The sequence below is a fragment of the Lactuca saligna genome, chromosome 8, assembly GCF_052625555.1.
Source record: "Lactuca saligna cultivar CGN05327 chromosome 8, ASM5262555v1, whole genome shotgun sequence".
Taxonomy (NCBI): Eukaryota; Viridiplantae; Streptophyta; class Magnoliopsida; order Asterales; family Asteraceae; genus Lactuca; species Lactuca saligna.
Window position 1 is genome coordinate 219,177,409 of NC_136424.1, and position 72,089 is coordinate 219,249,497.

At 39.7% G+C, this 72,089-nt stretch overlaps 1 non-coding gene across 1 annotated transcript; it reads left to right on the forward strand.

Annotated features, from left to right (window-relative positions):
• Window positions 1–31,166: 31,166 nt before the first annotated feature.
• Window positions 31,167–31,273, forward strand: LOC145013594 (small nucleolar RNA R71). The gene has a single exon (XR_013665143.1). It is a non-coding gene; the product is annotated as a small nucleolar RNA R71 (small nucleolar RNA).
• Window positions 31,274–72,089: the final 40,816 nt, after the last annotated feature.

Here is a 72,089-nt window from a genome sequence, read left to right on the forward strand (position 1 = left end):
TGAGAAAGTTGATACTTCCTCTTCTAGTTTTACTAGTTAACCATGATCTATTAAGTCGTCGACTAGGGTTTTTGTTTTTCTCAAATGATGGATTCTTTGTTTGATCAAGTGGAATAGATAAAAGAAAATATGAATGAGCATACCTACAATTTGCGGACTATCTAATGAAGAAGATGAGGGTTACTTGTGATTTCGAAATATGGTACTAATTTATAGTGATAATCGTCAAAACCTTGCGAATGTAAAGGACAAAAATGACTTCGTTTTGCTCATCTAGATAAGTGTTGTGTCTTGATCAATTCTTATAGGTGAAAATTCTAACTAAAATTTTATCCATAATTCGGAGTAGTATGATTTCCAGGATCTTCACAAACATCTTGATCAACATTCTGGAGAATACTAAACCTTACGTTTGCACTTTATTTTGTTTATCTATTTATTCCAATCCCCAAATACATTAAGAAAGACCCGGTCAAACCGAAGTTATTATGAAAAACATGAAGAAAAGACTAAGTCTCCAAGATTTTCGGGATAAATGAGACATGGTCAACAAGGATTTTGGATAAGATAGTTATATCGATATTCTTATGATTTCATTCATAGCTGTTAGCAATATTATGTATAAATAGACAGTCATAGCCTAAAAAACACACATAAAGACACTCTATTTACTTCTATTCTGCTATGAAAAACTTCTACACTTTGTACTCGATTATTTTACTTAATAAAATTATCAAAGGCGGCGATATTTCCGGTTGATGAGGTTTTGTGTCAGCGATCTCATCTGAGACCAAGGGTTTTCCTTGTTATACTTGTTTCATGCACCTCGAAATATTGGTTAGGATTATGAGTACAATACCATAACCCTTACTAAATTGGTTTATTCATTCTTTGCATATTTTGGACCAAAACATTGGCGATGATTGATTACTTCCCAACATAGATCGAAACTGAAGCATTTGTCCATGTTAGAAACAAGGAAGTGGTGTCCTTTAAAAACATATTATCTTGAGAAGATTCAGAATCCCTTCATATGAAAAGATGCTTTTAAATTCATTAGTTATAGAACCCATGATTTTTGTGCAAGATGACACATCAAATTAAGAAACTCAACACCAGTTGCTCATCCTAACAGTTAATCCAAATCCAATAACCAAATCATTATAATCTAAAGAAACACCTAAAAGTCAAGAAGAGAGTGTAAGAATTACCTATGGTTCTATGGGTGGATAGAACCACTGTGAGAGCAACATGAAAAACTCCTCATTCTTTAGTGTTTGGCTATGAAGTTGTAATCCATAGAGAATGAATCATCCTCACAACAATAATACGTCTACAAATTCCAGCAAATGACAACCAAACCATAACTGAAACTCTTGCACGGTAGAGGAAATCCATTATCATGCCAAGATTCAGATAGAATCCTACCAATAGATAATAGCAATATTCTACAACAGAAACATCAGGATCATAAGATTCCAAGTAAGAGATTTGATGTTAAGAAATGTTTATTAAAACACCAAAGATGGCAATATAGTAAAACTAACTCTTAAATGGGAAGGCCCAGACCTCATAGATTATATGGCAAAGGCAAATACTGGCTTGCCACAATGGATGGAAGCATCCTACCAAGATCGTGGAATGCAATCCACTCGCAAGATCTACTTCAAGTAAAATATAATGTCAATCAATATCGATGAAAATATACACATCCCTTTGCTAAATATTCATATATACTTTTTATTATTCTCCAAAACATAAAACGTATATGCTCTTCTCAACCTCCATCTTACTTTTCTTTCCTCTCACCTCCAACTTCTTCTATCCTAAATCCACCTCTCCCATGTCTTCCATCAGTTTGTATAGAGACTTTCTCCATGCATCTATATCCTCGATCTCCTATTCACCATTCTTGAGATCTTCCAACATTTTTAAGCACGTTTGTAAGATAGATGTTGCAACTGAAACTTTAGCCTTATTCATAATCTCATTACTTTCATCCTTGAAATTAATGTCACAATTCCACATCTCCATGTTCATCCTATAAATATTAACTTGTATCACCTTATTCTTCGCCATCACAACGTGTTCCTTCTCTATTTCCTTTAGACCCGCCTTCCTCTCGTACTCTATGAAGCTCACAAAGCGTGTGGTAAGTTATAGAAAAGCAAAAGAAACTAGAATTCAAAAATAACATAAGAAAAAAAAAGTAAAAAAAGAATAGGAGTAACAAATTGTATCATATAATCCATATTTTTTGTTTATGTGTAAAGGATCCATGGCATCAAAAAACTTCTATGTCGATAACCACGACATCCACCTCTCTCTTTTTTCATCTAGTGATCATCTTGAGTGGAGTAGTAGACTAACCAATAGTCGTTGACTTTTATTCCTACTTTACGATCAGAAAATCATCTTTATCTTAAAGTAATAGTTGAGTATTGGAATGAGTAGACCTAGAAACCATAATCATAATAACACAAAACCTTTCAACATGAGTCTTATGAAAATTTCAAAATAAATTACGAATTAAAATTCCATACCAGTTGACATCCTCAAAGTCGCTAAAGTTCTTGAATCAAAACCACCCTCAGTTACCTTGATATTGGCAATCCCTTCAAAATTTCTCTCAAACACTACAATCTTGTAGAAATCCTTGAATTTCGCCTCAAAATCCTCTTCATCAGGGATAACTGCCTCAAACTTTAGAACTGAGAAAATAAACAAATAAATTACAAGTTTAATGTCACAAACCCTAAAAAAGTTTAAAATTTGGATCATATGTAACCTATTGCTGAGGAATTTGATCAACATTAGGAAGGAAGTCTTTGCTTAGAGAAAAAGAATCCTCCCTTCCATTCAATATCACGTTGATTTGCTTTTTGAATCAATCAATCTTTCCCATATTTTATCTTAAACACGATTCGAGAAGAACCAAAGTTTTGGAGACCGTAAATAGACACAATCTGAAAAACACTAAGTTCAGTCCTTTGAAATGTTCCAAGAAGTCCATACATGCAAGAATTCACCATACTATAGGCATGGCCTAAGCATAATAATCCTAGTGACCCTTAAAGAAATTAGAAACTAAAGAAGGAAAAGGAAATTTCAAGCCAATAGTAAAGGGATACTCAACAAAAACGGATCCAAGAATGGGATATGGAGCCAAATTCAACCAAGAATCAAAAACCCTACTAACAACATAGTCGGGAAAGGACTTGTTCGACCTCGGTTGAGCAATGTCATGATATGATAAAGTCTGAACTCCCTTATGTGGCTTCGCCAAGAGATCATGATCGCCGAAGTCATCGACCAGGTTTTTGGTGGTTTTCGAGTGAGGATTCTTTTTTCCATTGAGAATACATAATGAAAAAGGATGAAAAACGTACCAAAAACTAGCAGATGGTCTGTATAAGAAGACGATTGTTTTTGCGAGTCCAATATATTGCCACAATTTATTGTCTGTAATGATCAGAATTCTTAGGAATACAAGTAGTCAAAATGATTGTGTTTTGACTATAGCAACTTAGAACGCATTGTATTAGTATCCTACCAATCATATTTTCAAAATTCATATTCTATTTAAAATCTTACATATGTCTAAATACAAATTTTAAGGGGCAATTGTTATGAGTATAAATTCTAACTGAAATCTTATGTAGGATTTGGACTAACATGCTCAACATCTTGTTCAAGACATATGAGGTCATTAACTAAGTTGCTTTAATGTAACTTTTTATATCTTAATTTCAGGTGTTCAATTTGTATAAAGACATGGTCAAATCGAAGTTACAACAAAAAACATGTAGAAAAGAATGATAATCAAGAATCTCAAAATAGAAGATAATGTCAAGATTCGAGGATATAGAATATATAGCCGTTAGGGACCTTGTGTATAAACACACAACTTATACCACTAAAACACACACACGAGCACTCTTTTTTTGTACTTGTAACTGCAACAAAGCTTACACAACTCATTCGATTAATAAATAAAAGTATCAAAGGCAGCCCATATATTTTACGACTCCGGAGGTTTTGTGTTGGAGATCTTAGTCAAGATTAAGGGATTTCCTCATAAGAATTGTTTCTTGTGCCTTAGAATCTTGTCCAAGATTCTGATTACAACACCACAATCTTTACTAATTTGGTTGATAATTAAATAGTGTATTTTTGACCAAATAATTATGATGACTGCTTCATCGATATTATGAATTATTTCCGCAACTCTATGACAAAGGATAAATATTTTTTTATTATATTCTTTAACTTTTGTGTAGCTTGTTAGTTAGTAAAAAACGCTAATTAATGGTCAATTGGGTAGCTTTGGTAGAAAAAAACATTTAGTGTACATTTCTATGTATTTGTTTTCCTTTTACTATCTTGATGCTAGTTTTTAATAGAAAATAATCGATAAAAGCCGAGGATAGGAAACGTTGTGATTCAGTAAATAACTTATAAAAATATATTTTAATTGTTTATAGTTTGTAATTTTATATGAATATTAACAGTTAAATAAATAATTTTGGTTCTAGATAGTCTAAAATGTTTAGGCACTATATAAAGTAATGGTTCATTACCATAAGTAATATTTACTTGGGTTTTAAATGATGTTTTAAACATGTAGATAACAAAATCGGGATTCTATTTAAACACCCCATTACTAAATGTACAATTCTATTTTATTTTTTGATATTTATTTACTAAGCACATATTTAATTATTTATTTTATACCATTTTATTTGACATTTTGTTAAATCTAGACGATGTATAATAAGTAAAGGGGTCCACGAAAAACATCGTCCTGACAAAAACATGAAAAAGTGTCGTGTTGAAATACATTTATGCGAAAAATGATTTATAGAGCGTAAATGAAGGAAAAATATAACCTTACCTCCATTGTATCATTATAGTATCTAGGACAACCACACAAAATTTAGAGCAACCACATCCACTAATTTTGAGTGTTCTTAATCCAATACCACGAACGTTTTGTGGTTGAAATGCACAATACTTTAGCATATAATTCGTTTCAACATATTATGCATTATATAATTTTAAAACAATACTTCAATGTTTTTGCATTTTTTTACCATAATATAAAAGGTTTATTTATTATGAGCTTAGGTGGTGGTAAAAAGAAGTTTTAAAAAAATGAATTACCTTATAGTTATTTTATAATTATATTAGTTGAATAAGTCCAAAAGACTTTTGGAAAAGTAAAGAGCTTTGACTCATTTTTAGGTTGTTTAAAAACTGTTTAAAAAAAATATCCATTTACCAAACACTTTTTTTTAGACTAAGTGAATTTTTCAAAATTTAATAAGGTCATTTTTGGCAAAAACAAGCTAGTTTATTTTTTATTAGTGTTTATGTTATTTTAGTTTATAAGCTAGTTTTTGAAAAGCTATTTTAAAATAACTTTTGATATGTTTATGTAGCTTTTTCAATAATATCACAAATATGCTCTAAACTCTATCCATTCTTTTTTTTAGTTATATTTCTAAATGTCAATTTATGTTATTTTCCATTTGTGGCTAGCTCATAAACTACTTTTTGCTAAAAACTAATAATTCTTAAGCTAATTTATCGGTTATCAAATAATTTATTAACTAAAAGCAAAATTTCAACTAAAAGCTAGCTTTTTAGATAGGCTATACAACAAATATCTAGTTAATAAAGCCCTTTAATAAGGATACCCAAACACCCCTAAGAATTGGCTTGCTATCTTTCAAAACTAATATATAGTGGCGCAGCTTGTTCTCCGTTTACCTTCAATCGATATGTATTGAGCTTTCATGTTAAATGAACTTATAAAATTCCTATTTGGGCTTCACGTTAGCATCATACAATTTATTTTTAATGAATCGGTACTACATGGAATTTTCTTAATGGAATATTCAATTTTAATAAGGGAAAATTACTTAAAAGGGTAAGATTTACTCCATATGAGCAGCTAATTCAAGTTAATCCGGTCGTCAAGGGATTTTTAGGAAATCCAAAAATACTTATGTGGCTATTACGTGGAATTACCCTCTTCTACTCCTCATTTAACAAGAACGACGAATAAGGGCTCAATTACTCACCCTTCGTTCTCTCAAAAACCTTCACTCACCCTCCCATTTTCTGGAAAACATTTTGGAAGCCAAGGAAGAACATCAACATTTTTTAATTGTTGATGTACACTACAATATGACCTTCGTGCTTAATCCATTAGTGTATTTTGTTACAAACATAACATCGCTAAGAGAAGTTGATGTCAGTGGTATGGTATTTTCTAATTTCATTTTGAGAAGCTTATCACCTTTGATTCCAAATATGTGTATTTCTATCTACCTAAAGTAAGATTGAGTGAGTGACTACATGCTCAACAAAATGATCATGATTATTGTGAATTTCTTGAGGTTTCAACTGGAAATACCAGACATGTGAATATGTATATTGATCAGGATTCTTATTATTGTAACTTTCTCTTCCACTTAAATGTAGATGAACTAATGTACTACAATGTAATTATTATTATTCTAACTTTGATCTTGATAGTTTTCCATCTTATATTATTAGGGCTAGTGATTTAATCAAACCTATGGTTAAGTAATTATTGATAACTTCAGCGAAGAGATAATTAGTTTAACAACTTATGTTAGGTTTACATTATTAGACTCTTGAATTAATGATAAGTAGTTTTAAACAATAGTTGGTTTATAGGTTTCTAGTTTTATGAACATCAAATTACTCACTTATTAACTATAAAAAGTAGTAATTAGATCATAATTATTAGCATAATTGGTACTCATCTTTATTCTTCATTGCACTATTGTATATTACCATAAGAAATATAGATACAAAGTTTAACTAGAAATGCTTCCAAATCTTCTATCAGTAATACCTAATCCTTAAAAGTTACTGCACTATTTTTAGTCCATTTTTTTAGTTTTCAATTAACCTTACTCCATCCTACATTTTAATTCTCCATTCAATATATTTGATCTTTTATCAATCATACCTAATCCTCAAAAGTTCGACACCCTTCTTTACAACAACTATACTACACGTGATCACGTTCGCTGCCTGCAGTATTAGTTAAGAAGTGTTAGATAAAGGTTTTATAATTTTAAGACTTAAATTATTTTTGGAATAAAAATCTCACATCAAAATTCTACTATCTTAGCAATAGGTTGTAAAAATAAAAACAATAATACATAAGGTATTTAATCAAACAAATATAATAAATTAAATAAAACTTAATATTTGAATAATATGTTAATTCTCCATTTAATTTATTTAAACTTAATATTTAAATATCAAGATCTCACTTAGGGTTCGATTTTCTAAACAAGAGTACAGAGGCTGTCTAAACATTACCTAGTGAGGCTATCACAAGGTTTAAATAGGGTGAAGCACCTTAAAATTAGGTTTTCACTTAATCATACGTACGCCATGAGTACACAAACGTATGACCCACGTAGGAGGTTCTAAGGCGCAATCCAAACTGGGCTAGTACGCTAAGTGTACCACCCTATACGCCCTGTGTACTAGCTTAAGGACTAAAATGCAACACTTTTAAATGAGAAGGTTAAGTATGAAACTTACAAAATCCAAGTGTTACAATTCTCCCCCATTTGAATTAAACTTCGTCCTCAAAGTCCGCTGCACCGAATAACTCCGGATAGTGCTCCCTCATCTTATATTCTGACTCCCAAGTCCACTCTGAACCCTTGCGGTGCTGACATTAAACGAACACCAACTCCGCAACCATGTTCCTCAAGGTTTTTGTCTTCCGATCAAGAATCACCATCTGTCTCTTGATATAATTATGGCGATCATCCACATGGATATCCTCCAACGGTACCACTGTAGAATCATCCACTAAGCACCTCTGCAGCTGAGAGACATGGAACGTGCTATGAATCTGATTGAGTTCATCTGGAAGATCCAAGCGATACGTAACCCGGCCCATCCGACCCAAAACCTTGAAAGGAACAATATACCTACGACCCAACTTACCCCTCTTCTAGAATCGGATGACACCTTTCCAAGGTGACACCTTCAGGAGAACCATATCCCCCACCTGAAACTCTAAGTCTGATCGGTGTTTGTTGGCATAAATGTTATCCCAACTCTGAGGTATATGGATCCTACTCCGAAGCTGTTGAATCAACTCAGTGGTATTGAGTACCACCTTGACACTCCCCTTAACCTGCTGACCAACCTCGCCCAAACAAATTCGGGTCCTGCATTTCCTCCCGTAAAGCGTCTCAAAAGGAGTTCAATCAATGTTGGCATGATAACTATTGTTCAATGAAAATTCCGCTAACGGAAGATACGTATTCCAACTCCCCCCAACGTCTAAAACACACACCTGCTACATATCCTTTAGGGTCAGAATATTCTGTTCGGTCTGACCATCGGTCTGTGTATGGAATGCTTTGCTGAAATGGAGATGAGTACTCAACATATCATGGAACCTCCTACAAAACCTTGAAGTAAACCGGACATCTCTATTAGAAACCACCGAAACCGACACTCCATGACGTGCCACAACCTCCCTGATATAAATCTCAACCAATTTCTCTGCATAAGTACTCTCCTAAATCATAATGAAATGCACGCTCTTGGTCAACCAATCCACGATGACCCAAATAGAATCCACTCCATGTGCAGTCCGGGGTAACTTTATGATGAAAATCCATGGTAATATCCTCTCATTTCCATATGGGGATCTCCAACAACTGCATCTTGTCATGAGGTCGCTAATGCTCGGCCTTGACTTACCTGCAAATCAAGCACCACTCCACATTCCAAGCCACATGCCGCTTCATGTAGGGCCACCAATAATCAGGACAAAGATCTCTATACATTTTCGTCGCCTTAGGATGAATGGAGAAACTAGAATTGTGTTCCTCCTCCCTCAGAACCTGACGCACGCAGCCCGAATACGGAACCCAAACTTGTCGATGAAGACTCAACAACCCACGACTATCATAATTGAAGCAAGCCAGCTGACCTAGAATATGCTCACTCTTTTAATGTTCTTCCTCCGTAGCCTCGAACTGAGCCTCATGAATCCGCTCCAAAAGTGAATTAATCATGGTCATCCTCAAACAAATAACCCTAATTAGAGCCGCGACCACCTTCTGGCCGAGAGCATCGACCACCACGTTGGCCTTTCCTGGGTGATATAGGATCTCACAATTATAATCCTCTACCACATCGAAAAATCGATGTTGCCTCATATTTAGATTTGGCTGATCCATAAGGTACCTTAGGCTCTTGTGATCCATGTAAATAGTACAATGGACCCTATAGAGGTAATGCCGCCAAATCTTGAGGTTGATAACCACAACCCCCAACTCCAAATCATGAGTCGGATAATTCGCCTCAAGAGGCATCAACAATAAACCAAAAACTCCTCAACACCCTCCAGTAGGGTCAAGATCGGTGCCTCGCATAATCGATGTCTCAAGGTCTAAAAAGTCGTATGCTGCTCAGGATCCCAGTGAAATGTAATTGTCTTCTTTGTCAACCGAGTCAAAGGAACAACTATCTTGGAGAAATCCTGGATAAAACTCTAATAATAACCTGCTAGACCACGGATACTCTGAATCTCAGATGGAGACTTCAGAACCTCTCACCGCATCACGACCTCGACCTTGGCCGGGTTGACCAGAATACCATTTTGGTTGATGAGATGCCACACAAACTGCACCTTGCGCAACCAACACTCACACTTAGATAACTTTGAGAAAAGTCTTTCCCTCCTCAAAGTCTCCAGATTCGTTTAGCTTCAGATTTGTTGTTATTATGGTTGTTTCGTAGAAGTGCAATGGATTTAGTTTCTTTGGCTACCGATTCCTAAGATGACCAAATTGGTATTCACGAATTTGATCCTTTAGCAAACTAGCTTATTTATTCGGTGATCAAGCGGACAAAGTTACAAATTCACTAGTGTTCGGTTCGAGTTGCTTAGACTTATAATTAATTGACCAATTAAATTTATTGAATAAATTTTATATATGATTTATCGTCATATATTGGCTCCTATACTTTTTTACCCACTTTTCTACTTAACCCTAGGTTTTAATCAAAACTCTAGTGCTACAATTTTGTTAATCACAAGATCATCAGATTCAAATTCAATTAAGGAAAATACTCATTCTACCTTAAACAAATTCAGTAATCAGTAGATAAAAAGCAGTTATCAAAAGTACTTGAGGTTCTTTAATAAGCAAAAGTCAACAAATAACCAAATAACTAAATCGTAACTATGAAATCAACCATGTTTAGTCAACTCATCCAAGCTAAATGAAAGTCATGAGAATTTAGCTCATGATTTTAGCAAACAAAGTCATAAAATCGAGATTCAAAAGTAAATACATAGCTATTCCTAATGAAAAATAAAAAAGTAGAGTTTAGTTGCCTTTGATCTCCTCCTTCTAATGATTGTGATTGAATTCCTTGCTTCCAATGCTTAATTCCAGTGCCCTTTCCTGGATAAACTTTGAATTCTCCAGATCCAAAAGTTCCCATTCGGAGGTTTATGTGAGATATTTATACTTCTCCTGAAAGCAGGGCACCATGTCGTGCTAGGTCCACCGCATCGTGGTGATTGTGTTTATCTCATATTCTACAAGTAATCGAGTCTGATCGGGAATCTTCAAGACACCACGTTGTGGCAGATATTACCACGACGCATTGGGCATATTTTCCTTTATTTTAGAGCTCTAGTCCAAACTTTCAACTCCAAGCTTCCTTAATCCAGCTTCCAGCTTCCTTTTTGCTCCAAACAAGTCTTTTAATACCTACAACATGATTCATAGAAAATTAAGTATCTTTTGTTCTAATAAGAGCATAAAAGTAATTATAATATCAGGATATCTTGTATAAATATGTGTATAAATATGCACATATCAAAATACGCCAACACTTATTCTTTGCTTGCCCCCAAGCAAATTTATTTAGAATTTTACCAGCAAGATACAAAACAATCCATTTCAAACCCATCTATTATCCCAAGACCTCAATGCATGTAATTGTGTCTAAAATTCCTAAGAACTTCCCATTCCTAAATACTCACAATCCTTATGAACCTTCACCCCTTAACTTATATGACATTCATTTTTGCGACCCTCCAAATCAATCTTCAGAAATCTTGCTTACCCTCAAGGTGTTTTTGGCTAAACAGCCAAGCATACATAAATTCTAGAAATTACAACTTTGATACCATAATAGAGCTCTTTTTTTTCTTCTTTTTTTTTTCTTTTGAATTCTTAACTTTGTTGTATACTTGATCTTTGATTTACCTGAATTCACCTCCTTATTTGTTTGATTTTCTGGTATCTTCAATTTTTGATTTCTTCAGAAATACTATTCTTTTGATCTTCACCCTTTAAAAACTCCAAACTTCTTTAACTCTTTAGTAATTTCTCTCTCTCTTTTTTTACATGTATTCTCACTTTTTTTCTCTTAAATCCTACATGCTTAAGCAAGGAGCTTAGCTTCAACCTTTATTAGGTAAGATATTAGTCTAAGTGCAATGACTACCTAAGCTTTCCTGGATAGATTTCAGGTTTAGGCTGCAAAACGTGTTATGCCATATAAGCTACCATATTACCTTTCATACTTCATGACTTTTCACTAGAAAATGGGAAGCCACAAATACACTATAACATGTGTTGGCTCAAGTAAACATTTGGGCTCTCATCGGATCATCTAATACCATAGTAGCAAAAATTTTAATTGGATAAGTTTCCTAAATTAGCATATTAAGAACTAAAATCTAAAAAAAAATCAAATGCTTTTCCTTATGTTAAATACCCCCACCCCACACATATTTCATGTAATTCCCCCATTGCATGGTATGCAAAATATAAACTTAAAAAGAGGGAGAAAAAGGAACAGACTCCCCTGGGATAGAAGATGTGACTTGACTCATGGAAAAGACTTCTAACTCGTTGGAATGTGTGGACACAGAAGTTGAAAGAACAACGGCCTCCTTGTGGTAATCGGTAGAATTCTTCATTAAAGCGCGAAAAGAACATTCAAAGGCATGGGAACAGGTCATCCATACCATGAAAATGAATATAACGCTACCCACATTACAGAGACTACTGGAAATACGAGAGTAGGTTTGGAAAATTGACTCGAAAAGCACCACGTCGTGGTGGATATAAACACTACATGGTAGACCAAATAGAACACATGTTGGTTTTGAAAATTGCGACACCACGTCATGGTGTCAGATACTGCATCGTGGTGGTGTTGAAAAGTGAATTTGAATGGCAAAAAGAGCTGCAACTTTAACTAAAATGACACCATCTCTTCCATACAGCTGTATGACACGACCCTTTCACTATATGACTCAATTAGACCTCGAAAAATGCTCTCAACTCATGCTTCTCTTGACGTTCTCTTATACCTTCACTCTAACGAACTTTCTTGTTCCAAACATACCCTTACTTGAATCTTACATATGACCTGAAGCTAGTACAAAGAAAAAAGTAATAAAAGTAGGAAAAACATCCAAACAACCAAACCATACAAAATAAAGTTGTAACAAGAGATAAAGCAAACAAAAGAAAACCATAATAAAAGACTAGTCTAGAACAAGACAAAATAAAAACAAAGAAAAGGATAAGAAATCAATCTTCTGCCTCATCACCAGCTCCACCACAACTTCCTCCAACTCCACCCAACTGCTCTCTCCAAATGTCGCCCCATGTTGGAATATGTGGGTACGTAGAAGAAAATTACTTCGGACGAGATATACACATAGAGCTCAATAAATGATTTAGGCTCATGTTGGTGTAATTTGCTGCACTAGACATATAGTGCTCATATCGTCTCTTGCCATACTGTAAGGATCCATGGGCATCTTATCTTCTTCCGGTACCACTGGCTTATCTGCTTCGGCTTCATTTCCCCGTTGCCTTCCACGGCTTGGAACCCGGTGTCGTGGAGTATCCTCAGGAATGCTAAAACCACCCATTCCATGATCAACAATAAGATGAGCCCTCTTATAAAGAAGAGTGGAAAAGGTCTTTTGAGGTTCAACTGTAAGTAAAGAAGCCTCCCGTTTCAAAAAAATACCAAAAGATCGCACGAGTCGAGTAATCCACATACCGCCATAAAGCGGGGATCCACGCCTATCCTTAGCTGCACGAACTATAAGGAAATCGGCCAACTGAAAAGGTAAATCAGCATAAACCTCAGTTGAGGTGAGAACCCATAAAAAGAAAACATCCACAGTAGGATATGTATCCCCCTCTTAATGTTCATTAATGGTATTAGTGATCCGATGGTGTAAAAGGCAGTGAATTGGTGACCGGATGTTGCTTTCCTGTGCAGTACCCTTGTGGTAAACCCCATTAGCAATAGAATACCAATGGTCCTCTGCCTTGAACCCTTCGATGTTCCTAATGGGGGCTGCTATAAATTGTTGGTATAAGGGCGTATGGACTTGAGCTTGTAGGTAGATACCAATCCGTAGTGCAAAATTAGCTAGGATTAAGGAACGTCTTTCCCCTCCAAGGTTAAAAATAAGATTATCATCCGCATAAATTCCGTCTTTTATTGAGAAAGATACTGTGGCAAGAAATTCATACACCAACTCTTTGTAAACCACCTCTTAAATCTCAAAAATTCGCCTCCATCCCAAACACATAAACTGCCCTTGAACTCCATTGAATACTTTGTCAAGATAAGGCTCCATAACGTCCATCAAACCCGAACTTCCAATCCAATGCCAATCAACCTCAACTAGAACGTGCACCTTCCTTTTCTTGAGTAAATCAAGCTTAGTAGTCCATTGCGCATGTGTCTCGGGTGCAACATCTCGTGGAAAAGAATACCATGGAAAATCACGAGTAACGGGTTGATTTCTTCTAACCCTGTTGGTCATTTCTGCATAATACCCACAAAAGAACAACCAAACAAACCATATGCATTATTATAATCGAAACAGAAGAAGAAAAACTATGATTCCAGACACCACGATGAGGACCACGATGAGCTCGTCGTGGCGTCGTGACTGTGACAAGATAAGCTCAATTAGCTCCAATTTCAACGCCATATTAACTAAATCCAAGTTTAGGGTTTGTTTAGTGGATGAAATAGAGTAGAATGGTAGCAAAATTAGGGAGCAAAAAAAAATCCTAAATTGGGTCCGAATTTTGCAAAAATCGGAACCCTAATTTCCCAAAATTAGCCCTAAATGTGTTCAATGTAAGTAATAGATGTTCTATAATACCATAGTCACTATCAAGAGTAAGCAAATCAAAAGAAAATCATACCTTTTTGGAGACAAGGAACACAAAATTGATGGAGAGGAAAAAGAGTTCTTCGTGGAAGCTGGCACGACGAGAAAGATGGGGTGGTGTAAAAAGTGAAAATGTTTTAACTTATGTTTAAAAACCCTTTTATGACAGCAGTTATATTTGTCGCCACGACGTGGTAGAATAACACACGTCGTGGTGTCGAGGTTTTTATCGTATTGAATTCGTGATATAAAAATGACCACCTCGTGGTGGGCAAAATTTTCCTATTTAACAAAAACTCTTAAAAATACACACCCCACACTCGTTTTATGCCACACCCCATGACGAATTCATAGATAAACTAGAAAAATGAGATAATAAGGACCTAGATAAAACTAAAAAAAAAAACAAATAAAATTAAAGAAATGAAAATGCAAACTCAAAACCACAGATTGCCTCCTGCAAGCATTTCTTTTGAAGGAGTCATGAGCCGGGTTTCTTTCCAAGCAACATTGTTTCCGCTCATGTGAATTTGACAATTTCACTCTCCCTTTCTTTACTTGGCATTCCATCCTTGTAATGCTTCAATCGATGCCCATTAACCTTGAAAGGGGTCCCGTCTCTTGAAATAAGTTTGATAGCTCCATGTGGGAAAACTTGTTTGACAACAAATGGCCCGTGCCACCTTGTTTGCAATTTACTGGGAAACAGTTTCAACCTTGAGTTGAAAAGTAGCACTCTTTGTGCTTCATGGAATTATTTATTACCTTCAAGCCTCATATCATGCCACTTCTTATTTTTGTCTTTATAAATCAAAGAACTTGTGCAAGCTTCGTTTCTAAGTTCTTCGAGAACATTCATTTGTATCAACCGGTTGGCACGCAGTTCATCTAACTCAAAATTACATATCTTCAAAGCCCAAAATGCTTTATGCTCTATCTCAACTGGCAAGTGGCAACTCTTCCCATAAACCAACCTTTATGGTGTAGTACCAATAGGTGTTTTGAAAGCTGTTCTAAATGCCCATAGTGCATCATCAAGCTTATCCGACCATTCCTTTCTATTACTTCCAAACGTTCTTTCTAATATTCTCTTCAATGCCCGATTTGTAACTTTAGTTTTCCCGCTTGTTTAAGGATGATATGATGTTGAAAATCTATGATGAACACCATATTTTTGCAACACTTTAGCTAACTGATCATTTGCGAAGTGGGAGCCTCGGTTACTAATTAGAGCCTTAGGAACTCCAAATCTTGAAAATAACTTTTTGAGCAAACGTACTACTACTCGAGCATCATTCATGGGTAATGCTTGTGCCTCCACCCGTTTGGATACATAATCGACTACTACCAATATGTATTTATTTCCGTTTGACATTGGGAAAGGTCCCATGAAGTCGATTCCCCAAATATCAAATATTTCACAAACTTGAATGCTACTTTGGGGCATCTCATTTCGTGATGAAATATTTCCCGAGCTTTGGCATGTATCACATTCTTTGATAAATTTTGTAGCATCTTTAAATGTAGTAGGCCAATAAAAACCCGAATCAAAAACCTTCTTTGCTGTATATTGCGCTCCATGATGTCCTCTAGTGGGCCAGCTAGGACAATGTTTCAAGACTTCGCAACTTTCCTTCCCGAATACACATCTTCTTATCATACCATCAGCACAACTATGAAAGATGTATGGATCATCCTTAAAGTAATACTTAATTTCTGAAAAGAATTTCTTCTTTTGTTGGCGGGTCAAGTCATTTGGAATGTACTCACTTGCTAAATAGTTAGCTATATCTGCAAACCATGGAATCTCTCCTGCTATAACCAATAAATATTCTTCAGGAAACTCGTCTCCAATCTTGTTTTCTTCTAACTCATCCAAGTGCGGATTTTGAAGTCTCGATAGATGAACAGCAGCCACATTCTCCATCCCTTTTTTATCTCGTATTTCGATGTCGAATTCTTGTAACATCAACACCCAACGAATCAACCTTGGCTTAGCATCTTATTTAGCAAAAAGATACTAAAAGGCAGAATGTTCGGTAAAAACTATTGTTTTAGACAAAACCATATAAAAGCGAAATTTATCAAATGCAAAAACCACTGCTAGTAGCTCGTTTTCTGTAGTAGTGTAGTTTTCTTATGTTGGGTTCAAGGTCTTGCTTGCATAATAGATAGGCTAAAAATCTTTGTCAATTATTTTTCCCAAAACAGCTCGCACCGCAAAATCACTGGCATCACACATACGCTTAAAAGGAAGACTCCAATCTGGAGCTATCATAATAGGTGTAGTGGTCAATCTTTCCTTCAACAAATGGAATGAATCAAGTCACTCTTTAGAAAATTTTAAAGGGGCATCCTTCAAGAGAAGTTGATTCAAGGGCCTTGTGATCTTGGAAAAGTCTTTAATAAAGCGCTTATAAAATCCCGCATGACCTAGAAAGCTTCTTACCCCCTTGACATTTGTTGGAGGTGGTAATTTGGCTATGGTATCAACCTTCGCTCTATCCACCTATATCCTCATCCTTGAGACCTTGTGACCTAACACAATGCCTTCCTTCACCATAAAATGACATTTCTCCCAATTGAGAACAAGGTTGGTCTTCTCACATCTTTCTAGCATAAGATCCAAGTTAGACAAACAGTCTTCAAAAGAGGACCCGAAAACCGAGAAGTCATCCATGAAAACCTCTATAAACTTCTCAATCACATCATGAAATATAGCGATCATGCATCCTTGGAAGGTGGCTGGTGCATTGCATAACCCAAAAGGCATGCGTTTATATGAAAATTTTCCACTTGGGCATGTAAAAGTGGTCTTCTCTTGATCTTGTGGGTCAATCGGAATTTGAAAGTACCCTGAGAAACCATCAAGGAAACAATAATAAAGATGCCCAGACAACCTCTTTAGCATTTGATCGATGAATGGTAGCGGAAAATGATCTTTTCATGATGCATCATTAAGCCTTCGATAGTCAATACAAACTCGCCACCCGGTAACTATCCTTGTTAGGATCAACTCGTTAGCTTCATTGGTTACCACTGTCATTCCTCCTTTCTTTGGCACAACATGTACTAAACTCAACCAAGTTCTATCATATATTGAATAAATGATACCAACATCTAATAGTTTCACCACCACTTTTTTAACTACTTCTTGCATATTTGGGTTGAGTCTTCTTTGGCGTTGTACTGTTGGTTTAGCTCCTTCTTCTAAATTAATCTTATGAGAACAATAAGCTGGACTAATCCCCTTGATATCTGTGATCTTCCATGCAATGGCACCTTGTCTCTTCTTTAGAATTTTAACTAATCTTTCTTTCTCATGTTTTGCCAGGTCGTAAGCAATGATTACTTACTTTTGTTGTTCGTCTTCTAAGAATGTATACTCCAGGTGTTCGGGAAGGGCTTTCAACTTGAGTTTGGGTTTTTTGTCAGCCACCACGACGTGGTGATCCTGCCATGTTGTGGTGTCGTGGTTTTTAATTCCTGATCGAGGAAAAAAACTTTTCCACATCGTGGCATCTTTACCACGTTGTGTTGTCTCTTCTGTCTCTTGCATTGCGTCATTATACTCACCTTCTTCCAATAACTTCTCCAATTCTTGATGGTCGAGTTCAGGATCAAAATTTCCTTCATCAAGCACCATAAATCCATCATTTTCTTTTGCTTTCCATCCCACTAGTTCTTTTTCCAATATTTCATCCAACATATCAACGGAAAACACCGTATCATCACTCATCCTTGAATTTTTGAACGCCCGATTAACTCCAAAAGTCACTGCTTCCTCTCCAAGACATAATGTAAGCTTGGATTCCCTTATATCAACTAAAGCTTGGGCAGTGCTCAAAAATGGTCTTCCAAGAATGATCGGGACTTGCTCATCTTCATCTGTCACACCCTAAAACCAAGAACGGCGGAAACGTTCTGGGGCGGAGGACGTCATGTAAAGTATCACAACACAGTAAATGTAAATAAGCAAACAACATCATCCATTGCATTAAATATATAATTTTAATACAAGCGTGTTCAGTACAGTATAGACACCAAAAATAATGTATATCAAAATAATAAGATGAGTCTTGGATGCGCTCCATCTTCTCAAAAGCTGGCCTCGGTACCTGTCTACTGATGACCTGAGAATACAAGTTATTTTGAAAGAGTTTATCAACATTAAGCTGGTGAGTTCATAAGTATTTTAGTGTCGGTATTTGTCATCCAAAAATGTTTGAACATGTATCAAGTATAAGTTTGTAATATGTATGTAAAGTTTTGTAAGTGTTTGTAAAAGTTTGAATCTCTTAGAAAAACCTATATTTCCTATTAAAGTAGCCTTCTACCAAAGCTTAATTGTTTTGTATGCTCGTCTGTTGTAAAAGTGTGTAATTTCCCTAGTGTAACTATCATTTGAGAAAATATAGTTTGTACATTAATGTTTAAGTGAGGTTGTCACTAAAATATGTAATGGGTAAATCATTGTAGTACTGTAGTTTTGTAATATAAGAACTACTGCTGTACTAACTACCTTAAACAAGATTTATATTAAGGTATAATGTTATAAGTTGCACCATGCTATCAACTTGTAACAACGACATAATGAATGGTCGTAATAACAGAATGACGTTTGGCACCCGCAGACCTGCAGGTCCGGTTGTAGCTAGCAGCAAGGTGTAGGATAGTCAATCCAGTATAGATCTATATGCAAACTCACGCTCTCCCTCCAAGAGAATTCTGGCTACAACTCGGGCCATGACATTTAAGGCATGCTCCGACACAGTGGATCACAATTGTTAACGTGTTCATGTATATGTAATGTTTCTCGTTCTAGTATAGTTGTATATGTTCTGTTTCTAGTATAGTTGTATATGTTATGTTTCTAGTATAGTTGTATATGCTATGTTTCTAGTATAGTTGTATATGTTCTGTTTCTAGTATAGTTGTATATGTTCTGTTTCTAGTATAGTTGTATATGTTCTGTGTTACCCCGATGGTAACTAGCTATTGATGTACTGATAAGTATGAACATGGAAGTACTTTTATGTCTATACATGTATATATGATATACAACTAATATTGAAACGACCCTCGGATGGTCACCCGAAATCCCACCAGACCACATCCAAATCGAGGAAAAGGAAATAGGGCGGATGGCCTTCCTAAGCCCTTTAAACATTTCTTATATATCTATACATATATGGGCATGCAATTTAATAGAAGTAGAACAAAGTTTAATAAAATCATTTGATAAGTAAAAAGAGTTTGTAAAACATTTTGAAGTGAAACAGTTTGATAAACAGTTTGAACAGTGATAAAATCATTGGTTTTCTAGTTATTAATCACATGTGATTAATGTAATCACATGTGATTGATGTAATAACTATAAGTGTTTAACTTGTATCCCCCCATAAAGTATTTAAAACATTTAAAAGCATTTCAAAGTTTGATTAAAGGGGTATGAACTCACTTGTGGTGAGTAGATTGGATTGATGTATCGGGTACCGTGCTAGGTGGCAAATGGAGACTTGTTCACACACACGAGCCTAGTTATCATATAATGAACATATATAACTAATTAGCCAATTAATAACTTAATGAAATAAGTTGGGACACTTAGGAACATGTAAACACTTTGTATAAGTGTTATAGGTCCTAATGGTTGCATCTAAGTTGATATGGGACAAGGCAAAAGGTTTTGAAGCTTCAAAAGACCTTGTATAAGAGTTCACCACCCAACAAACCCGACCCTTGGAGTTTACGGTCATAAACTCCTTGAGTTTACGGCCGTGAACTCCACACTTGGTGGTTTTGGGTGTTTTGAAGTGCTATATTGATCCTAGAATAAGCCTAGCTTTGTTAGAATAATCCTTGAAGTAGTTTAAGGCCTTAGAATGCTCCTTTGGGGAGTTTACGGCCAAAGGACCATATCCCCTAGAGTTTACGGCTATAAACTCCTATGGGGTGTTGGTTTTAATTCTTTTAAGTCACTTGCACATGTAGGATAGCTTCTATGTTTTTGTATAAGGCTAAAGGGGACATTAGGCACACATTTGTGCCTTTACTTGGAGTTTACAGCCCAAGAGATGTTCCCTGGCCATAAACTCCCTTTAAGGGATGATTTTGATGTAATTTACTCCCCATTCATGTCCTAAGTATAAAACGGTAATTGTCTTAAAGCCTTAAGGGTGTTTAGGGCACTCTTAGCCCTTGAAAAAGGGGTTTACGGCCCAAGAGCATTTCTTGGCCGTAAACTCCTAAAACTTTATGATTTTGAAGTGTTTTGGTGTCCAAATTAGCTACAAGCATTAGGGGGGTAAATGCCTTAAGCCTTAGGGGTGATTTAGGGCTCACTTTGGCCCTTGGAAATGGTGTTTACGGTCCAAGAAACTCTTGGGCCGTAAACTCCAAAAGGTTAGTGTTCTTGAATGATTTCTAGCCTCAAATGTTTATACACAATGTCCTTAATTAGTTAGCTAAGAAGGAAACGGGACTAGATAGCCTTTAAGCTTCGTTTTGGAGTTTACACCCCAAGAACGTTCTTGGGCCGTAAGCTCCCGGATCTTTGTATTTTAAACATGTAAACAATGTTATAAAGCATATAACAAGCATTAAAACACATTTAGGAAAGTAGAATGTACGTTACCAAGTGTGTCAGGTAGATCGAGTTTTAAGCTACGGGGCCGACTCTTGCGAGAATCTCGAAAGGCCCTATGTACCTCGGATTAAGCTTCCCACGCTTACCGAAGTGTATCAAGCCTTTCCAGGGTGAGACTTTGAGAAGGACTTGGTCTCCCACCTGAAATTCCAAAGGTTTTCTTCGCTTATCAGCGTAGCTCTTCTGTCGGTCTCTAGAGGCTTTTAATCGTTCACGAATCTGAAGAATTTTCTCTCTCATTTCCCGAATAATCTCCGGACCAGTGAGAGTACTGTCAGAAGCTTGCCCCTAGCTAATTGGGTATCACCCACCTCAGCCCAGCACAGAGGGGATCTGCACTTTCGGCCGTAGAGAGCTTCAAATGGAGCAGCCTTGATGCTCGTGTGATAACTGTTATTATAGGAAAACTCAACAAGGGGTAAATGAGTATCCCATGCTTTCCCGAAATCAATCACACAGGCTCGCAACATATCTTCCAGTGTTTGGATGGTTCTCTCACTCTGTCCGTCGGTCTGTGGATGGTAGGCTGTGCTCATGTCCAGCCTTGTTCCTAGGGAATGTTGCAGTGCTTGCCAGAATCTTGAGGTGAACCTACTATCTCTATCGGAGATAATGGATATAGGCACGCCATGTAGCCATACGATTTCCCTAATGTATGTTCTCGTAAGTTTCTCCATCTTGTCGGTTTCTTTGATAGGCAGGAAGTGTGCAGACTTGGTCAATCTATCGATGATGACCCATATGGTATCAAGTCCACCCGTTATCTTGGGCAACTTGGTTATGAAATCCATAGTGATCCGCTCCCACTTCCATTCTGGAATCTCTGGTTCTTGCAGTAAACCAGAGGGCTTCTGGTACTCGACCTTAACCTTTGCGCAAGTAAGGCATTTACTTACGAAGGTAGCAATCTCTGCTTTCATATTAGGCCACCAATATAGCTTTTAAGATCCATATACATCTTATCTGAACCTGGGTGGACGGAATACCGGTTGTTGTGCGCCTCGGTCATGACCAAGTCTCGGAAACCACTGTGTTTCGGTGTGCAGATCCGGTCCATGAAATATAAGGCTTCGTCACCCTTGGCTTCTAAATTCTTGTCCATTCCTCTGAGGGATTCACTCGTCACATTTTCAGGTTTCATGGCTTCAAGTTGGGCTGCCTGAATTTGTTTAGACAAGTGTGAATGGATGGTTATCGACAATGACTTAACCCTGCGACCAGAATATTCCTTCCGACTTAGGGTGTTTGCTACCACGTTGGCTTTACCCGGATGATAACGAATATCGCATTCGTAATCAATGAGTAGCTCGACCCACCGTCGTTGTCTCATGTTGAGCTCCTTCTGATCGAATATGTGTTGTAAACTCTTGTGGTCGGTAAAGATAGCGCTTTTCGTTCCATATAAGTAATGTCTCCAGATCTTCAGAGCAAACACCACTGCTCCCAGTTCAAGATCGTGGGTCGTGTAGTTAGCTTCGTGTGTCTTCAATTGTCTGGAGGCGTAGGCGATGACCTTACCTCGCTGCATCAGAACACACCCGAGCCCTTGGTTCGATGCATCGCAATAGACTACAAAGTCTTCTATCCCTTCGGGGAGAGATAGTATTGGCGCAGTGCACAAGGCTCGCTTGAGCATTTGGAACGCTCTCTCTTGTTTCTCTTCCCAGTTAAAGGCCACGCCTTTCTGGGTCAGGGTTTTAAGAGGTTTCGCTATTCGGGAGAAGTTCTGAATGAATCTGCGGTAGTAGCTAGCGAGGCCTAGAAATTGAGGAATTTCAGTAGGCGTCTTCGGTGCTGACCAGTTCTCAAAGGCTTTAATTTTGGATGGGTCCACGTGGATTCCCTCTTCGCTTACCGCGTGTCCTAAGAATTCGACTCTTCGGATCCAAAATTCACATTTCGAGAACTTCGCATAAAGTTTCTCCGTTCGTAAAGTTCCTAAAACTTGTCGTAAGTGATCGCCATGCTCTTCCTTACTTCGGGAGTAGATCAGGTTGTCGTCAATGAAAACGATGACGAACTGATCCAAGTAAGGTCGGCATACTCTATTCATCAGGTCCATGAAGACTGCGGGCGCATTGGTCAATCCGAATGGCATCACCACGAACTCGTAGTGTCCGTAACGAGTTCGGAAGGCTGTCTTTGGAACATCCTCCTCTAGCACCCGTAACTGGTGATATCTGGATCTTAGATCAATTTTGGAAAAATAGTTCGCCCCTTGCAGTTGGTCAAATAGATCGTCTATGCAAGGCAGAGGGTAACGGTTTGTGACCGTCAGTTTGTTGAGTTCTCTATAGTCGATACACATACGGAATGATCCGTCTTTCTTCTTAACGAACAAGAACGGTGCTCCCCAAGGTGAGAAACTTGGTCTTATGAAGCCCTTGCTGAGCAGTTCGTTAAGTTGACCAGATAATTCCTGCATCTCTGCTGGTGCTAAGCGGTAGGGCGACTTGGCTACTGGGGTAGCTCCTGGGAGTAAGTCGATTCTGAACTCGACCTGTCGTTGCGGAGGTAATCCAGGTAGCTCTTCTGGGAAAATGTCGGGGAAGTCGCTCACTACTGGAATGTTCTTTAGTTTTTTCGTTTCGAGGCTCGTGTTGACAACGTGAGCAAGGAATGCGTGGTATTCTTTGCGTAGATATTTCTGTGCTTGAATACTTGATATAATGCGAAGACTCGCACCAGGTTTGTCGCCGTAGACTATAAGAGTTTCGTTAGACGTGAGGTTTAAACAGACTGGTTTCTCGAAGGACATGATGTCGGCGCGATGAAGACTCAACCAATCCATGCCGATGATAACGTCGAAGCTTTTTATTGAGACCGGCATGAGTTCAATTGGGAATGAATGGTTATCTAAGGTTAGGATGCAACCTAAGTATATGCTATTCGTACTTTCAGTTTTTCCGTTAGCCATTTCTACTGTGAATTGTTCTTTAAGTGCGTGTGGTTGTTGTCTAAGCATGCGAGCAAATTTATGGTTCACGAAGCTTCGCTCCGCTCCACTATCGAACAGAATGCATGCATAGGAGTTATCGAGGAGGAACGTACCAGTCACCACTGTCGGGTCATTAACTGCTTCCCCATGGCCAATAGCTAGTACCCTCCCAGCTCCTCCAACATTTCTCGCTTTGGGGCAGTCCCTCTTATAGTGGCCTGTTTCGCCACATCCGTAGCAAGTTGGGCTCATGCCAGAGCCAGGGACTTGGGAGATCGGTTGTGCCAGGAACTTACAGAAACGGACGGTGTGTCCTTTCTAGTTGTAGTTAGAGCACTGAATTTCACGGCAGGAGCCGTTGTGGTGGAAGTCACATTTGTTGCACGTTGGCAAACTTCCAGCATACTGCTTCATCGGAGCAGTAGCAGCAGCAGGGGTTACCGCGGCATGCACTGCCACAATTTGCTACTTTTTGGCAGTTCACTGCTGCTTCTTGTCATCCCAGAACTTCCGCTTTGTGTCAGCGGGTTTGGAGGGTTCCGAGATGGCTAGGGTTGTTGTTGTTGCAGGGGTTTTGACACCATGGTCAATGAGTCGTTGTGCCAGTCGCTTGGCACTGTCGAAGGTAGCGGGGTTTGATGATAGGACATTCCCCTGATACGGAGGCACTAGCCCCCATATGTACCTTTCGATCCTTTTCCCCTTCGGTGCGAACCATATTAGGGCAGAGGGCCACCAGTTCGCTAAATCGGGCAGTGTAAGCAACAATGTTGGTTTCCTTCATGGTCAGGCTCCAAAGCTCCTGCTCTAGTTTCTGGATCTCGCCCCTCGGGCAGTATTCCTCAATCATGAGGTCTTTCATCGTTTCCCAGCCTATGTCGTTGGCCACGACGAGTGTTAGAGCATTAACATGGATGTTCCACCACGTTAGGGCTTTTCCTTCAAAGGTGCATGCGGCATATTTGGCTTTGCACGCAGCAAGGCATGAACAAATTTCGAAGACTGATTCAGTCTTCTCGAACCATTGCGAGAGAGCAATGACTCCGCCGGTCCCATGAAAGGACTTTGGCTTGCAGTTGGTGAAATCCTTGTAAGAGCACTCCCTCGAGCGCACAGGATTTTCAACCGGAATGGAGTTAACCGGGGTTCCACCTCTGCTGGCACCAGTAGAGTGATACTGTGCCATGGCAGTTGCCATTGCTGCAGCTACAACATCATTTAGGGCTGTTGTATCGATGACCGGAGGTGGGGGAGGCGGTGTAGGTGTAGGGTTATTCCGGGGAGATTTGCGAAGGAGGCATCATTCAGCTATAAGTTTATAAATATGAGAAAAATGGTAAGAATCAATTTGTAAGTAAGGTGAGAATGACACATGGACTAACTAACCATAGCCCAACAATTGAATGAGTGTTTGAGATCATAACAAGAAAGATGTGTAGGAAAACCCAAGTGTAAAGATTCTTCCCACAGAGTAGGTAGTTGTCAATAATACTGGTATTACTGATGTAATGATTTCAATGAAAATTGACCTAACAGTAGGTCTTACATCATACCATACGGAAAGTTTGACAGTTCATAGATTCCTAATTAGAGTACTGAAAGTTAGGAATATTTTACAGATAAGTGCTACTTAGAGCACAGATGTTAAAGGCTAATCCTTAACCCAAAAGATAATGATGTACTAGACATCATCTAACGGCGATGAGTATTCCTCGGGAGAACCCTGAGGTCTCTCATTTGACGGACCACCTCTTGAAGGTGTCGCTCATGAGACCTTTGACGTGCTCGTAGCTCCATGACCTCTGCTTGAGAGGCAACCAGATGTCGCTGTAGGGTTTCATTGGTTCTCCGGATCCGTTCCATGTCTTCTTCGAGACGGCGAATGTGGACTGTGTTGACACCAGAGTTGGCATCAATCTCCACGACCCGGTCGATGGCTGCTCGACCTTGCTCAACATTACGAGCTATTCTGCGGATAATGACGGGTAGAGCTCGGTCAGCAGAGCCACCATCGCTGACGTTGTAAAAGGTTCGGTCCCCAAAGTATGGTAAGGGTTGACCCTGTTCGTCACTCCAGCGATTCAAGTTATCTACCCACAAGGGAGTGGGACCTGGAAATGCTGTTCGAGGGTTGTTGTTTGGGGCTTGACCTACTGGAGGTAGGTTGTTGACTTCGGGCTTAGAGTCTGATCCATCCGAGAAGCCTTCAGCTTGATGATCATCCAACAGAATTTGGTGTTCATCGTCAGACTCTGCTTCGAGCCATCCTGCGTTGCCTTCATTTGGAAAGTACAGGTCGCCGTGATGGAATCCAGCCATTTTAATCTACGCCAGAAGAGAGGTATAAAGATATAGTATATACGTAGTTAGTAGTACAAAATACACCTATAGTATTTTAAGTTTAGGTTCTACTGATCTTCTTGTGGTATTGTTGGTAAGTTTTTAGACGTGTTAACACATCACAACCATTCTAGGGCATATGCTAATCACTCCTCGGACCAGCATACTTGATCAGGCTATGCCATTCCCAGGACTGACCATATATCCCCGAGCTTACCTGTGATATTTAACAATCGTAATACTTTTGTTCTTGTCGTTGTGACACTGGTTTTTGTATGAATGGAGACTAGTACACTTAATTAAATATTTGAGTATTTAAAGTATAGACTCTTGGTCAGAGTGTTTTAATCCCAAATGGGTTTATAGTTTAGTATATCTTTTATGGGTTGATATACTTGATTCACTATAAACAATGCTCTGATACCAATCTGTCACATCCCAAAACCAAGAACGGCGGAAACGTTCTGGGGCGGAGGACATCATGTAAAGTATCACAACACAGTAAATGTAAATAAGCAAACAACATCATCCATTGCATTAAATATATAATTTTAATACAAGCGTGTTCTTTACAGTATAGACACCAAAAATAATGTATATCAAAATAATAAGATGAGTCTTGGATGCGCTCCATCTTCTCAAAAGTTGGCCTCGGTACCTGTCTACTGATGACCTGAGAATACAAGTTATTTTGAAAGAGTTTATCAGCATTAAGCTGGTGAGTTCATAAGTATTTTAGTGTCGGTATTTTTCATCCAAAAATGTTTGAACATGTATCAAGTATAAGTTTGTAAAATGTATGTAAAGTTTTGTAAGTGTTTGTAAAAGTGTGAATCTCTCAGAAAAACCTATATTTCCTATTAAAGTAGCCTTCTACCAAAGCTTAACTATTTTGTATGCTCGTCTATTGTAAAAGTCTGTAATTTCCCAAGTGTAACTATCATTTGACAAAATATAGTTTGTACATTAATGTTTAAGTGAGGTTGTCACTAAAATATGTAATGGGTAAATCATTGTAGTACTGTAGTTTTGTAATATAAGAACTACTGCTGTACTAACTACCTTAAACCGGATTTATATTAAGGTATACTGTGATAAGTTGCACCATGCTATCGACTGGTAACAATGACATAATGAATGGTCGTAATAACGGAATGACGTTTGGCACCCGCAGACCTGCAGGTCCGGTTGTAGCTAGCAGCAAGGTGTAGGATAGTCAATCCAGTATAGATCTATACGCAAACTCACGCTCTCCCTCCAAGAGAATTCTGGCTACAACTCAGGCCATGACATTTAAGGCATGCTCCGACACAATGGATCACAATTATTAACGTGTTCATGTATATGTAATGTTTCTCGTTCTAGTATAGTTGTATATGTTCTGTTTCTAGTATAGTTGTATATGTTATGTTTCTAGTATAGTTGTATATGTTCTGTTTCTAGTATAGTTGTATATGTTCTGTTTCTAGTATAGTTGTATATGTTATGTGTTACCCCGATGGTAACTAGCTATTGATGTACTGATAAGTATGAACATGGAAGTACTTTTATGTCTATACATGAATATATGATATATAACTAATATTGAAACGGCCCTCGAATAGTCACCCGAAATCCCACCAGACCACATCCAAATCGAGGAAAAGGAAATAGGGCGGATGGCCTTCCTAAGCCCTTTAAACATTTCTTATATATCTATACATATATGGGCATGCAATTTAATAGAAGTAGAACAAAGTTTAATAAAAGCATTTGATAAGTAAAAAGAGTTTGTAGAACATTTTGAAGTGAAACAGTTTGATAAATAGTTTGAACAGTGATAAAATCATTGGTTTTCTAGTTATTAATCACATGTGATTAATGTAATCACATGTGATTGATGTAATAACTGTAAGTGTTTAACTTGTATCCCCCCCATAACGTATTTAAAACTTTTAAAAGCATTTCAAAGGTTGATTAAAGGGGTATGAACTCACTTGTGGTGAGTAGATTGGATTGATGTATCGGGTACCGTGCTAGGTGGCAAACGGAGACTTGTTCACACGCACGAGCCTAGTTATCATATAATGAGCATATATAACTTATTAGCCAATTAATAACTTAATGAAATAAGTTGGGACACTTAGGAACATGTAAACACTTTGTATAAGTGTTATAGGTCCTAATGGTTGCATCTAAGTTGATATGGAACAAGGCAAAAGGTTTTGAAGCTTCAAAAGACCTTGTATAAGAGTTCACCACCCAACAAACCCCATCCTTGGAGTTTACGGTCATAAACTCCTTGAGTTTACGGCCGTGAACTCCACACTTGGTGGTTTTGGGTGTTTTGAAGTGCTATATTGATCCTAGAATAAGCCTAGCTTTGTTAGAATAATCTTTGAAGTAGTTTAAGGCATTAGAATGCTCCTTTGGGGAGTTTACGGCCAAAGGAACATATCCCCTAGATTTATGGCCGTAAACTCCTATGGGGTGTTGTTTTTAATTCTTTTAAGTCACTTGCACATGTAGGATAGCTTCTATGTTTTTGTCTAAGGCTAAAGGGGACATTAGGCACACATTTGTGCCTTTACCTGGAGTTTACGGCCCAAGAGATGTTCCTTGGCTGTAAACTCCCTTTAAGGGATGATTTTGATGTAATTTACTCCCCATTCAAGTCCTAAGTATAAAAGGGTAATTGTCTTACAGCCTTAAGGGTGTTTAGGGCACTCTTAGCCCTTGGAAAAGGGGTTTACGGCCCAAGAGCATTTCTTGGCCGTAAACTCCTAAAACTTTATGATTTTGAAGTTTTTTGGTGTCCAAATTAGCTACAAGCATTAGGGGGTAAATGCCTTAAGCCTTAGGGGTGATTTAGGGCTCACTTTGGCCCTTGGAAATGGTGTTTACGGTCCAAGAAACTCTTGGGCCGTAAACTCCAAAAGGTTGGTGTTCTTGAATGATTTCTAGCCTCAAATGTTTATACACAATGTCCTTAATTAGTTACTAACAAGGAAACGAGACTAGATAGCCTTTAGGCTTCGTTTTGGAGTTTACACCCCAAGAACGTTCTTGGGCCGTAAGCTCCCGGATCTTGTATTTTAGACATGTAAACAATGTTATAAAGCATATAACAAGCATTAAAACACATTTAGGAAAGTAGACTCACAATTTGGGATGAAAACCCGAGGATCCGTGAGAGAGAAAATGGCTTTTCTCTAGTTGGAAATGTGAATAATGAATGAATTTAGTTCAGAAATCTATTTATAGTCCTGAAATATTTTAACAGAAAATATTTTTATCCTGGAAATGATTTCTAATATATCCGAGTGTTGGAATAATAGTATTGTACAAAACCGTAGCAGATCCACTCTCTTGATGTTCACTGAAGTGTAAACCCTAAATTACTCCAACTTATACGAAATGTCTGAAAATTGACTATGACTGTTATAACTTCTATTGAAGTGATACTGTTTGTATAGAATGGAAATTTTGGGTTGTCACATCATCCATATCCAACACAGTAAAATCCGCGGGGAAAACGAACTTGTCTACCTTCACTAGTAGCTCTTCACAAATGCCCCTTGGGAAGGTCATAGTTTTATTGGCTAGATGGATAACCATGCGGACCGGTCTCGGTTCGGGAAGATCAAGCTTTTTGAAGAATGAGTATGGCATCAAGTTGACACTTGCTCCTGAGTCAGCTAGAGCATGACTTGTTGCTAGATTCCCAAATTGGCAAGGTAAAGTTATGCTCCATAGATCCCCTATCTTATTCGGTAGCATGTTTAGCATTATAGTAGAGCAAGTTTCATTTAGTACAACTTTTGATAATCCTTCCATTTTCTTGCGGTTTGTCAATAGGTCCTTCAAAAACTTGTCATACTTTGGCATTTCAATTAAAGCCTCAAGGAATGGAATGTTGATTTCAAGAGATTTTATGTGATCTAAGAACTTCCGGTAATCTTCAGCATGCTTCTCTTGAATTGCTCTGCTTGGGAAGGGAAGTGATGGACGATATGTCTTCACCGGCTTGGTACTTTTCTTCTCAGAGTCTTGCCACATCATGGTAGCTCCTCCACGTCGTGGTGATTGCCCATAATTATTATCTTTATTTTCTTCTTGTCCTTCCTATTCTGCTCCAGGTGCGTTTCTGTCAATAGGGGTTAAGTTAGTGATAATTTTACCACTTCTAGTGGTGATGGCTTGAATGTGTGCTCCTCTAAGGTTTTGTTTGGTATTTCCCGAAAGTCCTCCCGGTGCTCTTTCATTGAATTGCGTATCTATTTGCCCAAGTTGTTTCTCTATATTCTAGATCAAAGCTTTCTAATTTCTCAAGAGTGTTTGCTGGTTTTTCATCATCTTCTGTTGTTCCTTCATCATAATTTGTTGCTCTTTGATTGACAATTCTTGCTCTTTAGTTGCTGCTTCAGTTACCTCATGCCTTTTTTTAGATACTTCTGCAAATCGAGTGAGCATACTCTCAAAATCAGATTTATTCTCAACCGTTGGTTCTTCTCTTTGATAAATGCCCCTCCCTCTTTTTTCATACTTTTCTTCCTTGGCCTTTTTATTCCCATCATAGGGCAACCACTTCTTCTTAGGCTTTCTCCAGTCTTCATCTAGATGATCACCACTTGAGTAGCAAGCTTGGACCTTCCGGTTTCCATTTTCATCTAGGTCACATTCCTTTGTTAAATGGGGCCCGTTGCAGTTTTCACATCCAAACCGAATAGCATAGATTGTTTGGTCCATTTTAGTCATTCTTCTATCCATGCTTTGCAACATTGCCATTACCACTGACATATCCTCCAAAACAGCATTTACTGAACCCCTTTGTCACATCATTCCGTGGATTATGGTATTCTCTAGAATGTTTAGAGAATTCTTCGACAAGTTGCTTAATCTCTGTTGAAGTTTTCATAGTAAGAGGGCCTTGAGAGTCAATAAGTTGGTGGGTGGTGATGTTCACCCCATCATAAAAGATCGAGACCTCTTGCTTCATATTGAGGTCATTTTAGAGGTAATTCCTTAGTTGACCTTTATAACGTTCCCAAGCTTCATATAATGATTCCCCCATTTGTTGTTCAAAGTTGGCGATGGCCTTTTTGAGCTTAGCCACTTTGGATGGTGGGAAAAATTGTTCCAAAAATAGTTCACGCATCCGTGCCCATGTTGTTACCACGCCTGGTGGTAATGCCTTCAGCCAATCTTTTGCGGCACCCTTAAAAGTGACAGGGAGCATTCGTAACAATACTGTTTCTCTTGGCACATTTGGGATGTTAAAGTAGTGGGCAATGTCGTTCACTTCATCTAGATGCTTGTAAGCTTCTTCGTGATCCTTTCCGATGAAAGGAACCTCCTTCAATGTGGTAAGTATATGCCTTTTGAGTTCAAAAATTACAGTGGCGGGAACGGTGGGTTGCACGAGACCCGGTCCGGTGTCGTCTCGAACTCTCTTCTTGCATGCCTCCATTGAGAGGTCAGCAATGTTGTCCATGGTGTTGTCAGGTTCTTCGTGATCACTTCCTTCCGAATCAGTAAAACTTTCCTCCTTCTCGGTCTCGTACTCAGTGTCTTCTTTTGTGTTGTTGGACTCCCCCATTTTCTTTCCATTATTTTTACCAAAAACCTATTTCAGACTCTTTAAAGGGGACTTCTTCGGACTATCTTTGCTGGCCTTGTCCTTGTTCTTTCGAAGAATGAATTCCGGGTCTTCGAATGGTGGAATCAGAGATGAATTTGATCCATTGGTCATAAACGGTCTGCAAATAAACAAAGAAAACACGTAAAAGAAAAAAAGCGAGAAATAAAATTCTTACAATAGCTATACCATGACGTGGTATAAATCAGCACGTCGTGGTGAATCTAAATTACGAAAATACTTAAAATTAAAACTAAACTCTAACAGAAAATAGTCCTAACAATAGCAATATAAAGTAATTAAAACTGATTCGTTCCCTGGCAACGGCGCTAAAAACATGATGTGTAGTTTAATATGCTTATATTCTATTCAAGTTAATTTTATAATTTTTTTTTACTTAACTAGACTATTAAACACACTAGGCAGTGTACCTAATCGTGCAATAGTATAGCTATGGTAAGAACGAGTGTCGAACTCAAGGAACAGTGTTTCAATTAACTTTATTCTACTATTAGCTAATTACTAATTAAATAAAAAAGGTTTTGTTTTCCTAGTTTTGCATGACTAGATACTTAAATTACCAAATTAACTAAAAATTCACTTAATTAAACTAACAGTAAGCTAAGCAAGCAAACAAGTATAAATTAACCAAGGTGAGAAAGAGACTTTCGTTTAGCTTCAGATTTGTTGTTATTATTGTTGTTTCATAGAAGTGCAATGGATTTAGTTTCTTTGGTTACCGATTCCTAAGATGACCAAATTGGTATTCCCCAATTTGATCATTTAGCAAACTAGCGTATTTATTTAGTGATCAAGCGGGCAAACTTACAAGTTCACTAGTGTTCGGTTCGAGTTGCTTAGACTTATAATTAATTGACCAATTAAATTTATTGATTCAATTTTATATATGATTTATCGTCATATATTGGCTCCTATACTTTTTACCCAATTTCCTACTTAACCCTAGGTTTTAATCAAAACTCTAGTCCTACAATTTTGCTAATCACAAGATCATAATATTCAAATTCATTTAAGGAAAATAGTCATTCTACCCTAATCAAATTCAATAATAAGTTGATAAAAAGCAGTTATTAAAAGTACTTGAGGTTCTTTAATAAGAAAAAGTCAACAAATAACCAAATAACTAAATCCTATCTATGAGATCAACCATGTTTAGTCAACTCATCCTAGCTAAACGAAAGTCATGAATATTTATGTAACGCCCCAAAAATACGAGCCAAAAATTTCATTTTTGAAAACATATATTTAGCAAAACATTCGAATTAAAACGTTTACTAATCATAACATATTATAAAGATATGACATGTCTGGAAAACATTTCAGAAAAGATAATAATGTCAGAGTACAAATTCCCAGGAAGATCTCATGATGCGTAATACGAAGCATGTGTGTGATGGGCTGCTACCATGCCAACTCCTTCCCCTTCGAAGAAGAGGTACCTGAAACCAAAACTGAGAACTGTAAGCACGAAGCTTAGTCAGTTCACCCATCGTACCGCATACCATACAATCACATATCATACATATTGCCAGGCATTTCTGGGGTGCCCGACCAACCCGGTACGGGCATTCTGGTGTGCCGACCTACCCGTGTCAAGCCATTCTAGGGTGCTGACTACCCATGTCAAGCCGTTTTGGGGTGCTGACTACCCTTTGGTCCTGACGACCGAACCTCAGGGACTATTTCACCCCCTACTGCTACTATCACATATATATCGTAACATAACATATTATCATACATATTCGGGGTGCCTGAACTACCCTTCGGTCCTAGCAACCGAACTCGGGGACTAGTTCCCTCCTACTACCTCTATTGCATATAACGTAAAAAGCCATCATGCAAACATATCATCATATACTGTCAAACATATCTGGGGTGTCTGACTACCATTCGGTCCTAACAACCGAACTCTACTTATATCACATACAACATATCATGCTAGCATATAACATATCAGGTAGTAGCAAACCTAGATGATATCACCAAGAAAATCATCTATCATACATCTCCTACTGGTGGACCCACATTGTGGCCTTAGACCCACCGACTGTGGGAATGGTTTGTCTGCTGTTGCTGCTTCGGAAATCCTCCAACTGTAATTCCCACCAAACACTTAGTCAAATACGGTTAACCTCCCTCAAGGTAAATTGTCCATTTACCCTTAACAAATCATGAGTCAAGTCACAGTCAACTGCCAGTTGACCAGACTCGCCGAGTTGGATTGCCAACTCGCCGGGTCCCTTTCTCTATATCCAAGTCCATTAGTCCTTCATCCTACTCGCCGAGTTAGCTTGGCGACTCGCCGAGTCCCTTTCTTTATACCCAAGTCCAATAGTCCTTAATCCTACTCGCCGAGTTGTATGAACAACTCGCCGAGTTTGCCTTCATCCGAAGAACACTCTAAATTGTGACTCGCCGAGTTGTATTAACAACTCATCGAGTTGTTTTTGAGACAAGAAGATTGCCATGAACTCGCCGAGTCATGGCATTGACTTGCCGAGTGAATTCATGAGTGAGTCTGGCTTCCAACCCACTGAGTCATACCCTATGACTCATCACTCTAACTCGTAAACACAAAAAGGGGAACAACCCGAGGACTCGTGACCCGACTCGCTGAGTCAGATGAACGACTCACCGAGTTTTCCTCATGCAAAAACTATACACGTGATTTTGCTTAAATCCATTCCATTCCATTCATAGATCTGGGTTCCTAAGGCCTATTTTACACGTAAAGTTTCCAACTTTATGTGTAGATAATCACCAATGAAGGTTTTAGGGCTCAAAGTGCACCAAAAGGGGTAGATCTAGGACTTTGATGCAATATGACTCCATAAAGGCAGTAGATCCAAGCCCCAGGGACTAGATCATGCCTGGATCTAAAGGCTAATAACTTATTACAACCCACAAAGCACAAACAAGCTTTAAGAATGGCTCAAAAAGGACTTTCATGAAGCTATTAGGGACTACAAGCTTGAAAACAGAGGGGAAACGAGCTTTACCTCAAGGAAAATGTTGGGATGACACAAAAATGCTTGGCCTCTTTCTCCTATTCTTGATCTACTCTTCTTTCTCCTCAAAAACTTCAAGAACACACGCAAAACACTTCAATCTCACAAGGAAAAGGGCAAAAGCGATGTTGGGAGCTCTGAGGGTGAATGGGGGCGAGGTTGGGGCGGAAATGAGTGTTTAAATAGGCTGCAAACCCTTGAAATTTAGGGTTTCATCAAACAGCGGTGACTCGCTGAGTCCCACATATGGACTCGCCAAATCGCCAACTTAAACGTACCCCCATACCGCGTCCCTACTCGGCGAGTCGGACCTACAACTCGTCGAGTCCAAGGCTAAAAGGACAAATACTTAGATAAATTTTACGTACCAGGAACCAGGTGCTACAAATCTCCACCACTTATTTTAGACTTCGTCCTCGAAGTCTGTCGCTCGATCCTGAAACAGCTCAGGGTTATGCTCCATCATTTCTTCCACCGGCTCCCAAGTCTATTCCGAACCCTTGCGGTGCTGCCATTGCACTTTCACTAGCTCCAACCTCTCATTCCTTAGATCCTTTAACTTCCGGTCGAGGATTGCGACTGGGTGCTCAATGTAATTCAGACTGTCGTCAACCTGTATATCCTCTAATGGCACCACCGCTAAATCATCCACGAGACACTTCCGCAGCTGGGAGACATGGAAGCTGCTATGGATCTGGTTGAGCTCATCTGGAAGATCCAGCCTATATGTCACCTTGCCCACCCGGGCTATAACCCCGAACGGTCCAATGAATCTTGGGTCCGACTTGCCCCGCTTCCTGAATCGAATGACGCCTTTCCAAGGCGACATCTTTAGGAGAACCATATCCCCGACCCGGAACTCCAGGTCTGATCGACGCTTGTTGGCGTAACTCTTCTGCCGACTCTGCGTAGTCTGAAGCCTACTCTGAACCTCCTAGATTCTCTCGGTCATCTTGAGCTCCACCTCGGTGCTCCGCATGACCCTCTGGCCAACTTCACCCCAACATATCGGGGTCCTGCACCTGCAACCGTACAACATCTCGAATGGGGGACGGTCAATACTCGCGTGGTAGCTGTTGTTGAATGAGAACTCAGCCAAGGGATGATAGGTATCCCAGATACCACCGAAGTCTAACACGCACGCCCGCAACATATCCTCCAAAGTCTGGATGGTCCGCTCACTCTGACCATCCGTCTGCGGGTGAAAGGCGGTGTTAAAATACAGACGAGTGCCCAACTCATCATGAAACCTCTTCCAAAACCTGGAAGTGAACCGCACATCTCGACCGGATATCATTGACACTAGCACCCTGTGCCGCGCTACTATCTCCCTGATATACATATCGGCCAACTTTTCGGCCGAGATACTCTCCGGAATCAGAATAAAATGGCGCTCTTGGTCAACGGATCCACGATGACCCAAATCGAATCTACTCCTTGCGTTCGTGGAAGATTTGTGATAAAATCCATTGTAATATCCTCCCATTTCCACAACGGGATATCCAACGGCTGCATCTTTCCGTGTGGTCTCTGATGCTCAGCCTTGACGTTCCTGCATGTCAAACACCGCTCGACGTACCACGCCACATCCCGCTTCATGCAGGGCCACCAATAGTCCAGGAGAAGATCCCGATACATCTTCGTCGCCCCTGGATGAATAGAGAATCAGGATTTGTGCGCCTCCTCCATCAAGATCTGGCGCACGCCTCCATGATACGGCACCTACACCCTACGGTGTAGTGTCAATAACCCCCGACTATCATAATTGAAGGAGGTGACTTGTCCCACTATACGCTCACTCTTCCGATGATCCTCCTTCATAGCCTCCTGTTGAGCCTCCTGAATCTGCTCCAACAGGGGAGTCACCACAGTCATCCTCATGCAAATATCCCTGATCAGCGCCGCCTTGCGGCTAAGAGCATCTGTCACACCCCCAAACCAGAATGGCGGAAACATTCGGGGGTGGATGACTTCACGTAGTACCATAACAATTGAATATCTTAACGAAAGTACACAACCATCATATATATAATAAAAATGTATATTGTTGCGTTATACATATTTCCAAAAGAATATTACACTATGATGATATAAATGTTTAATGATAAACATCCTTAGCGTTCCTTCTTCCAAAAGTTGGTGGTTACCTGTATTACTCGTTCCCAGAGAAATACAAGTGGTTTTGAAAAAGTATCAACAATTAAGTTGGTGAGTTCATGAGTGTTTTGAGTTAAAAAGTATATCCTTTTTGGCAGTAAATCAGTAAATGAGGTTTTCAGAAAATCCAATATTTTCTATAAATGATTCGAAAAGTTTCCAGAGTTGGAATTCGTTAGTATTTTTCGTACTTGAATGATAAAGGTAATCTTTGTGCTCAAAATAATGTAGAAAACTGAATGCAAATATGAATCTCGTAAATCAAGCTTGTTTTTATACTTTCATGTGAGTTTTATAACCATGCTATTGACACTGAATGCCTCTAATAACATTCTTTAGGTGTTGTAGTGTTATGAAATTTGTCACCCCAAACCTGTTGGTCTAACTGTAGCTAACAGTTTAGGAGCGGGGTTGTCAATCCCATATAGATCTATACACAAGTATCACGCTCTCCCTACAAGAGATTATTGTATATAATACAGGGCTTGAAATGCATACAGAAGAGTACGTTGAAGTTTGAATATCTCACATTGCTTAGTATAATTAGATTTACAATAAGACTGACTTTACTTCTTTTGAAAGTATTTCGTTTATCAAAATGTATATGTAAAAATGAACGATTTACCTACTAACTATACCCATTATAGTTTTTCAGAAAGTATGTTCTATCTGGTGAAAATAATTTGGTGATGTACTAGCCCTTTACACATAAAGATGTTTGTATCGATATTCTATAAGATAGATATTACATTTATGTTTATAAAATGATACTTTAACGTTTAATGTACTTGTATTCCCCCCCCCCCCTAAAACATGAAAAGAGTTGAAAGGTAGGGGTATGAACTCACACGTTTGGTTCGAAGAGAGAGAGGCTAGAGTGGAGCAGCACTTCGACCGCGGAAAGCTGCGTCTTCGGGCTCTTTGGGGATCTCGGTACCGTAGATTTTTCGTCGGGGGCTCAGGTACGGAAACCGAGGTGTCGGGATGGTCTCTGGAGCTCTAGGGTGTGTAAATGTGAGAGAGGATCTGAGAATTGTGTGCAAAAACGCGAAGCTCAACCTCTCTATTTATAGGCTGGAGGATCCTCGTACGCGGAGCGTACTACCGGAGTACACTGGGCATACTCGGTACGTAGGGCGTACTTTGGTTACGCGGGGTGTAAAAATGCGTCACGACTTACGACTCCGGTCTAGCTAGCGTAGAGTACTCGAGCCGATGGGACGTGACACTGGGTCTAGTACGCGGGGTGTACTCTTGGACTATGCGGGGCGTAATCCAGTCTTCCATTTCCTAAATTCTGTAACTTTCGCGTACGGGCTCCGTTTCTCACGTTCTTTATATCCACGTGTAGGTGCGATTGTGCTCTACAACTTTCGTTTAGACTCCGTCGGCAAGTTTTGACATTATTTTTAATGATATATCGTTAATAGGCCGGGACTACTAAGGTCCGTTAAAAATTCATAGTTTCTTTATTCGACGTCAGTTTTCGGTTGCCTTTTTATCATTTTATTACTATGGTGGAGATCTTCAACTTCCGTTTAGGTGGCGATAGCTAAATAACACTCAATCTTCAATTCGAGTTTTTTTAGCCCTCTACTACTGTTATGAAACTTAGGAAATTCATAACTTCTTTATACGAGGTCCAATTTAGGCGATCTTTTTATGCACGCTTACCATTTAACGAAATCTACGACTTTTGTTTAGATACTTAAGGCTAAAATGCATTCTATTGAAATTTCACTTTTTACGTTAAATAGCGTTTTAACGGTGTGTCGTAAATATGTGAGTGGTTATAATTTCTTCAATATAACCTAGTTTTGAACGCTCTTTATGTTTTTGGAAACCTTGGCATGATATTTAACATTTGATGTATCCCAACTGAGAGATTTGAACCCTTTATTTTTGAGGTTAATTTAATTGATTCCAAATAGTTTTCGTTGTATTTGACTTTTGAGCGTTACACTGCTTTTGGAAAAATATTGGGTTGTCACATCATCCCCCCGTTAGGGGAATTTCGTCCCAAAATTTAATCTAAGATAGAGTTTACAGGTTAGGAAAAAGATGCGGATACTTTTGTTTTATCTGATCCTTGCGTTCCCAGGTGTATTCAGGTCCTCGCTTGGCGTTCCAGCGGACCTTTACAATAGGTATGCGACTTTGTTTAGTCCTTTTTATTTCTCGGTCCATGATCTCTACTGGTTCTTCCACGAATTGGAGATTATCATTTATTGCAATTTCGTCTAGCGGGATGACAAGGGTCTCATTGGACAAGCACTTCTTTAGGTTTGATACGTGAAAGGTAGGGTGTACGTTGTGGAGCTCCTGAAGTAATCGAAGTTTGTACGCCACTGGACCGATCTTGGCAAGGATCTCGAATGGTCCGATGTATCTTGGGTTTAGTTTCCCACGCTTTTCGAAGCGTATTAATCCCTTCCAGGGCGAGACTTTTAGTAGGACTCGATCTCCAACCTGGAATTCCAAGGGTTTTCGTCTTTTATCCACGTAACTATTTTGTCTGTCCCTTGACGCCTTCAGACGTTCCCGGATCTGAACAATCTTCTCCGTAGTTTCCTTTATGATCTCTGGTCCAGTGAGCGCGTGGTCTGTTGCTTGTCCTCTTGCTAGTTGTGTGCCCCTACTTCGGCCCAGCACACAGGTGATCTGCATTTACGGCCGTAGAGGGCTTCGAATGGGGCAGCGTTGATACTAGTGTGGTAGTTATTGTTGTACGAGAACTCGACCAATGGAAGATGGGTGTCCCAAGCTTTGCCAAAATCGATTACGCAAGATCTCAACATATCTTCTAAGGTTTGTATGTTTCTCTCACTCTGGCCGTCGGTTTGTGGGTGATAAGCGGTACTCATGTCTAGTCTTGTTCCTAGAGCTTTTTGTAGTGACTGCCAGAATCTTGAGATGAATCTACTATCTCGGTCCGAGATAATGGATATGGGCACACCATGTAGTCGTACAATTTCTCTGAGGTACGTCCTAGTTAGCTTCTCCAATTTATCCGTCTCCTTGATCGGTAGGAAGTGCGCTGATTTAGTTAACCTGTCGACGATCACCCAGATGGTGTCGAGTCCGCTTGTCGTCCTGGGTAGTTTGGTTACGAAATCCATGGTTATATGTCCCCACTTCCATTCAGGTATTTCTGGTTGTTGCAACAATCCTGAGGGCTTTTGGTATTCTACTTTGACCTTAGCGCACGTTAGACATTTACTTACGTAGGTAGCAATTTCGGCTTTCATGTTCGGCTACCACAACAACTTCTTGAGGTCGAGATACATCTTATCGAAGCCGGGATGTATGGAGTATCGTGTCTTATGGGCTTCGTCCATGACGATTTCTCTGAATCCACCAAAATTCGGTGTCCAGATTTGATCCATGAAATAACGAACTTCGTCGCTCTTGGTCTCGAGGTTCTTATCCATTCCCCTTAGGGCTTCTCTTGTCACATTTTCGGATTTCAAGGCTTATATTTGAGCTTCCTTGATTTGTGTGGACATGTGTGAATAGATTGTAATGGTTAAAGACTTCACTCTGCGGCCCGAGTATTCCTTCCGACTGAGTGCATCAGCCACCACGTTAGCCTTTCCGGGATGATATCGAATCTCGCACTCATAATCACTTAGCAGTTCTACCCACCATCTTTGTCTCATGTTGAGTGCTCTCTGGTTGAGGATATGTTGGAGGCTTTTATGATCGGTGAAGATCATACATTTCGTGCCGTAGAGGTAGTGTCTCCATATCTTTAGAGCGATGATGACTGCTCCTAGCTCAAGATCGTGCGTTGTGTAGTTCACTTCGTGCGTCTTTAGTTGCCTTGAGGCGTAGGCGATGACCTTCCCTCGTTGCATCAGGACACACCCGAGTCCTTGGTTTGATGCGTCGCAATAGACCACAAAGTCCTCCGTTCCTTCTAGCAAGGTTAGGATGGGCGCACTACATAATGCTCGCTTTAGTGTTTGGAACGCGGTGTCTTGTTTTTCTCCCCAGTTGAAGGTCACATTCTTCTGAGTTAGGGTGGTGAGTGGCTTGGAAATCTTGGAGAAATTTTGTATGAACCATCGGTAATACCCGGTGAGTCCCAAAAATTGTCGGATTTCTGTAGGGGTTCTTGGAATCGTCCATCTTTCTATTGACTTGATCTTCAAAGGATCCACATGTATTCCCTCCTCGCTTACTACATTTCCTAGGAAATCCACCTCCCGAATCCAAAATTCGCACTTTGAAAATTTTACGTACAGCTTCTCTGCCCTCAGTGTTTCCAAAACCTGGCGGAGGTGTTGACTGTGTTCTTCCTGGCTTCTAGAATAGATGAGTATATCATCTATGAACACGATCACTAATTTTTCCAGGAAGGGATGACATACTCGGTTCATCAAGTCCATGAACACTGCTGGAGCATTTGTCAATCCGAAGGGCATTACTACAAACTCGTCGTGACCATAGCGCGTTCGGAAAGCCGTTTTGGGGATGTCTCCTTCCAGTACTCGCAGTTGATGATAACCAGATCTTATATCGATCTTTGAGAAGTAGCTCGCTCCCTGTAGTTGGTTGAACAGATCGTCTATGCGTGGAAGGGGATATTGGTTCTTGATTGTGAGTTTGTTCAGCTCCCGGTAATCGATGCACATGCGAAAATATCCGTCCTTCTTTTTCACGAATAGGATCGGTGCTCCCCATGGTGAGAAGCTCGGTCCGATGAAACCCTTGCTTAGCAGCTCGTTTAATTGACTGGACAGTTCCTGCATATCGGCTGGGGCTAAACGGTAAGGCGACTTTGCTACTGGAGTAGCTCCGGGGATTAAGTCGATTATGAACTCGACTTGGCGTTCTGGTGTAATTTCTGGAAGATCTTCTGGGAAAATGTTTGGGAAGTTGCAGACTTCCGGAATGTCTGTAATGTTCTTTGGTTCTTGTGCTTTAACACAGGAGATGATTTGCAAATTTGAACTAGGTTTGTCTCCATATATGATAAGAGTTTCACTGTTGGGCAGATGGAGACAAACGGCCTTTTCATGGCAAAGAATGTCGGCATGATGAAGACTCAACCAGTCCATACCGATGATTACATCAAAACTTCTTATCGAAATGGGCATAAGGTCGATTTGAAATAAGTGTTTGTTTAAATTTAATGTGCACCCAACGTACATATCACTTGTGCTTTCTGTTTTTCCATTAGCCATTTCTACATTGAATATTTTATTGAGTGGTTGGGGTCTTTGGTTAAGTAGGTGTTTGAATTTATGACTCACAAAACTTCTCTTTGCACCGCAGTCAAAGAGTATGCATGCATAAATGTTGTCAAGAAGAAACGTACCCGTAACCACTGTTGGGTTAGCTATTGCTTCATTTTGACCTATCGCCAGCACTCTCCCAATATCGCCAACATTCCTAGTCTTGGGGTAGTCCTTCTGGAAGTGCCCAGTTTCTCCACACCCATAACATGCTTGGCTTATCGCAGTACCAGGAACTTGAGTGACTGGTCGCGCTGGTGCTTTACAGAAACGGGCAGTGTGCCCTTTCCTGCCGCAGTTCTTTCAGTGCATCTCGCGACAATTACCGTGGTGATGGTAGTTGCATTTGCTGCACCTGGGCAGGTTCCCTGCATATTGTTTCATTGGTGCCGGGTAGCAGGAGTTATGGCGGGAGCAGTAGCAGCATGAACCGCTACCATTTGTTTCTTTGAAGGTTCTTGTGAGGTTTGCCCCTTTATCTTGTTCTAGAATTTCTTCTTGCTGTTGTTGTTGGCATTGTTATCATTGTTGTTGTTCCCTTTGGTTGGTTTAGCTATGATAGCCGTGACTCCTTGGCAGACGCCATGATCAACGAGAGATTGCGCCAGTTCCTTGGCGCTGTCGAAGGTCATGGGTTTGGAAGCTAACACACTTCCTCGAAGTTGGGGTGATAGTCCCCAGATGTACCACTCCACTTTTTGGCTTTCCAGAATCAACATCCCTGGACAAAGTGTTATCAAATCACTGAACCTGTTAGTGTAGCCTGCGATGTCTGAGCCTACCATTGAAAGGCCCCACAGTTCCTTTTCAAGCTTCTGAATCTCGCCTCTTGGGCAGTATTCTCGTAGGAGCATTGGTTTCAGGTTTTCCCAACCCATGGAGTTCGCCACCACAAGGGTTAGTGTCTTGACTTGGCCGTTCCACCACGTCAGTGCGTGTTCAGCGAAAGAAAAAGCAGCAAATTTTACTTTTCTTTCTTCAGGTCATGCACAAATTTCGAATACGGCTTCCGTTTTCTCTATCCATTGGGATAGAGCCAATACTCCCCCAGTCCCATAAAAGGGAATAGGTTTTCCGTTGGTGAAGTCCTTGTAAATGCATACCCCGGAACAGCCTTGGCTTGGGCCACTGGTAAAGCTGTTTATTCCTCCTCCTGACCCATTGTTGCTCATTTGATCCATCGTCGCGGTTACAACGGCTGTTACAATAGTTTGAAACATAGTTACATCCATAGTTGGAGGGGGTGGTGGAGGTGGTGCTGGAGTTGAGTTTCTGCGTGTTGATCTACGAGGAGGCATGCTCTGGTAGAGAAAATAAGAACGAATACTATAAGTTTTGAATGTTTTGGAAATCGTGTACTAGAGGGTTAGTTGTATCTTGTAATTTGTTTTGACTTTAGTTTTTGGTTTCAAAGTAGGTACAACAATTTATTTAATTCCATAGGTTTCGAGAGGTATATAAAGAAGTACTTCATATTTATATACATGTCACACCTAAGGTGTGTTACATTATGCTTCTAGTTTTAGGAAAATTTGACCTATCTAGAGGTCTCCGTTTACAGATACAAAGGAAAATAAGGGAAAAACTTTATCCGAGGTCCTAGTGTATATCAAAATTGTTGGAGTTGAGCAAGTTCTACTTGTGGTGTGTTGCACGTTTGGAGCTAGATTCGGCATCCGACCGCTTGACTCCCATCAGGTGCCTTTCAAGATCTGCTTGTTGTTCCTTCATCTCTCCTATTTATGCTAGTGCGTTCACCATTTGATTCTGAAGTGTCCCTGTGTAGATTTGGGTATTTTCGTGTAGTCCTTCCAGACGATGAATGTCTGTGGTGTTACCCTGAGTAGCAACATTGATCTCGTGAACTCTGGCTGCTTGCTGGTCCGCATGGTAGTTCTGGGTAGCGATAGTGCCCACAATAACAGGAAGTGCTCGATCAGCTAAGCCTCCACCACTGACATTGTAAAAATCTCGACACATGCCGAAAGGAGTGCGTACACCTAGTTGGCGACTCCAGTAGTAGAGATGGCTTCCCCAGATGGGGATGGGTCCTGGGTGATATGGTCTGACTTCGGGAGGATGAGGAGCAGGAGGGTCGATCACTTCTGGTTCGGAGTCTGTTCCACTAGAAATTTCCACGATCTCCTCGTTGACTTCGAATTCTTCTCCGACTTCGAGTTCGAATTCTTCTTCGACTTCCTCCTCAAACTCTTCTTCGACCTCTTCTTCGATTTCCTCTGGGTCTTCCTCCGAGTCTTCTTCTATCCAGTCGTCGTTATGTAACGCCCGTAGATCCGGGCTAGTCAATTTAGAGATAATAGGGGTCGAAAATGACTTTTCGACAAAATATTATTTAGAACAAATAATTTGAACCAAGTTTTAGTATATGTCACAAGGTGTCTGTACATATAAAGAATGCCAAAATCCGAGTTATAACGAAGAAGTTATGACTCGTCGAAGTTTCGCAACGGAACCGGCACGGCACCGGGAAGCGTAAAAAGTGAATTTACGATAGAGCGAGATTTAGCCTTAGTGATCTAAACGAAAGTCATAGAATATGTTAAACCAAGAAAATCCATAAAAAGAACGCCTAAATCTAACTTCGTATGAAGAAGTTATGATTTTTCTAAGATTCGGCTTAGTAGTGTACAGCCCGAAACTTGAATTTTAGTTCGAGTGGTTTTTCGCTTATGCTACCTAAATGAGAGTTGAAGATCTCATTAATAGGAACTCAACGGTAAAAAGACAGACGAACACGGAGTCCGTATGAAGGAGTTACGAATTTTTCGCGGTCATTTAACAGTCTAAATGCCTCGTACTGTTAAATTTAAGATCGGTCGAGAATTAGCCGACGGAGTCAAAATGAAAGCTGTAGATATTATTTTTACCTATGCGTGGATATAAAGAACGTCAAAAACGTAGGTCGTATGTGGAAGTTACGGATTTTAGAAGTCGGAAGCCTGCTTTGCGAAAATGGGTGATGTGGCACAATCTTGGCCATTGCTTTCTCCCTAAGTCTTGCCACTAGATGGTGACATGTGGCACCCGGTTCAGCCATTTTCACCCTATAAATACCACCTCTCCCACCCTCATTTTCTTCACACCTTTCCCATTCTTTCTTCTCTTTACTCTCTCTCGAGAACCTCTCTCTAGCCCCGAAATCCCCCGAAAAGCCTAGGGAACCTCCCTAGCATGAGGCGGAAGCCCCGGAGTGCTCGACGGCTCCGACAAGAAGAGCTTTTCGGCTCGGAAACGCTGCTCCAAGCAAAGCCTGGTTTTCTATAAACCCGCTGTAAGTGAGCTACGCCTACGCTATTTTTAATATAGTTTTTATTTAACTATATTAACATTATTAAGAACATATAATAAATACTTGGGCTATTGTTATGGGTTATATAAGTATTTTTTAACGCTTATATAATAGTAATAATAGCTAGAATATTAATTAGTCTCGGCGAATAATAGACTAAAATCTATTGATGATAATACTAGGTTTCGTCGAAGGAAATTATTTTAAAGTAAACGAAGCGCTGTCCGAGTACCGAGTCACCACCTTCTCAGGTGAGTGCATGGTCCCTTTCATCTTACACATAGATATGAAGTATTTATTATATAATTTACGTGTTGTGAGTGTATGGTCCCTTTCATCTTACACATAGATATGAAGTATTTTAATATAAATTACGTGATATGTGTACATATTGTCTGAATACTTGCTGTCTATGCTGAGTGAAAGATTTTTATACATGTTTTAAATGATTTAAACTGTATACGTATTTTATATCTACAAAACGTGTTGGGAAAAACATGGGTAGATGAAATAGTTGTTTTGTGATAACACGATGGGAAACATCAGTATTGTCAGTGATCCAGTCATCTAGTGGAGTATAGATGACGACTATGGACGATACTAGACGGTCCAGTGGAACGATAGCAGTTTCGTAACATGTAGGTATTTTTGAACTAGGTGCTCATTAGGTATTTTTGAACTGAGTGTGTTCACTACATATCTTTGAACTGAGTGTGTTCACTAGGTATTTTGAACTAAGTGTGTTCACTAGTTACTTTTGAACTAAGTGTTTACCAGATGTTTCGGACTACGTGTTCGCCAAATATATTCTATAAGCATTGGTAATGATGGACTTCGTGTTGATTCCTTAGGATGATCCTTAGGAATAAATAAACGAGGAATAGCTGATTCTTAGGGTAGATCCTTAAGACTAAAGAAGATAATGGGGATGGGTAATTGGGTTGATTGTTTGATTGTTTAAACATAATAATTATATTATTGTGGGTTGAAAACCCTATGTACTCACTAGGTTTCCCAACCTGACCCACTCAGTTTATTTATATCACAGGTGTTGATACGAAGTCACTTTACACTGAGAGATTTAAAGAGATGTAGATCACTAGCGTAAATAAATGTAAGTTCTGTTTATGCTTATGTTCCTGTATTGACGATGACATCCCAAACGTTTTAAAATGAATAAAGTACGTTTTTCGGAAATGTTTTAATAATGTATTTATCATGTTTTTCTGGGAACAAATTCCGCAACATTTTTATTAAAAGAAGAACTCTGATTTTTATAAAGCATAAACAAAATCGGTCATTTCTGGCCGTGAAAATGGGGGTGACACAGTTGGTATCAGAGCATTAGTTTAAGAGAACTAGGAATATGGATTTATTTCTAGACTTAAACTTAAAATGCTAAGCGATGATTGTGAGGTGTGAGCACTAGCTTAATTTAGGAATGATGCCTAAATTAGTTTTATGTGCTAAATGATTTGTTATGCTATAGTTTGATCGGATCTATGGTCTGTCGCCGACCGGATCTGGAAACCTTATGTGTTTAGGATTCTAAACGTACGAATACTATATTAGAACTAGCATATAAACGTTTCGGAGCGATAAGGATGATTTAAACGTCAATCCTATGTATGGGTCTAGATTCACCTTATTTGGTGTATAGATCAAGATGGCAAGGACCCATAGCGGAAACGTGAATGCAAATTTGAATAGGAACCAACCCCCAGTGGTTCAGCAAATACCTGTTGTTGAAGAAGTTGCACCTGAGCCAGTCACCATGGCTAGAGTTCAAGCCATGATTCGGGTTATGCTAGCTGAACAAAGGGAAGAAATGAGGCGGATGTTGAATAGGGACGAACCTACTATGCCCACTGAGCAACCCGAGCTGATTCCCGAGCAATCAGAGGAAGGGAACTAAAGCCGCCAAGTCAGTCAATTGGGGACTCAAGGTGATCAAAGGGATGGCCCGGAGAGGAGAAACGACAAGGATGGGCGAATGTACAAGAATTTCTTGGGTGCGAAACCACCAAGTCTCTTAGGAAGCCCAAAGCCTGTTGAGATTATGGATTGGATCTCCGAGATGGAGATGGTGTTTGAGAGCTGTGACTGTAGCGAGAAACAAAAGACTGTCTTCGCTGTAAGACAACTGAAAACTGGATTTTGAGCTGGTGGAAGCTATTGGCAGATACGATGCCACGAGGAGAAGCCTTAAGGATGTCATGGGAAGAGTTCTTGGAATAGTTGAAAATGCAGTACTGCTCAGAGATAGACCTAAACAACGAGTTTCAGAACCTGAAGAAAGGGAAGATGAGTGTTGATGAGTATGGCACCACATTCACCGAGAGGATGAAGCTATTCCCCTACTTGGTGCCTACTGAACTCTCCAAGATTGATAGGTTTGCTAACAGATTACCCACTGACTTTGGCCCAATGGTCAAAATGGCAACTACCTTGAAAACAGCTGTTAGGGCAGCTAAGAATGTAGAGGCCCAGATAAGGGAAAAGGGTCTAGAAAAAGATAAGGCAGGAGAGAAGCGGAAGTTTGAAGGATCTTCAAGGTCCAACAAGGAGAGAAATTTCTTGAAGCCTGGAGGATGAGGTGAAGCAAGATGGTGTGATAAATGCAAGAAGAAACACTTTGGAAAATGCGGTGAAGAGGTGACATGTTTCAAGTGTGGAAAGTCTGGGCATTACGCCAATGAGTGTACATCCAACAAGAGGTTGTGTTATGATTGTAAAGAAGGGGGGCATCTTTCAAGGAATTTCCCAAAGAAAAATAAAGTAGCAAGACCAGAAACACCACCGAGGCCAAGGGCATTCCATATGATCCTCGACGAAGCAGAAAACAATGCGAGGAACCAAGGATGAGGAATTCATACCCGAAGATCAAGCTATGAGGTAGCCAAAGAGATACAACCATATGATGTAGCCTATTAGAGGCATAGTCTAGGGTGAACTTGAACACCTATGTAATAGTTTCAAGAAATAATAAAATCTTCGTTTGGTTATCTGGTGTGTTAAACTGTTTTGTGATTTTCTTGAATGGTGACTTGGAAAACTGTGAGACAATACTTGGGACGAGTATGAGTAGGTGTGAAAGGTAGTAGATGCATATACTACCGGAAGCACAGGACTCACGCTTCGATCAGGGAAAGTCACAAGGTTACCAAGAAGCTAGTAATTGATTTCGTTTTATTCAAGTATATCATTACCATTGTTTTGGTAATGACTAAGAAAATTGTTGTTATCCCGACCCTAGTGGTCATATCACATTGAGTCCGAATACGATGAGTAGGTTACGTGGTTTAGAGAACCAAGTTTGATGTAGCGTCCAACTTAAACCAAACGATTGAAATCAAAGTGATCAATAGAAGTATCGCGCTCGTTGTTAAAAAAAAGTTGGTAGCTAGAAATGTTACATGTTAAAATGTGATTATATTACATTAGACCATGAAGGAAGGCATATTTCATTCCGGAATTTGACTCTAAGAGACCTGAGTCTAAGCGTTGTTACGTACGATAATAGGTCATTAGAATATGACACCTCGATCAATTGGAGCAATCAAATTAACTTGTCCTAAGAAGAAGAAGGTGTCTCTGATAAAGAATGAGCTTGTGACACGAAAGTCATGACTGAAAGTGTAACGAGCAGGTGCAAGACCAAGCACCGCTTGCAATCAAGGAGTCCAAGAGTTAGATACCCGTTCGAAGCAACATAGAAGTTACAGTTACTACCTAGGACGAAGAGATAATGTATGGAGTCAATATAATGCCCTGTTTCGTTGATGATTCCGGGACGTAATCATCCTAAGGGGGAGATAATTGTAACGCCCGTAGATCCGGGCTAGTCAATTTAGAGATAATAGGGGTCGAAAATGACTTTTCGACAAAATATTATTTAGAATAAATAATTTGAACCAAGTTGTAGTATACGTCACAAGGTGTCTGTACATATAAAGAACGCCGAAATCCGAGTTATAACGAAGAAGTTATGACTCGTCAAAGTTTCGCGACGGAACCGGCACGGCACCAGGAAGCGTAAAAAGTGAATTTACGATAGAGCGAGATTTAGCCTTAGTGATCTAAACGAAAGTTTTAGAATATGTTAAACCGAGAAAATCCATAAAAAGAACGCCTAAATCTGACTTTGTATAAAGAAGTTATGATTTTTCTAAGATTCAGCTTAACAGTGTACAGCCCGAAACTCGAATTTTAGTTCGAGCGGTTTTTGGTTTATGAGACCTAAATGAGAGTTTAAGATCTCATTAATAGGAACTCAACGGTAAAAAGACAGACGAAAACGGAGTCCGTATGAAGGAGTTACAAATTCTTCGCGGTCATTTAACAGTCTAAACGCCTCGTACTGTTCAATTTAAGATCGATCGAGAATTAGCCGACGGAGTCAAAATGAAAGTTGTAGATATTATTTTTACCTACGCGTGGATATAAAGAACGTCAAAAACGGAGGTCGTATGTGAAAGATACGGGTTTTAGAAGTCGGAAGTGTGTTGTGCGAAAATGGGTGATGTGGCACAATCTTGGCCATTGGTTTCTCCCCAAGTCTTACCACTAGATGGTGACATGATGCACCAAGTTCAGCCATTTTCACCCTATAAATACCACCTCTACGACCCTCATTTTCTTCACACCTTTCCCATTCTTTCTTCTCTTACTCTCTCTCTAGAACCTCTCTCTAGCCCCGAAATCCCCCGAAAAGCCTAGGGAACCTCCCTAGCACGAGGTGGAAGCCCCGGAGTGCTCGACGGCTCCGAGAAGAAGAGTTTTTCGGCTCGGAAACGCTGCTCCAAGCAAAGCCTGGTTTTCTATAAAACCCGCTGTAAGTGAGTTACGCCTACGCTATTTTTAATATAGTTTTTATTTAATTATATTAACGTTATTAAGAACATATAATAAATACTTGGGATATTATTATGGGTTATATAAGTATTTTTTTAACACTTATATAATAGTAATAATAGGTAGACTATTAATTAGTCTCGGCGAATAATAGACTAAAATCTATTGGTGATAATACTAGGTTTCGTCGAAGGAAATTATTTTAAAGTAAACGAAGCGCTGTCCGAGTACCGAGTCACCACCTTCTCAGGTGAGTGCATGGTCTCTTTCATCTTACACATAGATATGAAGTATTTATTATATAATTTACGTGTTGTGAGTGTATGGTCCCTTTCATCTTACACATAGATATGAAGTATTTTAATATAAATTACGTGCTATGTGTACATATTGTCTGAATACTTGCTGTCTATACTGAGTGAAACATTTTTATACATGTTTTAAATGATTTAAACTGTATACGTATTTTATATCTACAAAACGTGTTGGGAAAAACATGGGTAGATGAAATAGTTGTTTTGTGATAACACGATCGGAGACATCAGTATTGTCAGTGATCCAGTCATCTAGTGGAGTATAGATGACGACTATGGACGATACTAGACGGTCCAGTGCAACGATAGCAGTTTTGTAACATGTAGGTATTTTTGAACTAGGTGCTCATTAGGTATTTTTGAACTGAGTGTGTTCACTACGTATCTTTGAACTGAGTGTGCTCACTAGGTATTTTGAACTAAGTGTGTTCACTAGTTACTTTTGAACTAAGTGTTTATCAAATGTTTCGGACTACGTGTTCACCAGATATATATTCTATAAGCCTTGGTAATGATGGACTTCGTGTCGATTCCTTAGGATGATCCTTAGGAATAAATAAACGAGGAATAGCTGATTCTTAGGGTAGATCCTTAAGACTAAAGAAGATAATGGGGATGGGTAATTGGGTTGATTGTTTGATTGTTTAAACATAATAAATATATTATTGTGGGTTGAAAACCCTATGTACTCACTAAGTTTCCCAACCTGACCCACTCAGTTTTCTTATATCACAGGTGTTGATACAAAGTCACTTTACATTGAGAGATTTAAAGAGATGTAGATCACTAGTGTAAATAAATGTAAGTTCTGTTTATGCTTATGTTCCTGTATTGACAATGACATCCCAAACGTTTTAAAATGAATAAAGTACGTTTCTTCGGAAATGTTTTAATAACGTATTTATCATGTTTTTCTGGGAACAAATTCCGCAACATTTTTATTAAAAGAAGAACTCTGATTTTTATAAAGCATAAACAAAATCGGTTTTTTCTGGTCGTGAAAGTGGGGATGTCACACGATACCTTGGTTTAGGTACTAGGGGTCTCCCGGTGAAGGAAATCCGACCATTTCTCTGTACTGGGATGGAGGTATGAGATATTTATAAGAAAAGAAATTTCTATTTAATGACATCCTACGTTTAACTATATCTTACGGAGTGCAAGTTTTTCATTGTACTATTATTTATAACAATAGTCCTTTAGTATTTCAAGTTTACGAATATAAAATAATTTTATAAGTTTTTGGCTTGTTGACTACTACGACCATTCCTCGACGTACATTGGTCAAATCTAGGATAAATATAGTTGATCAGGCTATATTTCTTCTTGATTTGATTACATACCCCAAGGCCCAATCGTGGTATCGCAACTTGCCTTAATACTTTTTAGAAAACTTGTCATGATACGAGATTGATACATGCGAGTAAAAAAATGTATATATTTAAAAGAAAATATATTTTTATGAAAATGTTTTGTCAGAGGGTTTTTGGTTCCCGTTGTATTTATAGTTTTTATATCTTATGTGGTTCGATATATTTAGTTCACTATAAACAATGCTCTGATACCAATCTATCACACCCCCAAAACAGAATAACGGAAACATTCGGGGGTGGATGACTTGACGTAGTACCATAACAATTGAATATCGTAACGAAAGTACACAACCATCATATATATATAATAAAAACGTATAGTGTTGCGTTATACATATTTCCAAAATAATATTACAATATGATGATATAAATGTTTAATGATAAACATCCTTAGCGTTTCTTCTTCCAAAAGTTGGTGGTTACCTGTATTACTGGTTCCCTAAGACATACAAGTGGTTTTGAAAAAGTGTCAACAATTAAATTGGTGAGTTAATGAGTGTTTTGAGTTAAAAAGTATATCCTTTTTGGCAGGAAATCGGTAAATGAGGTTTTCAGAAAATCCAATATTTTCTATAAATGATTCGAAAAGTTTCCAAAGTTGGAATGCGTTAGTATTTTTTGTACTTGAATGATAAAGGTAATCTTTGTGCTCAAAATAATGTAGAAAACTGAATGCAAATATGAATCTCGTAAATCAAGCTTGTTTTTATACTTTCATGTGAGTTTTATAACCATGGTATTGACATTGAATGCTTGTAACAACATTCTTCAGGTGTTGTAGTGTTATGACATTTATCACCCCAAACTTGTTGGTCTAACTGTAGCTAACAGTTATGACACTGGGTCTAGTACGCGGGGCGTACTCTTGGATTACATGAGGCGTAATCTAGTCTTCCATTTCCTAAATTCTATAACTTTCGCATACGGGCTCCGTTTCTCGCGTTCTTTATATTCACGCGTAAGTGAGATTATTCTCTACAACTTTTGTTTAGATTCCGTCGGCTAGTTTTGACTTTATTTTTTAATGATATATCGTTAATAGGCCGGGACTACTAAGGTCCGTTAAAAATTCATAGTTTCTTTATTCAACATCGGTTTTCGTTTGTCTTTTTATCATTTTATTACTATTGTGGAGATCTTCAACTTCCGTTTAGGTGGCGATAGCTAAATAACACTCAATCTTCAATTAGAGTTTTTTTGGCCCTCTACTACTGTTACGAAACTAAGAAAATTCGTAACTTCTTCATACGAGGTCCAATTTGGGCGATCTTTTTATGCACGCTTACCATTTAACGAAATGTACGACTTTTGTTTAGATACTTAAGGCTAAAATGCATTTTATTGAAATTTCACTTTTTACGTTAAATAGCGTTTTAACGATGTGTCCTAAATATGCGAGTGGTTATAATTGATGGGTTTTGAGCATTCTAACACTTCCTAAGTGTACATGCAACCCTAATAACCTTGGATCTATGTTTGTCTAATTATCATGCAAAGTTGAATTCCAAGGTTATATTCCTATCTAGCATACATGGGGAACAATTTTAACTTGAACGATAGATAGAATAACTTACCTTGTTGTTGTTTGTGTTCCTTAAAACCTTGTGAGCCTAGCACCCCAAGTGTGATGCATCAAATGCTTCACACAACACCAAATGCTCTTGGAAGAACTTATGAGAGAACACACACTTCTCAAAATCGGCCAAGCCCTCTTGTTTCTTAGTGTAGCTGATTTTAGGTGGAGAACATGTTACTTATATAGTGTTGACACATCTAGCGTTAAACCCTAATGTGTCATGACTCTTCATTTCCATGACCCATGGGTTTGTAACTCCCATGGAGCATCCATGGAGCATCCTATGGGTGGAACCCAACTTGATAGTCCATGGAGCCTTTTAGCCCACTGTACAAGATATGGATGATTTACATAATCAACCCATATATTTAATTAGTTATCTTTTGATCACATAATTAATTCTAAATTAATTCTTGATCAAACTAATCAAATAATATTATTAATATATTAGAACTTATAATATATTAATAATCTCCAAGTGTTATTTCTCTCATTTAGTCTATCCAATTGCATGATGCCATGCAACCCAAATGGACCATGCCGGGTCGGGTCAAGTACATACCAGAAATAGTTATGGACTTAGACACCTTATCCAACAATAATTTCTTCAATATAACCCAGTTTTGAACGCTCTTTATGTTTTAGGAAACCTTGGCACGATATTTAACATTTGATGTATGCCAACTTAGATATTTGAACACTTTATTTTTGAGGTTAATTTAATTGATTCCAAATAGTTTTCGTTGTATTTGACTTTTGAGCGTTACACTGCTTTTGGAAAAATATCGGGTTGTCACAGAATCGGCCACCACATTGGCCTTCCCCGGGTGGTAAAGGATCTCGCAATCATAATCCTTCACCACGTCCAACCACCGACGCTGCCTCATGTTCAGATTCGGCTGATCCATGAGGTACCTCAAACTCTTGTGGTCTGTGTAAATGGTACAACGAACCCCGTAAAGGTAATGCCGCTATATCTTGAGGGCAAAAACCACCGCCTCCAACTCCAAATCATGCGTCTGGTAGTTTGCCTTGTGAGGCTTCAGCTGCCTTGAGGCATAAGCAATGGCATGCCCCCTTTGCATAAATAGTGCGCCTAAGCCTGAGATCGACGCATCACAATATATCACAAAATCCTCCACGCCCTCGGGCAGGGCTAAGATCGGCGCCTCGCACAATCTCTGCCTCAGAGTCTCAAACGCTGCCTGCTGCTCAGGCCCGCATCGAAAAACCACGGCTTCCTAGTTAACCGTGTTAGGGGTACGACTATCTTGGAGAAATCCTGAATGAACCTCCAATAGTAGCCTACTAATCCTAGGAAACTCCGAATCTCAGATGGACACTTTGGAACCTCCCACCTCATCACGGCCTCCACCTTGGCCGGGTCTACTGAAATCCCGTTCTGGTTGACGAGATGCCCAACAAACTGCACCTCGTGCAACCAAAACTCACATTTGGAGAACTTCGCGTACAAGCTCTCCCTCCTCAGGGTCTCCAAAACCTCTCTCAGATGCTCCACATGTTCCTCCTGAGTCTTGGAATAAACCAAGATGTCATTAATGAAAACTATCACAGACCGATCCAACATCGGTCTACACACGTGGTTTATGAGGCCCATCAACGCGAAAGGAGCATTGGTGAGCCCAGACGGCATCACCACGAACTCATAATGGCCATAACGCGTCCGAAACGCGATCTTCTGTATATCCTCCTCTCTAACCCTCATCTGATGATAGCCTGAACGCAAATCGAGCTTGGAGAACCAAGATGCTCCCTGCAACTGATCAAAGAGGTCATCGATCCTCGGGAGTGGGTAACAGTTCTTCACCGTTACCTTATTCAGCTCCTTGTAATCTATACACATCCGGTGCGACCCATCCTTCTTCTTCACAAACAGGATCGGTGCTCCCCAGGGTGAAATGCTCGGACAAATAAATCCCTTATCTAGCAGCTCCTAGAGCTGCGTAGACAACTCTTGCATCTCGGGAGGAGCCAACCGATAGGGTGCCTTGGGTATCGGAGCCGCACCAGGAACTAGGTCGATCTTGAACTCTACCTGACGCTCCGTAGGTATTCCAGGAAGCTCCGGAGGTATTCCAGGAAGCTCCTCCGGGAACATATCAGCGTAGTCTCGCACCACTGGAACCTCGCTCACCATCGCCTTACACGTCTCCTGGTTATCCATAACATACGCGACATACCCCGCGCATCCCTGCTGAAGGTAGCGCCTAGCTCTCGCTGCTGAACATACTATAGCTCCACGTTGTGGCTTCTCGCTGTGGATCACCAACTCTCCCCCTCTTGGGGTCCTGACCCGCACTAGCTGCTGTGCGCAATCTATCACCGCCCCATTAGGGCTCAACCAATCCATGCCTATAATCACCTTGTTCCCCCGCAACGGTATGGGAACCAAATCCACCAGATAACGCTCCTCAAATAACCTCAAAACACAATCCCTAAACACTATTGATGCTCGCACTGATCGAACATCGGCAATCTCTACCTCTAAAGGGCAATCCAACATGCTCGAGGACTCAGTAAACCTCTTGCTAAGCGCAAGGGAAACAAATGACCGGGTGGCACCCGAGTCGAACAACACCTGAACCGGAATACCGTTCACATGGAATGATCTCGTCACCACATCGGGTGCAGCGCATGCCTCTTCTGCAGTTAGCTGAAATGCCCGGCTCCTCACCACTGGAGCCTCTACCTTGCCCTGCCGTCCATCTGTAATCTGCAGGGTAGCTGGAGCTGGCGCCTTAACCGGCACTGATGATGTCAACTGGGGGCAATTGGCCTTCTTGTGGTCCCTCTGGTTGCAGTGGAAACACAACAACTCAGACATCTGTATCACAGGTGCAGGGGCGGTACAATCCCTGCTGAAATACCCCATCGTTTCGCACTTACAGCAGCCCGACGATCCCAATCTACATGCCCCCTCATGAGGCCTGCCGCATTTCCTGCAGTGGTGTGGTCCTGACTCACCTTTCGGCCTACAATCTGATCCCTTGGGCTTCTTCCTCGAAGCGCCTCCTATGTGTCCCTCCTCAGTCTTCCTCTTACGGACGCGCTCCAGATCTATCTCTCTCTCCCTCGCCTTGGCAATCATAGAGTCCAAGGTAGGGCAAGCTGAAAAACTAAGATGCTCTCAAATATCAGCTCAGAGCATTTCATCGTAGCGGGTAACAATGCCCTCTCCCGGAACTAACATGCTCTCAATCATAGAGTCCAAGGTAGGGCAAGCTGGGGCACTAACAATGCCCTCTCTTGGAACTTGGCGGTGATCTCCGCCACAGTCTCCGTCGTCTGTCTCATATCCAAAAACTCTCTGGCCAGCTGCTGAAGCTCGACAGCCGGCGCAAACTCTGCCTTGAACCTGGTCGCAATGTCCGACCATGACATAGCCTCGACAGCCAAGGCTCCCAACGATTCGCTTACGGACTCCCACCAATCCCTAGCTCGATCACGTAAACATCCTGCTGCATATCTCACCTTGCTGCATATCTCACCTTCGACCCCTTGGGGAAGAAGCTAATCATCTGTGCAGACTCAATGTCTGCAATCCATCGTCCGACAGCTATGGGGTCCTTCGCCCCATGAAAATCTGGTGCACCACTGCCTCTAAAGTCCTGGAAGGACAGTGTGCGAAATCCTGACTGGCCAGATGCCATGTCACTCCTGAATGCCCGAAGGCGATCCTCCATCAACTCCAATATCCCTTCCTTGATCGACCCGAAGATGATGGGGGTCGACTCAAGGATGCCTCTGGTGATCTCAGACGCGATGAACTCGCGTAGCCTCTCATCTACTGGCTCGGAACCTGATCCTGAACCCGATCCCTCTCCTGAACTGCCAACTGCTAGCCTCGGGCGTAGTACCACCATTATGAAATACAAAGAAATAACAACTGTTAGTGATACCGATACCCCTGGAGGGATCACACCCACAACAAGTTCCATGGTCTCAATTCTAGCATGCAAATTTTTCATATACCGAAGCACATAAACAAGGCACATAAGGCATCACTCCTAGATCCTTAGTCCTAGTCTAGCATGCTATTCTACAGAACTGATAACCATAAATAAACTTGTATGGGTACATTGGGGAATACTTAGTTGCGCTCGGCCGGTCGCGCACATCACACACTTTGTTCTTCCTTAAAACCTTTTACTTAGCCTTTTAGAAAATACTTTCTCTTTCCAAAATATTTTAATCCCTCAATTTGAGTTCAAACACCCCCGTAGGTGTGTCCGAATCCCTCAAACCAGGGCTCTGATACCAACATGTAACGCCCCAAAAATACGAGCCAAAAATTTCATTTTTGAAAACATATATTTAGCAAAACATTCGAATTAAAACATTTACTGATCATAACATATCATAAAGATATCGCATGTCTGGAAAACATTTCATAAAACATAATAATGTCAGAGTACAAATTCCCAGGAAGATCTCATGATGCGGAATACAAAGCATGTGTGTGATGGGCCGCTATCGCGCCAGCGCCTTCCCCTTCGAAGAAGAGGTACCTGAAACTAAAACTGAAAACTGTAAGCACAAAACTTAGTGAGTTCCACCATCGTACCGCATACCATACAATCACATATCATACATATTTCCAGGCATTTTTGGGGTGCCCGACCTACCCGGTACGACCATTTTGGGGTGCCGACCTACCCGTGTCAAGCCATTCTAAGGTGCTGGCTACCCATGTCAACCCGTTTTGGGGTGCTGACTACCCTTCGGTCTTGACGACCAAACCTCGGGGACTATTTCACCCCCTACTGCTACTATAACATATATCGTAACATAACATATTATCAGACATATCTGGGGTACCTGAACTACCCTTCGGTCCTAGCAACCGAACTCGGGGACTAGTCCCCTCCTACTACCTCTATCGTATATAACGTAAAAAGACAACATGCAAACATATAATCATATACTGTCAGACGTATCTAGGGTGTCTGACTACCCTTCGGTCCTAACAACCGAACTCTACTTCTATCACATACAACATATCATGCTAGCATATAACATATCAGGTAGTAGCAAACCTAGATGCTATCACAAAGACAATCATCTATCATACATCTCCTACTGGTGGGTCGGCATTGTGGCCTTAGACCCACCGCTACTGGAAGGTAACTCACCTCGTAGTAGCTGCTGATCTGTGTGGGAATGGTCTGTCTGCTGCTGCTGCTTTGGAAATCCTCCGACTGTAATTCCCACCAAACACTTAATCAAATACGGCTAACCACCCTCAGGGTAAATTGTCCATTTACCCTTAACAAGTCATGAGTGAAGTCACAGTCAACTGCCAGTTGACCAGACTCATCGAGTTGGCTTGCCAACTTGTCGAGTCCCTTTCTCTATATCCAAGTCCATTAGTCCTTCATCTTACTCACCGAGTTGGATTGCCAAATCGCCGAGTCCCTTTCTCTATACCCAAGTCCAATAGTCCTTCATCCTACTCGCCGAGTTGTATGAACAGCTCGCCGAGTTCGCCTTCATCCGAAGAACAATCTAAACTGTGACTCGCCAAGTTGTATGAACAACTCGTTGAGTTGTTCTTGAGACAAGAATATTACCATGAACTCGTCGAGTCATGGCATTGACTCGCCGAGTGACTTCATGAGTGAGTCTAGCTTCCAACCCACTGAGTCATACCCTATGACTCACCACTCTAACTTGCAAACACAAAAAGGGGAACAACCCGGGGACTCGCGACCCGACTCGCTGAGTCAGATGAACGACTCACCGAGTCTGCCTCATGCAAAAACTATACACGTGATTTTGCTTGAATCCAATCCATGCCATTCATAGATCTGGGTTCCTAGGGCCTATTTTACACGTAAAGTTTCCAACTTTACGTGTAGATAATCACCAATGAAGGTTTTAGGGCTGAAAGTGCACCAAAAGGGGTAGATCTAGGAATTTCATGCAATATGACTCCATAAAGGAAGTAGATCGAAGCCCTAGGGACTAAATGATGCCTATATCTAAAGGCTAACAAATTATTACAACCCACAAAGCACAAACAAGCTTGAAGAATGGCTCAAAAAGGACTTTCATGAAGCTATTAGGAACTACAAGCTTGAAAATAGAGGGGAAACAAGCTTTACCTCAAGGAAAACGTTGGGATGACACAAAAATGCTTGGCCTCCTTCTCCTCTTCTTGATCTACTCTTCATTCTCCTCAAAAACTTCAAGAACACACCCAAAACACTTCAATCTCACAAGGAAATGGGCAAAAACGATGTTGGGAGCTCTGAGGGTGAATGGGGGCAAGGTTGTGGCAGAAATGAGTGTTTAAATAAGGTGCAAACCCTTGAAATTTAGGGTTTCATCAAACAACGGTGACTCGCTGAGTCACCAACTTAAAAGTACCCACGGACCGCGTCCCTACTCGGCAAGTCAGACCTGAAACTTGCCGAGTTAGAGGCTAAAATGACAAATAATTAGATAAATTTTACGTACCAGAAACCAAGTGCTACCATTTAGCTCATGATTTCAGCAAACAAAGTCATAAAATCGAGATTCAAAAGTAAAGACATAGCTATTCCTAATGAAAAAGCAAAAAGTAGAGTTTAGTTGCCTTTGATCTCCTCCTTCTAATGATTGTGATTGAATTCGTTGCTTTCAATGCTTAGTTCCAGTGCCCTTGCCTCGAAAAACTTCGAATTCTCCAGAGCCAAAATTTCCCATTCAAAGGTTTATGTGATATATTTATACTTTTCTCTAAATCAAGGCACTACGTCGTGGTGATTGTGTATATCCCGTATTCTACAAGTAATCGAATCTGATCGGAAATCTTCAAGACACCACGTCGTGGCAAATATTACCATGGTGTGTTGGGCATATTTTCCCTTTATTTTAGAGCTCTAGTTTAAACTTTCAACTCCAAGCTTCCTTAATCCAACTTCCAACTTCCTTTTTGCTCCAAACAAGTCTTTTAATACCTACAACATGATTCATAGCATATTAAGTATCTTTTGTTCTAATAAGGGCATAAAATTAATTATAATATAAGGATATGTCGTATAAATATGTGTATAAATATGCACATATCACCCACAATAACCTTGTTCCCACGCAAAGGAATGGAAACCAAATCAACCGAATACTCCTCACTGAACAACTGAAGCATACAACCCTAATGAACTATCACAACCCGAACAGATCTATCATCTGCGATCTCGATATCTAATGGAGAATCTATCCCCTGGAGCTCCAAAAAACCTCCTGCTAAGTGCATGCAATATAAAGGATCGGGTAGCTCCCGAATCAAACATTAACAAAGCAGAAATATCATTCACGAGGAATGGTACTTAAATAAAAGACATAAAGATAAGCAACAATTCAATATAAATAAAGAGATAAAGAGACTATACATACCCGTCACCACATCAGGTTTCGTGCAAGCCACATCGACTTGTGGCCCATTTGATTACAATGAAAGAAAATCAGATCATATCCTGGGGTGGTGGTGGTAGCAGTACAATCCCTACTATAATGACCCATCTGGTTGCACTTGAAACAACCCGAACAACCCACGCTGCATGGTTGCTCATGCATCTTATCGCACTTACTATAGTGGCTTCGGCTCTGCTAACCTCTCAATCGCGAATCCTGAACATTGGGCCTCTTACCTAATCCCCTTGAAACCTAAGCCTGATCCAACTTCCTATTCATTTCCATCTCAGTTTCAATCTCCCTCTCTCAGGCTCTTGCTATCTTGTCCTCCAGTTTCTTGTAACTGGATCGGCTCACAAAATGCTGAATATCGCTCCTCCACATCTTTTGATACCTCGCCTTCTTCAGCTCCTCGTCCACCAGATATTGCGGAACCAAAAGTGTCCTTTCCTGAAACATCGTGGTGATCTAATCCACCATCTTAGTAGTTTGACAAAGATCCTGAACTGTTGCACCCCGATCACTGGTGCAAACTCAGCCCTAAACCTGGTCACAAAATCATCCCATAACATGCAATCCACAACTTCATCACCAACTGAGCGCCCAACCTCCTCCAACCAATCTCGTGCCCTGTCCTTCAGAAAGTAGGAAGCAAGTTTAATCTTTTCTTTGTCGGGAAAACTATTGGTACAGAAAGTATTAGCAACATCTCCTAACAATCACATGCTCACTATCGGATCCTTCTTCCGGAAGTAGTTCAGAGCCATGTACGCCAGGAACTCCCTGTAGGTCAAAGAAGGTGCCCTTACCAAGGACACCATCTTAGAACAAAACAACCTTAACCACTAATCCAAAATCTCCATAATGCCCTCTCTGACCGTACAAAAAATCTCAAGATTCTGCTTAATAAGGAAACATGTAATCTCAAACGAAATGAACTCTCTCGTCTGATCATCCAACTTCCAGACTCCAGAACCTGAGCCCGAGCCCTCCCCAGCACCAGAATTGCCAACAGGTCTACAACATAAAGTCACCATATTGAAAATAGGCTATATAAACCATCCGAATAAGCATCAAAATATATCGAGGGATCACAAACTCTCCAAGCTTCTTGGTTTCATCGCAACTCTCCTTGACTTGAGTATAGACCCTCTGCTTCCACTAGTACGGGTCCATAGTACCTTCCACATGTATCCATACTTTCCTTAAGGATTGCCTTAAATCTGCCAACTCACCCTATATCTATATGATTAACCGTCATCAAGATAGGGCACCCAACACTAGATCTCATCCTTTGTTTTCCTAGGAAAAACTACGCACCACTCTCCACCATCAGTTATAGAAGGAACTCATGCTAACTTCCTCTAACTAGCTCATGAATACAATTACGTATCCCCAAAACCAGATAATTCCTCGAATGAGAGGTCTCACACTACAACGGTTGGACTCAAACAAGAGTTGCACAATAGAGTTAAAACGTAACCTTCGAAAATTATTTAGTTTCCATAATATGTAACTTAACATATTCGCATACTAGTTAGCTGAAGCTAGTGAGAACTTCTAAAAAGCACAAAACGAGCAGTATTCAAGGATCAAGTAATCAGATCGAAGCATCACTTAATCAGACCATCTTATAATTGATTGATCAATACTAGCATACAAGTATAGAAGCTCATACAATTAGCATAGAAAGGAATCTATCCTTGCATTCTATCATGAAAATATTGTGCAGATCCTTAGCCCTAACTAGCATGCGATTCAGATAATTACAAATCAAACCATATCATATATCATTTACCGTTATATTAGGAAAACTTACTTAAGCTCGGTCGATTACATACACCACACCCTTTCTTGTATTAGAAAACCCTTTTATTAAAAAAATCATTTCTTTTTGAAAAACATTACGAAATCCTCAGTTTGAGTTCATACACACCTGAGAGTATGCCGTAATTCCTCAAACCAAGGATCTGATACCAACTTGTAACGTCCCATAAATATGACCCATAAATTTCATTTTTGGTTTAATAAAATAATTAATCCAAACATTGTCATCCAACCTAAAAAGAACAAACTATGTCACTACATCAAAACATAACAGAGTGAATCTCGAAATATGGAAAAAGGTGGTGTGTGCTCTACAATCTGCCCGGGCTCTTCCCTTTCAATCTGGAAGTAGCTGAAGCATAAGCTGAAAACCGTAAGCCCAAAGCTTAGTGAGTTCCCCAAAACCACATACAATACACAAGTAAACGCATATTATACCCCTACCCCTAATCGGGCTTCGCCCAACATCGAGTACAACTCGGCCTCGGGCCTTGCCCGACATCAAGGTCCGCTCGAATTACAGATCTGTCATTCATTAGGCCCTGACTGGCACACATAATGTAACATCCGTGATTAATAAGGTACTAATTATATTATTATTAGCTTAATGAATGTAATTGGTTTGGGCTTGGACCATTGGATCCTTGTGTTTAGACTGAGAAGTGTCGTACGTGGGGCGTACATTGCCAAGTAAACTCAACATACTCATGAGATGAAGATGCACATGCCATGCACGTACGCCCAACGTACCAAAGGGTACAAGCAACATATGCACGTAGATTCTAAAACCCTAAATTTTTGGGTTTGATCCTTTTCTAAAGGACCTTATGCCATTAGTCTGGCCTCCCTCTCACCATTAGACAGCCACCATGAAAACCCTAACACATATTTGTGTGTTCTTGTGATTTGTTAGCCACTTGAGAGCATTTTAGTGTTGTTTTGGTGTTTTGGAAGAGAAAAAAGTTTGAAGAAGGACCAAGGATTCAAAGGGTGCTTGTAGATCCATGAGATTAGCACCATTTCTGACTCATTTGAGTTATCAAGCTTCAAACTTGATCATTGCATTCTTACATTTGATTTTGGGGGTGCTTTATGTCACTTTTGGACTCTATTGTTGAGGTTTCTTGTATCTTGATAGTTTCAGACTATAAGAGTTGTCCTTTTGAGAACTTAGAAGCACTTAGAGTCATAAAAATTGGACATTGATGGTTATGCCACAACCATGCAAGTGTTTTATGGTCACAAAGTTTGTTTATGGAACAAAATCATGTTTTGACCCCCAACCATGCACGCAAACACAAAAAGTTTGTGACTTTATGGATAAGGATGTCTTAAAGGACCTATATCTACATTCTGTACATGAGGACTTAATGGATTAATTCACAAATAGAGCCCTAAGGAAGTTGGCTAGTATGCTGGGCGTACACCCTGGTACGCTGTGCATACTGGGTAAACATCCCATTTTTGGTCAAGTTCGTTGTACGCTGGGTGTACGTGCCAGGTACGTTTTGCGTACAGCTGCAGAGTGGTGAACTTGGGCTTTTGAGCCTTCGAAGTTGGGCCTGGATAGTTGGGCCCCATGGCCCACTGTGGAGTAGAGTTTGTTGGCCTAGAACTGAGATTTAAAGAATTAGGCCTTTTGGGCCACATAAGGCCCCTCAAAATTACTTATTTTGGCTAAGTATTTATTAGGATTGTGATGAGGCTCATTTGATGAGTTTAGGTCAATTTGGAAAATTGGGACATTAGTGTGCCTTTAGTGGGCTGGGAAAGATAACATGGAATTGGTCCTTGGGTATGATCCAAATTAGCCCAAGGGGTGAAATGGCGATTTTACCCTTAGAATTATTATGGATGTTGACTACATGTTGTTATGATAATGATAGCCGAGGAGTCATCGGAGCAACTATTAGAGATTCTTTTCCGTGATATTCGACACTCAGATTTATGAGGTGAGTAACCTTCTAGTAGAAGTTGGTCGAAGGCACAAATACCGACCCACTAGTAGTTGTTTATAGTTGAGATAGTTGTCTTTGTAATTATTGTCTGGTATGCAACTATCTGTTATGCTTTATGTGCGAAGATGAAATGATATTATGTGATAGTGATAGGAGTGGTGAAATAGTCACCTGTTACCAGTTGAAAGAGACTGAAGCGGTAGACAGTACGCATATATGCCTAGTAGTATGTTTATTATATGTTATTATGTGGTAGCGGTAGGGGTGAAATAGACCCTGTAACCGGTTGAGATAAACCGGAGGGCAGGTCAGGCACCCAGATATGCCTAATAGGGGTAGGTTAGACACCCAGGTATGTCTGACACGGGTAGGTTAGGCACCCCGGTATACCTAACAGAGGTAGGTTGAGCACCCCAGTATGCTCAACAGGGTAGGTTGGGGGCCAAGATATGCTTGAAAGTATGTTTATTGTATGGTATGTGGTACTATGGGGGAACTCACTAAGCTTTGTGCTTACGGTTTTTAGTTTTGGTTTCAGGTACTTCTTCTTCGAAGGGAAAGGATCGGCACGACTGCAGCGCATCACACAACTCTTTTCCGCAGTATGATATTCTTCGGATTTGTACTATGACATTATTATGACTTGTTTTGAGACATATGACTTATGGGTTTTTATGATATGGGATAGCTCAATGATGTTTTAAATAACCTGTTTTATAAATTATATAATTTGTAACACCGTGAATTTCAATACAAAATTTTCAAATTTTCGTAAAACACAATTCATTTAATATTCATAAAACAACCATATTAATTATCCAGTTCAAGTCAATACAAAATCCCAAGATCACAAATGTACAAACTCCGTGTCTGTGTACGGATCAAGCCGGCGCCTTCCCGCGGTCGTCACTAGTACCTGAAACAACAACATCAAACACTGTAAGCACAAAGCTTAGTGAGTTCCCTAAAATACCACATATAGCACATATTAGCCACTCGAGGCTATAACTCTGTGGGTCCGTGCACGCAAACTCTGTGAACCCTCAGGTTCTAACTCTTTAAACATGCACCGCATAAATCACATAGAAATAATGCACTACATCACATAACATACATAGCATACGAATACTCTATCACATAACTCTGGTTACCTACTCAAGGTAAAGTATAGTGAGAAGACTCACCTCGCGTATCTCGGTATCTCACGAATCCTGGAAATCCCTCGTGCTCGATCCTCCGAGCTATAATCCTCCTATAACATCATATGTCTCTGATTAACACTTTATATCTCTAAGGTTGACTATCCCTAAGAAGTCAACATAGGTCAACTCCGGTCAATGGTCAACTTTGACCAGACTCGGCGAGTGCGCTAGGGTGACTCGGCGAGTCTAGATGTTTTCGCCAACTCGCTAGGATTCCCTTCCTACACGTCGAGTACTCCCCCTGACTTGACGAGTTCCACCTGGAAGAATCGCAGGGCCACCCCGACTCAACTCGCCGAGTCTCAAGAACAACTCGGCGAGTCCCAGTTCGACTCGGTCCACCTGTCGACCCTCTCTAACTAACCATGACTCACTGAGTCAACCTATGACTCGACTTGACCACTGACTGAGCGAACTCAAGGAAATCTTCAAACTACTCGCCGAGTCTGTTCATCGGACTCGGCGAGTCCATGCCATGCAACCACTCCAACTTGCTTCTAAGGTCAGACTTGCTCCCACAATTCATAGATCTGGCCTTCCTAGACTGATTCATCACGTAAAGCCCCTAGCTTGGTGTCCATAACACACCCCATGGCTCATAAATAGCATTTTGACCTAAGGCATAAGGATTTCAAACCAAAACCTCCATTGATTCCCAAAAAGCTTGGGCAAAGGGACACTCTGGACCTCCAAGGGTCCAGATCTATGTTTTAAATCGCTTAAGGGACCAAGGGAGCAGTAGATCTTGCCACAAGAGGGTTCAACAAACCCTAAATCAAAATAACATCAACATGGAAAAAGGATAGCTCGAAGATATTACCACAATAGTGATGCTCTGGACTCCAAACTCTCAGAAAATGGCTTCACTTGCTTTCCCCTTAGCCGGTTCTCCCTTTCCTTGCAAAATGACACCTCCAAGATCAATAATGGCCTCCTACTTTGCTCCAAACGCTCACACTCGATTAGGGTTTCACTTAAGGGACTGGTGAGCACAAATGATGACCATAAGGCCCTTTATATAGGTCCCAAACCCGAGAAATTAGGGTTTCATTACACAACGCAGACTCGTCGAGTCCATATCCTGAACTCGCCGAGTCCAGGCGTGATCCCGTGACCAGATCCGCGATCCTACTCGGCGAGTCTGAGCTCCAACTTGCCGAGTCCCCTCTTAAAACACTAAAATCATAAACATAAAAGATACCTGGAAATCCGGCTGTTACATAATTAAAAATCAAATTTTTGGCCTTAGATTTTGGGATGTTACAAGTTGGTATCAGAGCCATGGTTTTAGGGATTCGGATACACCCTTAGGGTGTCCGGACTCAAATTTATGGTTTGAAAGATTTTACAAGAAAATAATTTTTCTAAAAAATAAAATATAGAGTTTTGAGAAAGAACAAGGTGTGTGACCCGTGCAATCGGCTAACTCATGTAAGTTTTCCCTAAGATACCCATACATGTTTGTTATGATATATAATATGATTATGATAATTGCATGTTAGATTAGGTTTGAGGATCTAGGAAGGATGCGTTATATGCCTATTGTATGTGTATGATAGCTACATGCCATGTTACGGCTAAGGATCTTGTAACAGCCATAAAATTCAGGCCAATTTAAAACTTTTCAAAATATTTAAAACCAACAGTTATTATAGATTTCTTTTCAAAATGTAATACCAGAGTTTTCCCAGAAACATAAACAAATCATGTGGAGCTTTACGATCATGCCTTCGCCTTGCCGAGATCCCCTGATGTACCTGAAACAATAAACTAAAACTGTAAGCCCTTAAGCTTAGTGAATTCCCCCAAAATACCGATACACTGCACATAATACATATACAATTAACAACATTAATTGGGTCCATAGCTTTACATATTTCATTACCCACTGGGCCCACAGTGCGAGTCTCGATTGCCTTCTGGGCACAAAACTCAAATCTGGATTGCCAACGACCCCACAATACGAGTCTTTTTCAGCTCGTATCTTGAATGCTCCTGGGTTTGTTGGTTACCGCACGGAGCAGTATCACCTCAACCCATACCACATAAAATGTTTACATATATCACAATAGATGCACATATAGATAATCTCATAATACTACAGGTAGTCCTACAGATATACCTAACTAGCCTAGCAACTAGCATGCGATACTAACTCACACTCAACATATTACTAAATGCTAGGTTATCATATCCACTTGGAATACAAACTATCAGATAATAACAGAGGTAGTCCTACAGATCTACCAACTGGCATAGCAACTAGCATGCAAACTAATTCATACTCAATCATAATACCACTGCTAGGATAACATATCTGATGGGTCAACCTCAATGCCTTAGACCCCTTAGTATAATGAGGTAACTCACTTGCAAGTAGTGCTGAAGTATTACAAATCTCCGATTGCTGTCTCATTGGAAATTCCACAGTATCACATCAGAAGTGCTATGTTATTACCCTTAATGTCCTTCTTGACTAAGTGTCCCCACCATGCTTATAAATTCCCTATAATGCCCCAGAAGTCCGAAAGTCAACCATCGGTCAAAGTGGATGGTTTTTTGGGGAAAATCCCAAAGTAGAATATACTTGGGAAGATCCCAACTTAGAATTTTACTGGGAAGGTCCCAACGTCGAATTTTATCGGGAGAGATTCTAACTTAAAATTTTACTAGAGAAAGTCTAAAATTAGAATTTTACTAGGGAAGCTCCCAAATAATAACATAAGATGATAATGTTATAAATCATAAATTTATCTTTACGATCTTTACACATGTTCATAAATAAGAGGGTTGCCAAGTCACTAAAGTGTGAAATGATCCCCTTATTCAGATTCCATAGTTAGATATCGTGCGTCCAAGCAGGTTGTGGAAACCCAAATATAGATGAAAGAGGTTATTAACTCTCAAAACCATAGAATAGATTAAGTACCCATGATCGGAGGAGAGATGATTAATCTCTATTTGTGGTTGCTAAGATTGTCAAGGTTTTACACATTGAAAAGGTGAGCTTAGGGTGGGCGTTAGCTTGGCTAACTGCCCTCAGATGCTTAAGTCATTAATGATTTAAAGAGAATAATAATAAAATGTAAAAGAGACGGTAAGGAGTGTTGGATTAGTGTCTAAGTCCATAACTATTTTGGTATGTACTTGACCCGATGGTGCATGGTCCTTTTGGGTTGCCTTCTCCAAAGCAACTTGATTGGAGAAATAAATAAAGAGAGAGAGGTTATTATGATTTATTAATATGTTATAAGAATAATATATTAAAATAGAAATCATATTTGTTTAATTAATATTGGTTAATAATTAATTAGGAATTAATTTTGTGATCAAGTGTAATTAATTAAACAAGAGGGGCTGATTTGTAATTATGTGATAGTTACAAAATAAGGTAAGGATTATCTTATATATAGGGTGAACGAATTTAAGGAGATAATGCCTTAGAATTCAACTATGATAAGGATTCAAGGATTATCTTATGGGTTGCTTTGTGGATAAGCAACTAGATAAGGATAATGACTGAAACCCTATCTCTACACCTATATAAAGACCCTAAGGCCTTAGAATTCGTGTACTTGTTCCCAAGGAGTCCTAAGGACGAATTCTAACCTCTCTCCTCTCTCTTTATACCTTCTCCATTTGCTCTTGGTGTTTCTAAGCCATTAGAGGAGTGACACTTGTGACTCTAAGCATTCCAAAGTCATTACAAGGAGATTTGGGATTGTTATTGCTACATAACAATCAAGGTATGATCTTAAACCTAATTACATATTAAGATGATTACTCTAATGCTAGAATTAGGGTTTATAGTCTTGGATTCAAAGCATGTACAATAAAGAAACCTAGATCCAAGCATTAGGGTTTGTATGAGCATATAGGATGTCTTATGACCAAAAACCCATCAGTGGTATCAGAGCCTAGCTTGGTTGCAATTGTATTGATGCATTGTATATCTAAAAAATTCGTTTTTTTGGTGTTCTAGAGGCTGGACTCGCCGAGTCCATAGCTGAACTCGCCGAGTCCAGGGTGACTCCACGAGTCCAGGCTTGACTCGACGAGTCAACTCGTCAGATAGTGCTTATATCGGGATTTCTTGCTGTTTTTGCATTAGGATAGTTACCTTATCATATTAGATTAATATAAATCTGGTTTTATGATATATATGACTATATTCTTGATCTAATTAAAGATAATTATCAATTAATAAAATATTTGTTTCCTTATATGATAATTGATTGATTATTTTGATTAAATTGATAAATTGTTTTGCAAGAAATCATTAAATAAATCAAATATAGATAATTATGTGATTAAATGTTAATTTAGATTATTTTTTATTTGATCATTGTTGTTATGAAAAGTTTCATATTTTACCCTTTAGGTTTATAGTTTAAATTTGAACCCAAAAGTTTGTTGTTTTGAAATTTAAATAGTTAAAACCCTAATGTTTTGAAATGTTTCAAAACTTGCCCTCAAGTTTTGGAATTTAAAAGTTGATTAAAAGTTAATTAGGAATGTTAAATTCTAAAACCCTAGTAATGTTTTGAAAAGTTCAAATACACCCTTATGGTTTTATTAATTAATTAAGGAGTATAATTAAAAGAGATTTAATAAATCCATAAACGTTTAGGTTAACCATTTAATTGAATTAAAAGTGTAATTGTTAAAGTTAATCACATAGTATTTTAAAAGTATAAAATGCACCCTATACTATATATAACATTAAAAGTCTAACATTATATATATATATATATATATATATATATATATATATATATATATATATATATATATATATGTATGAGTAAAAGTCAGTCTTACCGTTAGTAGGCCTCATTCACGAAGCTGGTCTATAAGGGGTGTTTAAGGAAACTGCCTATAAAATGACGATTGAATGGGTATCCACTCTTACCCACCGCACTCTTGACTAGTGGAGAGTCGTTAGCCGAACGGGTAGGATAGGACGAAACCTTCCATTATAAGTATAATGAAATACAAAGTAACTAAATGTTTTTCTAATTCCCAATCTTAGTTACTTAGGAAAAAGTGAATTGATGCAATTCCATGAAATTACACTTTGTGCCTTTGCGAAGACGTTAGTGGAGCGTGTGTGGTTTACCGGCACACTAAATGGTTCTAAGCAAAGGTAGCAAAGGGTGACTCAATGTTTGTCATAGTTCGGTGGAGAGTGTGTGGTTTACCAGCACATCGAATAGGTGACTGTAACATGTGAGGGCACCATGTAGTTTGCATGGTTATTCACAACCGCTTTGTGATCCTCGGCATCCCAGTCATAAACTAGAGGGGCATATCGAGATTTAAACATGCCATTGAAAGTTCAATGAATCTCAAAGGATATAGGAGTTTTCATAGATTTAAAACTTAAATTTCTTTTTCGTTTTTCATGGTGGAAATTAGTGAATCGTCATTCACTTACCTTCAAATATTCTGCAACTAGATTACGATATCCCTTTTCTAGGTTGTAGCGTATTGTGTTAGGTCCTAGCCTTAGTATCTCATTTGGGTGATTTACTAAGGACTCAATCTATCAACTAACTTGAATTCATTTTTCTCCCGTTTTGTAGATGTCAAAGTTTGACAACTATGGTCTTCCCAAATCCCGTGGAACAAGCATTCCACATGAAAATGATATTCACGATTCGATCGAGGAACAAGAGATCATGATTCACTTCCTCGTCCTCCTCCAATTATTCTTCCTAACCCACAAGTTCAAAGGCTTGAAAAGTTCAAGATCACTCAAGCCCTTTTGGCAAGTGAACATAAATAAGGAAAGTCGGTGTGTGCACACGTCCTAGGGATGAAGTCACACTGTTGGGATCCGTTGTCTGTGAGGAAATGGCTGTTGATTGGGTTCTTCAGTCACTTCCTAACTCATATAGTGAGTTCATAAGAGAGTACTTTATGATGAACCGCGACGTGACCCTTATAGATCTCACCTATATGCTTATTGCTGCTGAATCAACAATGGTTTGGCGCAATAGAAAAGCAAAGTTAATTGGTGAATCTGCCTT